Raw genomic sequence first — 72,089 nt, forward strand, 5'->3', positions numbered from 1 at the left:
CAAAAGAGGGGAAGGGAGGCCAAAATTTTGATTCTATCAAGCCTAAGAGGATTCTACAGAAAGGTAGGGGCAAAAAATTTCATTAATTTTTAGGTGGTATTAAAATCTTGCAATACTTTTTCTCAATGAGGGCAACACTACAAGTTGACTAGAAAGCCCCCCTAAATGCTAGACTTTTTGAGAATTTAGAAGCCCCCAAAATTAAAAGGAATGAAACTATGATTACGTGTATAATGCGTTTTAATTTTTCAGTAGAAACTATACAGAAAATTGAATCATGCCTACAATCAGAGATCCTTTTTGTTGTGGCTTCATGAAATTGGCAATTTACTTGTACAGTATATCGAACCAAATGAAAGGCAAAAAACACTCTAATGAGACAAAAAGTGTGGAGTTGCATAAAAATTATGAAAAATTTATGAATGTTTTTTCAGTTTGTGGTGGTACAAGTAACTTAACTTATGATTGGTACAGGCGGAATGAAACGTTTGCAAAAACCATCGTTCAAAATATAAATAGAAAAAGCAAAGTACTTAAAGATAAGATTCATTCGATATTTGGGGAAGAAATTTGGACCAGCTTAAGTGAAGAAGAAAGAGCCACCCATTCGTTGTTTGATTGTAAAGTTTGTAAGAAGACGTACAAGTCAACTTTAGGTCTGCTGTGTGTTGATAATAAAAGTGATAAGGTAACTCAGAAGAAATTATTGAAATCAGGACTAAAAAGTAAGGCAAAAGTTCCAAAGAAGAAAGTTAAAGAGGCAGCATTGGAGGCTATAGATAGACTCAACGAAGAATTCGAAGGCCAATATGATGAAAGTTTTGAGAGTACATTTATAAAGATTAAGAACCTGAAGAAAAGCAAGAGACTTGATTTCAAAACGTTAAAAAATTTAATAACCACTAAAATTAATACACTTTAAGGCTTTTTAAGTGGCTGTGCCTCAACCATTTTCACATGTAAGAAGTATTCACCTTTGTTTGCTGTAATAATAATTTAAATTGGCTCATATCCAAATACTTTTTACAACACCTTAGGAAAGTAACTAATTTGTTGCAACATATTACGGTTCATGCTCACTATTGTGGACTGTATTTCCCTACTTGGAGCTACTTAAATCATAATAATATTTAAAATGGTTATTAAAAAAAATCAATACACCGTTTAGGAGTCTCACTATCTCCACCGTGGTGCACCGTAAAAACGGTAGGTAAAAATGCGCACTTTAGTACTTTGGAAGGCTAGAGGAATGTAAGCATTGTCAATTTTTTTCTTTCCTATAAGGAGAATGATTTAGATATTTGAACATTATACCTTAATAAGGTATAATGGTTTTCGCGGTTTTTGCCTAAAATTAAATTCCCGCGAATTTTTTAGAAATCGATGAACCGCGAAATTAAATTCCCGCGAAAAAAAACAATTTGACCAACCGCGAAATTAAATTCCCGTGAAAATTTCTTCCCTTAAGGTATCAATGATAATTTTATGGATCTGTCCTGAAAATTGCACAAAAATTCATCTAGGGGAAAAGCAGTTATGATTAAAAGGAGTTCTTTACCTACCATTTCTCTGCTAGATTTCCTTACGAGAACCGGGATTTTAAACGTTTTTTACGGAAAGAGCGGTCGCTAAAATCAAAATAATGGAAGATTGTTTGGACGCGTGCGCAGTCGACACTACTAAATGGTGTATTGTTCTTTATGGACATGTATCAATTAATTTAGTTATTTATTTATTAATTTACTGTAATTCACTATATCCTTTAGCACAAATTTCCTTTTTTATTATATATATAATTCTAGAACTTAGTTTTTGTACTGAAGGCTTCAATGATACCAATATTTTCATTTCTCTTTTTATTATACACTTTTAATTATATATAGGAAATTCAACATAGTCCCAAATAATTTATACATTATTTCTTAGTTCTATAATAGTTTAATCATTAAATGAAGAAATAAATGAACTAGTTTCACTTCTCCATTCCTGAGTTAATTATTTTGAAGTACGGCATTAAAAAAGTTTACCTCTAATCCTGTATGTTTTTTCTCTCAGTAAAGATTTTTAAACCCTATGAGGACCCTGCCGACGCACCGAACTTAACGAACACCGGACACGCGAAAGTCCGGTGTAAAATGAGAATTTTTTTACCACCGGACCATCTCTACGCCGGACTAAAGGAAGTCGGTTGTCCGGTGTCGAAGAAGGATACTTTTTTCCAACGGACAATCAAAACATAAATGTCCGGCGGCCAGAATTCCCCGTATGCAACACCGGACTGATGCCGGACTTATTGCGCCCGGTGTAGCGAAAGGATACTTTCTGCCACCCGACAGTCCGGTGCTTTGGCAGGGTCCTACCCTATGTAACATGGACAACACGTGTTCACGTCACATGCTGTGAGTTGTGAATTAATTGAACGTCAGTCAAATTTACGTTGTTTAAATTCTTAATCATCGTTCAGTATATGTTTGAAAAACGGTAATATTACACCATGACCCCGGGGGGGGGGTGTAAATGACCTACCAGACGTTTGGCACCAATATAATTCAATTCATCAAAACCTAATCACACAATAATTAAACTTTACTAAAAACCTTTTTTTTATAGTCTTTTAACAAGGTATCTCTCACAAAAAAGGGTTTAATGTAGAAAGATCAAGACAGGAGACATTCTGAACTAAAAAATAAGTTAGACTTACCTTTCAAGAATCTTTCTGAAAGCTTTTCATCAAGCTTCTTTCTGAAAGCTTTTGGATTGCCACAGATTTTTATGTGAGTTCCAACACCTCATCTCCTCAAAACTCTCCGCCATTTTAATACCACAACACGTAAGAAAAACTTTCCAATTCATAATACGGAAAAGAATTACAAGACCATGACTTGACTTTAAAATAGGACGGGGTAGTGGTCAAACGTAATCATTTACACGGGTTTTGAAAAAACTTTAAGATAGTGCGACCACGTTTTAAAAATGTATTCCGTATGTATTTGTGTTCCGTAAGATGAAAAGTCCGAAAATAGCGCACCCGAGAAAAAATAATATCGCCCCTTACGGTCCAAACATTTATTTTAGTCAAAGGATATATTTTCTGAGCTTCCCAAAGTGCAATCACTGTAAGGTCGAAATTGGCAGAAATGAGAAAGATGCACTCAAGGGTGTAAAATATGACTGACCCCTAAGAAAAATACTTAACTTATTAACAATAATAATAAAGTTTCGTTTTGGAACAATAATAATAACAATGTAAAAAACATGTTAAAATTTGACCAAAATCAAGACCTACCTTTGTAGAGGTTTTGATTTTATTCTTGACTTTTTCCACTTTATCTTTGTCAATTGCAATCTTTGCTGATTTTGCTGCGTTATTTTGGTGCGTTTCTGTCAAATTATCCTCCCAAAGTAAAACATTTAATATTTGAAGCAAATTTCCTAATTTCCAATTCTTTCATTTCAAATGTTTTTCGAATCATAAAATGCAAAATCAATACTTTGGAGAAAAATAGGCCAGTCTAAGTTTGACACATCGTGTATTAATATTTCACTTCTTTGAAATGGAGAGATGGTACACTAAAGATTCCCGAAGACCCTTTTAGTACCCTGTATATTCCACATTTTCGATTTAAGTCAATACAAAAAGGTCCAAGAAATCAAACTTGAAGGGACGAGAGATGAAGATGACAGATCAGACGAGACCAATTTAATTTGTTGTTCTATGGGCCCGACTGACCCTATTTTTGCTAAAATCAAAATAATAATAAGAGAATTTCCACTAGAATATATTTTACACACTAGTTATTTGTAAGAATCAATTTGAATAAAGCTGAAAATTAATTCAAGAAATTGAAAAATTTAGAAAATCAAGCAGAATCAAGCATATACAATCCATCAATACATCATTCCATACGCTAAGATTTTATTATGATCTTAATCGAAGATAAAAAAAAAGTGAATTTTTAAACCAGATATTTTTTTGGAAAACATTTTCGTTACTTTACCAACCCTGATAAATGAAGAATTTATTCTTATTTTACTGATTGACCGACCCATATTTTGCTAACGATCTGCCCGTAGAACAACAAATTAAATTGGTCTCGCCTCAGACAGAAAAATTACAAAAAAATAATTTTGGTTAGATATAAATCTTTTGGGTCTAGCATGTGAGAAAAGAGCTAAAATAAAACTGATTTAAGACTTACTTCAAAAAGTTTACGTTTGGTTGATTCAGAATTTTTTGCTTTTTTTCTATCACGCCTCCTATTGGCCATATGCGACAAAATCCTTTTTTTAATTGTCTCCAAATTTTCGTTGCCAAAGAATTTCTTCGTTTTCAGGATATCAACTAATGTTGACAGTGCCTTCTTATTTTCCGTACTGTCAAATTTTGGCAGTTCTTTTCCATCCGGCCAATATTTCCTTGCCTCATTACGTATTGTTTTGCATCGAAGGAGAGAAAAGTTCAAAATTCAGGAAATTTTTAAGCAAAAAATACAGTCAAATCTTACTATATTTTGAAACATAACAATGCAAAATAAGGTTCCCCATTCACTTTATTTAAGTGACAGGCTTTTTGTCCAAAGTAATATGGTATGTATGCAAAAATTCTCTTGTGATTAAACTACCCTTATTGGAACTAATTTTCGCGGGAATTAATTTTACAAATATTTTGAGAGTTAAAAACCACCAAAAATTAATTCCCGCGAAATACAATTTTTTCAAAAAATGAACAAATTTGTCCAAAAAAGGGCAAAATCGCGAAAATTAAAACCGGAGAAATGCAATTTTTTGGCGCTTCCTTTTCGACCGCAAAATTAGTTCCCGCAAAAATTAGTTCCAATGAGATAATCCAAACTTTGGATTAATGCAAGATAAATTGAAATGACATACTGTTGATTATGGATGAAATCAGAAAAGGCTTGAGTGGTTGGAGTCTGAATGTTGTTGTCTTTCTTTGATTTGTTCTGTTGAGTTGGCAAAAAGTGTCTGCGAAACAACAAAATTTCTCTTGCATTCAGTCCAACAAGTTGAAGGAGGGTTATCTGGTCAGCAGAAGAAGAATCAACCAGATCGTTAAACAATGACTCATCAATATCAGCAACTAGAATAAGATAAACTACCTTAAGGGAACTAATTTTAACAGTAGATAAATTTTTGTGGGACTTATTTTCTCATGAATGTAAGGGCATGAAAGTGGTCTTTTTGAGTGGAAATAATTTCTGCGGTTTACACATACTTTTGTTGAATTTTTTTTTTACTTTCCAAAAGATTTAGAGAATTTGAAGTGAAAATTGTACAGGGCTTGAAATATTGGTTGGACATTGGACATTGTCCGACCCAAAGATCATAATTTTCAAGCTAAAGCAACCCTGATCGGACGACATTTTGTCTGACCCACTTGAATTCGTTATTTTGAGCCTTGTTGTATTTTGTGAAGTTTATTAGTTCCCATGTAAATTATTTACTGCAAAAATTAGTCCCCTTAATAAGGTAGGTATATGTATTGATTTATTTGCAATGTTAGCTTTTTTAGGCGTATGCAAATAAATGTATAGAAATAGAAATAAAAACTGAAGTAAGATGGAATTGCAAATTTAAAAAAAATTGTTCCCTGATAACAACAAACAAATGGAAAGTTTCTTACTCTATTGAATAGTTTCCTCTAGATTAATTCAAAATTCAAAACTTCTTCTAAAATATTCAAAAATGATTGGAAATTTTTTCTCTTCATTCTATTTTTAAGGATTTTGAAGAGAAACTTGACTTGAAATCGTTTTTTTTGACAGATTGAACTTGTTTATTTTAAGAAATCACAGAAAAAGTTATTTTTGGCAGGAGAAAATATAAAAAGTGAGCTAGACAAGTGCATTTTATCAAAACTTTCAACAGGCATTTTTATTTTAAAGCAGTAAATACTTTGCGCCACAATAAGTTTAATAAATTGTAGATAACAACTCAATCTTTTGGCACCCTTAGATTGGAAGTTTAAGAAGTCTAATCTTCCATCACTTTGCTCCATAACGGTATCAGACTCAGCATCTTGTACTAGGAGACATGGGGTCACTCCATCAGAATGTGAAGAATTTCCCTAGCCCTATTCGGACTAGGGGGGGGGGCTCTTTCTGTTCGGAGGTCAAACTATTGCTAATAGCTCCTGAATTAATAGAGCTTTTGCCGTGAAATTTTCTGTAAATTCCTAACTTTTATTTAGCTTTAAAATAAAATAAAAATTGACACCTAAATATTTTCACACCTTGAGCATGATGACATTTCTGACAGTAAGGTGTCACAAAATTGACACTTTTCCAATACAAATTTATTTTCATTGTCAAATATATCGTTTAAACCGTAATTTTTTGAATATTTAGGATAAAATAAGCATTTTAAACTCAGGCAACTTTTTTCTAAAGCCTTTGTTAGAATACAATAGCTATTTATGAGAACAAAGGAAATTTTCGGTTTTTGCTCACTTTGGGCATGAAGAGTTACGTCATCAAAAATTTTTTTTGTCAAAAGGTACCTTACGTCACAAGGATCTTTTGTGCCAAATTTCATCCAAAAAGACCCACTAGATCAAAAGTTAAGGGGTGGTACAGGAAAAGCCCCCCCCCCCCCCCTAGTTCTGAACCGCCCCTAAAAGCCTAGGTTGAATAGGGCTAGAGGTTCTAACTGACTTTCCTTTCACGTCTACCCTCGTTTCTTAACGTGAAAAGTCGGGCTAACGCCACCTAGTTTCAGTCAGACAGAGGATAATTTTTTTTGTGCCAATTTTTCCAGTATATACAGGAAAAACTGAGTGAAGCCTTTTAGCGGAGTACTAGTCTCTTTTGATTAAATACCTGCATAAAGTAAAGTGTGGTACCAGCTGCCTATCCACACTTGACGTAAACTATTTCTGCTTTTGTCACAATATTTCACTGTGATAGAATGTCACTCCGCTAAGAGGCTTTAAAAAATACAGCCCTGTACAATTTTCACTTTAAATTCTCTAAATCTTTTGGAAAGTTAAAAAAAAATTTAACAAAAGTATGTGTAAACCGCAGAAATTATTTCCACTCAAAAAGACCACTTTCATGCCCTTACATTCATGAGAAAATAAGTCCCACAAGTCTTATTTTAGTTGCTGATATTGATGAGTCATTGTTTAACGATCTGGTTGATTCTTCTTCTGCTGACCAGATAACCCTCCTTCAACTTGTTGGACTGAATGCAAGAGAAATTTTGCTGTTTCGCAGACACTTTTTGTCAACTCAACAGAACAAATCAAAGAAAGACAACAACATTCAGACTCCAACCACTCAAGCCTTTTCTGATTTCATCCATAATCAACAGTATGTCATTTCAATTTATCTTGCATTAATCCAAAGTTTGGATTATCTCATTGGAACTAATTTTTGCGGGAACTAATTTTGCGGTCGAAAAGGAAGCGCCAAAAAATTGCATTTCTCCGGTTTTAATTTTCGCGATTTTGCCCTTTTTTGGACAAATTTGTTCATTTTTTGAAAAAATTGTATTTCGCGGGAATTAATTTTTGGTGGTTTTTAACTCTCAAAATATTTGTAAAATTAATTCCCGCGAAAATTAGTTCCAATAAGGGTTTCCAATTTGGTTTTTTTTATCTTCGATTAAGATCATAATAAAATCTTAGCGTATGGAATGATGTATTGATGGATTGTATATGCTTGATTCTGCTTGATTTTCTAAATTTTTCAATTTCTTGAATTAATTTTCAGCTTTATTCAAATTGATTCTTACAAATAACTAGTGTGTAAAATATATTCTAGTGGAAATTCTCTTATTATTATTTTGATTTTAGCAAAAATAGGGTCAGTCGGGCCCATAGAACAACAAATTAAATTGGTCTCGTCTGATCTGTCATCTTCATCTCTCGTCCCTTCAAGTTTGATTTCTTGGACCTTTTTGTATTGACTTAAATCGAAAATGTGGAATATACAGGCCACTAAAAGGGTCTTCGGGAATCTTTAGTGTACCATCTCTCCATTTCAAAGAAGTGAAATATTAATACACAATGTGTCAAACTTAGACTGGCTTATTTTTCTCCAAAGTATTGATTTTATGATTCGAAAAACATTTGAAATGAAAGAATTGGAAATTAGGAAATTTGCTTCAAATATTAAATGTTTTACTTTGGGAGGATAATTTGACAGAAACGCACCAAAATATCGCAGCAAAATCAGCAAAGATTGCAATCGACAAAGATAAAGTGGAAAAAGTCAAGAATAAAATCAAAACCTCTACAAAGGTAGGTCTTGATTTTGGTCAAATTTTAACATGTTTTTTACATTGTTATTATTATTGTTCCAAAACGAAACTTTATTATTATTGTTAATAAGTTAAGTGTTTTTCTTAGGGGTCAGTCATATCTTACACCCTTGAGTGCATCTTTCTCATTTTTGCCAATTTCGACCTTGCAGTGATTGCACTTTGGGAAGCTCGGAAAATATATCCTTTGACTAAAATAAATGTTTGACCAATAATGTATTTCATATATTAATTTTTTATTATCTCAGGTTGTTGACCCGGATGAGACTTCGTCTGAAGTTGAAAATACGCCAAACAAGCCACAAGAGGAAACGCAAGAAGATTTTCAAATCGAAGAGAATTCGCAATCACCAGAAAGTCCGCACTCGTTCCACTTTCCACCGAAACAGGTAAGACTTGTAGATTTGTATTTCTATTATTAAGTAAAAATGATTGCAATTTAAGCCAGGGACCACAAGTTTTCTTTAAAGATTTCAGCATATTAACATAACCTTAATTCCTCTTTATTTTGGGCTTAGTTCCTGCCAAAATAAGTTCCCTTAAGGTATCTTCTAATAATAATTTGCAGAACCCTGCTAACTGTCATGGTTGTTACTTTGCTTTTCTTATATTTCTTTGTTTCCTTTTTCGACTCCTCCGCCTAAGAATGTCAATGTGGATGGTATTGGTGAATCTGCTTATGATATTAGTTGTAAGTTGTTCTGCAATTGTCACAACTACTCTCTTTTAAACTGTTGAATCAACAGAATGGGTCTTGTAATAAATTTAGTATAAACAACAAGTATTTTTTTGTTGTGCCAACATTTTATTTCATATTTAATTTTGGATCACTGCTTTTTTTAGTTACACAAACACAGAAGAGATCAGGCAAACCCAAGGAAGTGCCTTTAAAAGGTGCGTTATTCTTCGAATCTTTTACTGTGTTAGTTTATCCAAAAATTCAGAATGTCAAGAAAAACGTTTTGCAGTCCAATATTATGGAATACATGTAATAAAGTAGAATTTTTACCGATTGTTTTTTTTCAATGTTTTAATTCATCATTTTTCTTGATTTTAGATTTAAGTGAAAAAGACCTAGATGGGGTAGAAAGAATTTACTGTCGAGTAAGCAAATTAAAGCGTTCCGTCATAAACCAAGCGGCGTTTGATTTGGACATAAGGCTGAACCCGACCATAAAGGATAAAGCTGCAGTGCAAGAATTTGCCAAGGCAGTTATAGACAAGCGCTTGGCTGTGGTCATCGACACGCCAGTCGATGACAAAGACAATGTTATTGTGCTTGTGGATTGGAAAGGGCAGAAGACTAATTGATTTAGAAAATAATTGTAAATAATCTTTTATGTACTCTCTTTGTTTAAACTTTTCGTGGCTTTGAACCATTTTAAATTTTACAACATTCCTTCGCATTTTTCTCGTAAATTCACTATTCTAATTTCGTTGCAATTTAAATGATAGATGTGTACAACATTATCTCTTTATGAATCGTCAAGCTTTGTTATGTTATTTTGTTTTTTGTGAATGTTGTAAGTATTTGTCTACGCCACATTGTATGTTATTAATCAAGATTTGTTTATTTATGCTTGTGTTACATATACCTTTTTAATTCTAATTGAAGCTAATATTTATAAATTTCTACGCCACATTGTATGTTATTAATCAAGATTTATTATTTTTGCTAACCAATCTGATAAGATCTTTTTATTTATGCTTATGTTACATAACTTTTTAATTCTAATTGAAAATAATATTTCTAAATTAAATATAACGTTGAAAATTTAATGACTAGATTTTTCCGATCTACCACATTTTTAGCCATTTCTTAATTAAATGAATTTAGATTAATTTCCAATCATATCAATTTTCTTTATAAAGGTCATCATCTGCTTACGATAGCTGCAAAATTTTCAAATTTCCAACCTTGATGGGTCAGAGCCTTTTCTATCTAAATCGACTATCTATTTTCCGATCCGGATTTTCAAAACCTTACAAAAACGTGTGATATCCAAACTTCCGACCTTGCGTTTCGGGCTTTTTCCAATATAAATATTCAAAATATTTTTGACAATGTCTGGGATATCAACTTTTTCCGACCCGCATTTTCAAAACCTTACGTTGGAAATCACTGTTTTCTTACCGGAATTTGACAATTTCGCAACTTGGAAAATGTGTGATATCCAAACTTCCGACCTTGCGTTTCGGGCTTTTTCCAATATAAATATTCAAAATATTTTGGACAATGTCTGGCATATCAACTTTTTCCGACCCGCATTTTCAAAACCTTACGTTGGAAATCACTGTTTTCTTACCGGAATTTGACAATTTCGCAACTTCCGACCTTGCGTTTCGGGCTTTTTCCAATATGAATATTCAGAATAATTTTGACAATGTCTGGAATATCAACTTTTTCCAACCCGCATTTTCAAAAACCTTACATTGGAAATCACGGTTTTCTTGCCGGGTTTTGACGAAATACAACCTTTGAATTTTATAGTAATTTGTTTCCAAGTCGGAATTAGACGATTTCGCACCTTGGAAACTAAAACTTTTCCAACACGGAATTTAGCTTGGTGGGTGTTCCACGAGTATACCACAGATTTTGACTTATTTACCGCCGCCGCCGCCGGTATTGTGCTATTTCCACTATAGATTTCTAGTCACAGATAACCTGCCGCAATAGGATTCTATTCTCAAAGAAAGTTCTAAATTCAAAACCCGCCGACGCCGTCGGTAATAGACGATCACCGGCGGAAACTCGGAGACTACCGCAATAGGATTCTATTCTCAAAGAAAATTCTAAATTCAAAACCCGCCGCCGCCGGTAATAGACGATCACCGGCGGAAACCTGCATACTACCGCAAAAGGATTCTATTCTCAAAGAAAGTTCTAAATTCAAAACCCGATCACCGGCGGAAACCCGGAGACTACCGCAATAGTAATAGACAAACACCTACAACAATATGATCATAGGCTCAAGCAAAGAGTTTAGACACAACCGCAATAGGATTCTAGCCTCAATGAAAGAAATTTATGAAATCAAAAATCAAAATCCATCTTATTATTAATCGAAAATAGATATTGTTTGGCAGCGCATAGACTTAAACTTGAGTTTAAAAAATTTTAGGAGAGCCTTTGTTGATAACAACTTTAATAGGTCTTATTATTATCATTATTCAAGTCTTTAGCCACTAGCATAATTGAATTTAACTTTAGTCGTATTATTAATTTTTGAATGTAGATATCGAAAAAACCCTATAACGATTTTAATTTTCAAGTATAAAGGCCCTATAAAAGCAAAAGAAATATGAAAAAAAACAAAAGAAATAAAGTTTTATAAAACGAAGTATGTTATAGATTTAAAAACATATAGAAGTCACAGAAGGCAACACATCTCTTTATAAATTATTTAAAAACATATATATAACAAATCCAAATCTCAAATGAAATAATATATATAGTTAAAAAAATTTATAATGAAGACCTCAGCTTGCATACGATTTCAATACGATAATCGGCAGATAAACACAAAGAACCAAGTAAACATATAAAATCTCGTTGATCAACTAATAGAAATTAGGAACCACCACTTAAAAACATGATAAAACATTTTAGGACAAAAGAACGTTAAAAATGGAAATGTTATTAATTAAGGTTATTACTTTTATTTTGTTTACATCAAATTCAAAAGTTTATATTTTTTACGTAGAGAATCACGATCGGGACAATTATCATCATCAGGGTGATATCGCTTGAAATGTTTGGAGGTCGGGGTGACTGTACCAAAACCAAGGTGTTGAAGACCCTGCACAAACTTGCTGGCAACTTGGGAACCGCTAGTGTCGTTGATCATCGGGTAAACCTTATCTTTGGTTATCTTGGTTAACGGGACAGTATTGTGTTTTAATAAACGTTTGGTTACTTTATGATATTGCTGAAGGTACTCAACGGTAAGATTTTCCGGTTCCGGTAACGGAGCTTTCTTGATCGATTTTCCAGTTGGCACGGCAGCTGGCATTGGGAACTTTGGCGGGACCAAGCAGACGTTTTGTACAGAATAATTTACAATTTGCAAAGCCATTTGAGCATCTGCTTCCTCTATTTTGTTTGACACTCCAAATGCTGGATCATCACTCAAACATTTTCTCATCAAAAAGATTACACCTGAAATCCTTAAAAAAAGACCGATCGGCTTACTTTTTACACTCGACTTTGCCTCTTCAAATTGATCCATTTGGTGGTAGTCTATGACTTCGTCGTGTAGTTGCTGATAAATCTTATTTGCTGCATCTGTGAACTCGAGATTGATCTTCACCTTGCATGCTTCGTATAATTCTCTTGACAACAGATGATCTCTGTTTTTTCATGCACTCATTTTTCTCGTTGTATTTCACGAACTTTTCTTTTGGTACGCTTAGGAGAAATCTTTGGTAAAATCCATCAGACGTATTCGTTTTAGCGAATTGAGCCGCATACGATGGCTGTTGTAACGTGGTGAAACAAGCTCCATCGTACCGTTGGTTTTGGTTTTCTTCGACCACGGAGTGCCATTATACAATGTTAGAAACCTTGACTTCTCACACTTTCCGGAAGTTCCTTTGTCTAAACTATCGTAAAAGGAACTAAATTCATCGTAAACAGCCAGGATCGACTCGTCGTTTTCCCGCCGCCATATCTTATCTAGTATATTCAGGTTTATGGTTCTAATCATATTATATTATCTCGTTTAGACTAACATGACAGAGGTTTTAAATATATACAAATATTGCATTTGAACTAAACTTGGTGTTCCCATTCAATTCTGGCGTGGTGATAGCTGCTTCGATCCGCTTCACTGGATACTGGTTGATTCAAATTCCATTGTTTTCAATTAACTTTGGGTTGACGATAGTGATTTTGTCGACACTATACGTATACAAGACCTCTGATCATGGCTGACTCTTTCAAGCCACCCAAACAGTGGCAATTAACAGAAAATGAGACAATTACTAGCTTTGCCAATTGGCAATCGAACATTATGTACCACCTTTCATTAAACAACGATTTCGGCCAATTTTTAGATTCAAATTGGTCTAAGAAATCCATACCGAACCGTGGTTTGCAAGCTGTAGGAGACAAAACACCTCTCCAAAGGAATATCATTTTAGAACGCATGCTTGCACTCATCGCCCAATTCGTCCCTTCACTACTCAGGAACGATATCGTCAAGAAAAGCACCAGTCTCAACTGGATATGGCAACGCATCCGTAAACATTATTCGTTCGCCCAATCAGAAGTGAACTTCCTTAAGCTTTCAAATATTAAACGTGAGAGCGATGAACGTTATGAGACATTCTTCCAAAGGATTATTGCCCACTTGGAGGACAACCTCCTCACTGTGGAATCAGGTTTAATTCACGATGGCGCTGCACCAACAGCTAATGAAGAAATGTCACCAACACTAGAACGCTTAGCAGTATATATGTGGTTAACGTTAATAGACGAACGCCTCCCAGCACATGTTTCGAGAGTTTACGCCCACGACCTACAATCAAAGACTCTTAAAGAAATACAACCTCAGCTAGCCGAAGCTATGGACTGTCTTATTTCTGATTTATCTGTCCAAGATGAGATTTCAGTAAATTACACCAACTCCCGACGTCCAAAGCAACGTCAAACGTTTCAACGTCGCGATCAACGTCGTTTCAACGCCAAAGGTGTTAGCAACTCCAAATCATGCATTCTCTGCAAATCAGCTGGAAGGAATCATCAGGGTCACGACATTGCCGGATGTCATTTTTTGTCCCAATTTGAAAAATTGAAAATCGCTGACGCACTAACCGTTGACGTTTCTGATGATGTACCCCAGGAAGCAGAACATTTCGAAAGTGATCAATTTCAAGTCACGCCAGAGTCTACAGTACAAAAAGTCCAATGTGATTCTTCCCCTTACTTCCATGCATTCTACCAACATCATCCAGCTCATATTGTGATCGACACAGGCGCTACTTCTTCACTCGTCTCGAGATCTTTCGTCAGACGCTCTGGCATCGTTATCCAACCAACCAGACACTCCGCACGTTCCGTAGATAAGAGTTCTTTAAAAATACACGGAGAGGTAAGAATACAACTTAACTTTGGTGACATTCCATTACCAGTTACAGCGTTAGTAGTTGATACAATTGACTGCGACTTACTTGCCGGCGTACCCTTCTGTAAAGAGAACGATATACAGGTTCATCTCAAACGAGAAACGATCACCATTGGATCATCCAATTTTGCGTACGGCACTAAACCAACTAGACAATCAGACATATTCAGAACAGAATCGTTTATCCTTCGCAGTGACGTTAGTCATGTCGTTCTTCCAGGAGAATACCTAGAATTCAGTAGCGAATCACTGAAATGCTATGAAGGCGAAATCTCGATCGAGCCACATCGTTCATCACCACTAAATGGATCATGGCCAGAACCTAACATCTCCAGAGTCATTGATGGCAACATTCGTATCCCCAACAACTCCGGAGAAGCAATCTCGCTTTCCAAGTCGCAACATTTCGCTATGATACGGAGAGTCATTACACCATCTGACTTCCCTTCGCTGCATCAACACCATCATCCAGCACCTACAATACAGTCTGCCGGTAGCCGTCCACCTCTCACATCACTCTTCTCTGATGCCGTTTCGCTTGATCCAGACAACCAGCTCAACACTGAACAACTCCAGTCGTTCCATAACCTCCATCGAACGTACGATTCTGTCTTCAATCCCGTGTTTGGTGCTTACAACGACCACAGTGGAACCATCCGTGCCAAAGTCAACATCGGTAACGTCCAACCTCCACCACAGAAGGGCAAGCTTCCCTTTTACAAACAGTCCAATTTACAAACTTTACAAGAAGAAGCTGATAAGCTTGAACAATTGGGCGTCCTTGCCAAACCAGAAGATGTTAACGTCGATGTAGAGTATGTTTCTCCTAGCTTCCTAACCGAAAAACCTTCCGGAGGTTATAGACTTGTTACAGCATTTAACAATCTCGGACAGTATACGAAAATACTTCCAACGGTTTCCAACACTTGTAATGATGTTTTACGAAAACTCTCTAAATGGAAGTATCTTATTAAAGCTGACTTGACGAAAAGCTTTTTTCAAATTCCTGTTGCAAAGTCCTCTATGAAATACCTCGGAACTGTCACACCATTCAAGGGACTACGAGTGTATACTCGATCTGCTATGGGTATGCCCGGCTCGTCTGAGCATTTACAAGAACTAATGTGTCGTATTTTTGGAGATTTAATTCAGCAAGGAATTGTTATTATTCTTGCTGACGATGTTCACGTTGTTGGAAACACCATCGATGAACTTTTAGAGAATTGGAAAAAGGTGCTCCAACGACTCTCCCAAAACAATCTCTGCTTATCCGCTGCCAAGACCGTGATCTGTCCAGTAGAGACAACAATCCTTGGCTGGAAATGGAAAAATGGCACATTATCACCCTGCGTCCACAAGACATCACCCCTAGCTTCCGTCAAGCCACCAGCAACATGCACATCAATGAGATCGTTCATCGGTGCATTTAAAGCCCTTGCTCGTTGCATACCACGTTACTCTTCGCTCGTCGCACCACTGGAGGATTCCATTAAAGGCATGCAAGGCCAGCAAAAGATACACTGGACGGACGAACTGAGGACTCAATTCCTTCGATGCCAAGAGGCTGTCAACTCACCCAAAACGATCACCATACCTCGACCCGACGATAAGCTTACATTGACAACAGACGCTTCTCCAGTCAACCAAGGTTTAGCCGCTACACTCTTCCTCGATCGTGATGGCAAACGTCATATCGGCGGATTCTTCAGCTTTAAACTAAAGTCACACCAAATCGGATGGTGGCCCTGTGAACATGAAGCCCTTGCCATATCATCCGCTGTTCATCACTTTGCTCCATACATACGAGACTCTCACCACTCTACTCAAGTGCTGACCGACAACGAACCGTGCGTTGAAGCCAACCGACGATTACGTCAAGGAAAGTTTTCCACCTCAAGTCGCGTTTCGACCTTTCTTGCCACACTCAGCGAATTCAACGTAGAAGTTTGCCACATCAGCGGTTCATCCAACCATTCGAGCGATTTTGGTTCTCGTAACCCAAACGAATGCCGCGACAAATCGTGCCAAATTTGCAAGTTTGTACAAGAGACAGTCGATTCAGTGGTTCAGCAAGTATCGATCGACGACATCCTTTCAGGATCCGCTAGAATGCCGTTCCTTAACAATTCTTCTTGGCACTCTGCACAACAAGAATGCCCCTCCTTACGTCGTGCATTCGCCCATCTACAACAAGGGACACGTCCACCACGGAAGGCGCGACACATTCAAGACGTTCGAAAGTACCTACGCGTCGCTACGATCTCCGCCAATAATCTCCTTGTCGTCAAGAAGAATGATCCTTACGTCCACCAACGACAACTGATCGTTGTACCCTCCAGAAGCAGCCACCGGGGCAAAAAGGCGAAATAGCTGTTCCGATTTGCCAGCCAGGAGAATATTTCTAAAAAGTTGACATATTTAGCTTCTTTGGAACAGCTCCAAATTTCCAGCTGGAAAAGTAAATTTTGTCTAGAAAAAGTCCCAGATCGTCAGGAACAGCTCTACAAAAGAACTTTTTGCTTTGTTCCTTAAAATAGCTGTTCCGATTTGCCAGGAGCAACTTTGTAATTCCACAGGAACAGCTCTCTATTTCCAGCTGGAGATAAAAAGGAAAGTATCTGTTCTTACGCCAGTGGCAATCTTTTTATTTCAAGGGAACAGCTCTCTATTTCCAGCTGGAGATAAAAAAGCAAAACATAGCTGTTCCGATTTACCAGGAGCGATTATGATACTTAATAGGAACAGCTCTGTATTTCCAGCTGGAAATTTATTTGGACAACAACTTCGAGAGTTAATTTGCGCAGTCCGAGGTAAGGGGTAGTGATAGAAAAGACCTTTACATGTTTTTTATAAGCATATCTAGGCTCATATATGGCAAAAATTTAAACACAAGCTAAACATTACTTTGAGCCTTCATTTTCAGAATTTGTTTGTTTTTGGCAGGATTTTCGAAATTTCTCTAAAACTTTGCTTAGGATATAAGCATCCGTCAAAGCATTTTCAGCTTTGTAAATCTCTCTATCTAAGCATTTCCGAGGCAGCTTTTGGGTTCATGTATTGTGAAACTTATTTTTCAGTAGAAATAATCGAATTATTATCGAGAATATTAGTTTCCGGGAGGCATATCATTTATAGTTATAGAAAAAGAGGAAATATTCGCATTTTGCAGTAGTTAATAGTTAAAATTCATACCATTCACTCTCGATGGAAAGAATTTGGTTACTTTACAGGGTAAGAAAAAGGTACACATATTTCAAATGTATAGGCAGTACTGATTATGTACCAATAGAGACGAAAGATCTCCTAGTTGAATTTAGGTTGAAAGAAAATCTTGTTTCTTCACATATATTTCCAATTTTGAAAAGAATTTAATTAAGTTAAAAACAATAAATTGAAAAAAATAATATATATTATATAGAATATATAGAAACATGTATCAAAGAGAAATTTTGATAATCATATACCCTGTACTCGTACGGAATAAATAGTCCATAGTCAGTTAACCTAACTTGTAAAACCACGACTCTGGGTAACTTGAGTTGTTTTTTGCGTTTCAAGGCAAAATGGTAATAAATCATAAGTTTTTTTAGGGGGGGGGGTATAAAATAAAAATACAGTGGTCATACCCCCTTGACAATAATGGGTTTGAAAGTTTTACTGAATTCAAAAGAAGGGGCGGCTTGTACAAAAAGAGGAGGTCAATTTTAAAGGGAAGAAAGTTTATTTGAAAGAGAAACATTCTTGACATATCCGGTTAGCTAAATGAGCATACTGGATGCAATAGTTACTTCATCGTAAACGTTTGAGTTGGATTGTCTGACAATATATCATTTTAAAACATGGACTGTTCTAAAGATTTCAAAAGCTGAATCATCCATAGCCATTACAATTGAAGTCTTGCGTTATGTTTTCTCCTGCAGCAGTCTTATCACTGAAAGCATCATTGGTATTTTGAATCTCATCCCATTTCACTTCATGTCCATCGTCCAGTTGATAACTGAAATGGAAACGGAAGTGCTTGATTAATAGGCAATGGTTAAAGCAGGTATCATGAAAGAAGAAGTGTATGGATGAGAGGCAACCACTAGCGCGGTGTCATATGCGTGCTACTTAAAGTTTTCGTAAATAAATTTCAATTTTTATAGTACAGAACAGGAAACTATGACCCATTACATTTTAAGTATATCCATACAGAAGGGTAAACGAACTTTTCCCTGGGGCAACCTGGGGTTTAAGGAAAGTCAAGGGGCTAAAAGTTATCTTAAAACCCGTGCACACTCACTTAAAAGGTATGAAGAACTTTTTCCAAGTTTTTTTTTATAGTTTTGACATTTTCAAGGGGTATCTAGTATGTGCCCATTTTAACTAATTATTATTTTTTGCTTGAAAAGTTTTGTCCACCCCCTGTATGGATTTTAAATGTCAGAACACCCAATAAATAGTAAACAAATTAGTGCAGTCAATTCAATTAAACTCTCAAATTCAAATGTTCAATAAAAACCATACCAATTTCTGCATTTTGAAATCTTGGAGCTTTGAATTCATGCCCAGGTCAATTCTTTATAGCTGAAATAAAAATATATATCAGATAAAGATATATTACTGTGTGTACATCTTAAATAGTATATTTTGCAAACAGTGCCTCATATCTTTTCAACAACTTCGATTGAAAGTAAGGGTATTCATTACATGTACACACCTAAAGATCACTACTTTATGAAAAGTATGACTTACTCTTTTCATCTCCTAACTAGAACAAAAAGGTTTCATCTCCAAAGAAGTGTTAAGTGCAATGCCAAAGTGTTACTTTCTGCTTGACACATTTAAAACCTTATTATTGATGTCAAAAAGACAATCGTGACCACTACGTCAAAAGATACCGGCTAACTTTATTGGGAAGGAACTTTGGTTTTTAATGTGGCTAAAATGTGTAGCCGTATCGATTCATTTAATGATCCCCTTTGTAATCTAGCATAAACCATCTCAAAGGGAAAGTATTGTTGCTCGCAAAAACGCCTTTGAAGAAGGAGCGCGTCACAACATGTCAATCCCGAGAGACAATTTCATTTTAGAGAAAATGACAAGATATAGGTAACTCGCAAAAACGTCTGTCACATTGCTGTTTATCTTAAATGTATATATATAAATGGTAAAATTAGCAATAATATGAAATATAAAAATATATTATATTCTGAGCAAAAAAAGGTAACTAAGTTTAGCATAGTTCGAGAAGCGCGTCATCGCCCATAATCTTGTATCCAAACCCCCTCGTTTTTTAGACATATGAATCTTTTGGATCATTTGATTTAAAAAAGTACCAAGCCTTCCCAAAGTTATCCAAAAACACAGAAAATATCTTAAGTCTCAGAATACAGCCAGACAGCAGTATCATCATTTTAATTATATTCTATTTGTGTTTTAACGTTAACAATTATTTTTAGTTATTTAATATATCTTTAAAGTATTTCACCCCTTTGTGAAGGGTTTCAGATGAACCAGTAATGAATAAGTCTCAGATAAACAATTTGAGGAAGTCATAAATGATCTAATTGATCATAAATATCAGAATCAATAATCCAGGATACTGATGCAAAATCAATTGTTATTGATGAGGTATGAATTACTATCGACTACCTTTCGGAATTGGTTCTGACGATTAACAATCGATCATTATCAATTAACTTCCAGTGCATCGATGGTAATTGATTTTTCATTAATTGTTATCGATTTGTCATCAATCATCCATTGATTATTGATTTTGGTTTTCAATGTCACATACTGTGACACAAGCACCATGGTAACACAATACCAATCTAATAAAAATCTGATCAGATGTTACCAAAGATTACTTGTTAATTCCCAGAAAATAAAGTTTGTCATCAAGAAAAGTTTCTTGATTGACAAACACAATAATGAACTCTTAATATACGACACATACGTACAGCTACTTAGCTGTGAAACTCACACAAAAATTTTAAAATAAAATCTTCACTCACTTAACCAAAAGATTAAAATTTTTACATTGAACTTTTACTAATCCAAAAGTGTAATAATACCATAATATTAAAAAATGTTTTAATCATTGGCACAAGAAATTATGTAAAAATCACATGGACCAGACTCTCACTAAATACAATCGACAGCTTTCTTTCACTTAATAACCAACTGAAAACCAATTGATGGATTGTATATCAATCGACTTTGATACTCCAATTGGATTAATTTTCATGAGGATTAAATTTTGCTTCTTTTGATTGTGGTAAACATGTGGTCCTTTGACATTTTTTGAAATTTAAGGTGGCGGTCTACTGCCAAATTTAAAATCATCGAAAAAATAATTGAATTTCGATTTTTGGGTATTTTTAGATCCATTAGTCTTTCTGAACATCCCCTGAAAATTTCAGAGTGATATCTTTATCATTCAGGCTGCGGTGAGCATTTTTTCCTGCTTGGTGCTTAAAAAATCCCCCTAGCAAAAGAAAAAAATCTCCTTTTGATGGAAATGATTTATTTAAATCAAGAATAGACTCTATTGAAGCTAGAAAATTGCTGTACTTTGGTTGTATGTGGTTATGTTTGATTTCTGCGTAAAACTCTCAAGTTGCCACCATTTTGTTTTGCGCATTGGGCTGGATGTGTGCTTTTAGTAGCTGACATAATGGTTTGTAGTAGATATAAATCCAAGTACAACATGATGTAACAAAGATGGAAATGTGAATTATAATGAACTGGACATAACTTCTCAAGATAACATTCTCCACTACTCATAACCACCTTAGGTCAAGTCAGCTCATTGTCAATTCAAGTCTATGTGAATGAAAATATGCACCAGAAAGGTTTTTATGGCTACAGAGTCATCCTGGACTACACGTTTTTTTTTTAAGAAACTAGTTTCACCAAGCAGCCTCAATGTTTCTTAAGAAATCGGCCTTTTGAGCCTTAAATGTTTCTTACATGTTTCTAAACTTTTTGACATAATCAGCCTTATATAAGGCTGGATTAAAAAATGTTATTTTATCATTCTCAGCCTCAGCATGTTTCTCAGATGTTTCTTAGTTTTTAGGCATTCTGAGCATCATGTTTCTTAATAAAGGTGTGTTTCTTAAAAAAAAAAACGTGTATCAATGAACAATTTGTCACAGTTTTATGGCAGTCTTCACCCAAATTTTATGTTTTCGCAAGATCACAACAAAATTTGCTTTGTTTACTGATTTAAGCGCAACACGTTTTTGTTGATTTTTGTACTGTGGCTGAAGAGGACCTTTTAGTTTGTATTTCATTTGCGTTGTATCGCACCATTCAGCCTTTTAACACGCAGCCACATTTTTCTCAGGTTTGCATGTACCTTGTCAGGAATATATCTTAGAATCAGATAAAGACTTTGACTTGAAATTTTCAGGGAAATCGTTGTTTGGCATGCAATGAATTGATTAGATTTTTTAAAAACTGGTTTCCTGACTTAAAATCTCAAAAATCAATTTTTTAGAATTCAGACCCTCTGAAAAATATTTTTGAAAACATTTTTTTCAATTCATTCTGCAAACTTTAGAAAAATTAAACTTAAAAAAGGAATTAACTTCAGCTCAACTCAGTGTTTCAGAAAGTCTGACACAGGATTTTTGGAATACCACCTTGTAAAAAAAAATTCACGGCTTAGACCTTGGGGCTGTCCCCGTAGTACGTACACACTAAGATGTTGAAAATCAAGTACCCCCTCCCCCTGTACGCAAGCGTACACAAATGGCTATACCCCCTCTAGTAAATACGTAGTTTTCCCCTAGTTCTGAACCGCCTCTAAAAGCCTAGGTTGAATGGGGTTAAGAAAACCTAATTATGACGTCATAAATACAAAAAGAAATGTAGAAATATAAGTAGTTTTTGAAGAAATTGGGACACGCGCATAGACCAATTCACTGTGATGTCATTATGTTTTGGTTTGTCTTGTTTAGTCTAGCAAAGCTGCATTGAAATACAGGATAATTGAGACAAATGCCCCCTATTTTGCCCCCAACTTTTGTCTCTTTTACCTTGGTTTTCAAGCTGAAAATCTTAAACAAAAGTGAGACCAAGCGAGATCACAAAAACAAACCAAAACAAGTAAGACGTGGTCTATTAGAGTTAGTTCATGTAATGTTTCCAGCTCACCCAAATAGAGACTAATACGCATGCGTAATATGTCGTTCTTTTAGACCACAAGTGGTTAATTCCCGTGACAATCAAAGAGGAATGAATCTCTAGGGGTGGAACAGTCACTTTCGGTCGGGGTTGTGGATGGCGAAATACGAAATTTGTCGTTCTTTAAAAATTTGTCGTTCTTTTTGTCGCTTTTTAATAGTTATTTGTCGTTCTTTTTAGATGATCTGGAAACGTTAGATGAACAGTCTCATTAAGTTACCCGAGTACGTAAAATTTCCATTTGACCCCTCCCCCTGTCAAAAGCACAAGCTTTTGAGAAGATCCCCCTCCCTCTTAGTGCGTACGTTCTATGTGGACGGCCGCCTTTTCAGATTTCCATTCAGACTTATTTTTGCGCGGGTGTCATCTGAAAAATCGAAACAAAATTTCCCTGAATATTAACTTACTTGATAATCTTTTTTAATTTTTGAGAAGTGAGGTTTGGTTGCCTATCCATTGAACAAAACATTGGTAAAAAAAGATATAGCAAATTATTTATAGAACAGGCTCGATTCCCCATCACCATCAGTCGATATCCAATCAATCAATCAGTTATTGATTGGTCATCAATGAACAATGGTTGGGAAAAAGTTATCGATTGTATAGAGTGGGAGAGTCTGGTATAGAACTGAAAAGTTAAAAAAAAACATACCTGGTCATGCTTGTCAGTTTTGAAGTTTTCAGTGTTTTTCTTGACAGTGTTTCATTTTAATCAGTTGTGATCCACCAAGATTTCATGAGTTGAGTTGTTAAAAGATTAGTTCATTTTTGCTCAAAGAACCACAAAAATATCCTCCCCAGTTTCTTCGAGAATAACTGCAAAAGCGTTTCATACAGTTAATCAGTGATTTGTGGCAAGGATCATGATGTTAGGTTAAGATTTACTTTGAAATAGCTTTAACTTTTGCAAAGTTTGTAGTTCGATACCAACCAGAACAAAATAGTTTCGCGCCACTCTGCTACCATTTTGCAAATTCTATTTTCTTACTTCGTGTAAAGACGGGGGTTACTAGATAGTTTAGTTTTACGCTGGCATTTTATTTTCTGCTACTTTCATGATTTTGTAAAAAACTCTCATTCAAACGATGTAATTTTCTAAACTGTGAAAGTTATGGTAAAAATTTTTTCTAATTTTACAATTGCTTGCTATCATAGCTTACATTTTATGTTACCCCCGTGTTTTTAAATCAAGAGTTTTTAAATTAAGACAGCTCGGAACACAAATCGCTCCTGGAAAAGTGCCCTACTGTAGAGGAACAGCTCATTTTTTCAATTTTTTTCAATTTGCCAGCAAAAAATTTAGCTGTTCCTACTCCAGTAGGGAAGTTTTCCAGGAGCGTCTTGTTTTAAACTGTCTAAGGAGCAGCTCCGAAAAATCGACCGGAACAGCTCTAAATTTCCAGCTGGCTAATTCAAGGAACAGCTCAATCTTTCGATCTTTGTCCAGAAAAAAAAAACTTAATCTCGACCGGAACAGCTCCAGATTTCCAGCTAGTTGGCTACAGGAACAGCTCCCAAGTTCTATATCAGTTGTGAAAATTACATGGAATCAACCCGGAACACATGTGAATTTCCAGCTGGAAAGCTGATATAGAGCTTTCACGATTTTTCCAGGGAACAGCTATGTATTTCCAGGAGCAAATATTTTGAAAATTTCCCGGAACACCTAGGCCATTTCCAGCTGAGGGGGGTCTCCGGAACAGCTATTCCGTCTTTTGCCCTCGGTGGCTGCTTTCGACCCTCCGCCATCCTCCCCGGGCTTATCACCGCCCTCCATATTCAACTCAATCACCCAACCCGTAATCAACTCCAAAAGGTCTTCGATCGCCATTTCTATGCTATAAATAGCATTTCTACAATCGAGTCTGTCACATCAAGTTGCCACACTTGTCAATCCTTAATGAAACTACCCAACGAAACCTACGAGCAAACATCAACAACCCTGCCACACCACCCAGGAAAGATGTTCTCTGCCGACGTTTTACGCCGCACAAAACAGAAAATCTTTGTTTCTCGCGATATTTTCTCGAGCTACACTACCGCCGTTTTTATTCCCGACGAAAAATCTGAAAGTCTTCGTTCTGCTCTTCTATCTACCACGAACCATCTCAGAACACCTTCTACGATCATTCATGTCGATGCCGCCCCTGGCTTTCAGTCTCTCAAAACAGACAAAAGTTTATCATCTGCCGGTATCTTAATTAACTTTGGTAGAATTAAGAATAAAAACAGCAACGCAACAATCGACAAGGGTATTCAAGAGCTCGAAAATGAACTAATTCGTATTGAGCGAGAGGGGAAGCCATTAACCCCGCTTGCTCTCGAGCAAGCCCTCCACAACCTCAACACACGTATTCGATCCCGTGGTTTGTCCGCGAAAGAAATCATCCATAGACGAGATCAATCAACCGGCAATGAAATCGACGTGAAGGACAACACACTTCTTCATCAACACGAGCATCTCCGACAACGAAACCATCAACCCAGTGCCCGATCCAAAGGCCGAGGCGGAGACGCCGCTAAAGATGCTACCGTCCAAGTCGGTGACTTGGTATTCATCAAACAAGAAGGCTCCAAGCATAAATCTAGGGAGCAATATATCGTTACGAACATTGTTGGCCATATGGCTACAGTTCAGAAATTCGATAATTCACGCTTCATGTCTCGAAAGTACGATCTACCTTTGACACGTATATACCCCGCAACTCCCCGCCAACGACTATACTTCCACGACTGGGACAACAATCATATCGGCGACTTCACTTCATCTGACGAGGAAACAACTCTTCAACCAGATGACGTTGCTGACCCTGAGGAAGACACCAACAATCGTGCGAGACGCAATGTTAGGCGCCCACGGTATCTTGATGATTATGTTGTAAATATTGAAGGGTGAAGTGCTGGTAACCTCTCCCCTTATTTCTTGCTTATTTTATTTGGTTATGTTTGAAATGGCGGACAGATTGATAGCACCATTTGTATATAGTTCTGGTTTGTTTGGATTTGGACAAACGTATTTGGCTTGTTGATTTATATTACTTTGGTTTTAAAAGTGGAGAACAGAAAGTAATTGCTGTAATTGATGTACATAGATTGTCTTGGTTTACATTCCATTTTATTGGAGGACAGAAATTGATTGAGCCATATCTTATCTAGTATATTCAGGTTTATGGTTCTAATCATATTATATTATCTCGTTTAGACTAACATGACAGAGGTTTTAAATATATACAAATATTGCATTTGAACTAAACTTGGTGTTCCCATTCAATTCTGGCGCGCATCGCGACCATAAGACCCTCCATTGTGCCAGATTCGAAGGTATGGCTCTCTGGTACTTCAATGGATTTCACTATATCCAGTATCGTATGAAGCGCTGCTGATTTGTTCGTTCCAGAACGTCCCACAACCAGTCCATTTAATATGAGTGGTTCTGTATGACCTGCACCTGCTGTCACGGAACATTGATGGCTACAATAAGATACTGCCACTAACAACGGAATAGAAAGGTAAGGGTGTGCGACACCAAGTATTTTAGACTTGTACTGGATCCACTCTACAATTTCAGCAGGAAACCATTTTGCAAAATCAGTTTCTATGCTCCAACATGAAGTCAACGCGTTCTTGTATTCTTTATCTTCGATGATTGACATGTTCGCTAAAAAAAGTATAATGACAAAATTAAATGAAGGAACTATTGCAAGATATTGTAAGTGTTATTAAGAAAACAACAAAACAATGGAAAGAAAATGTATCTCTCTTTTGAGGGAGAGGAGAGAAGTTTATACCCATATTATAATCAGTTGATCAGATTAATTTAACAAAATAATAAAGCAACTCACCGATTTCCTGATGAACGAACCGCACAAATCCGTCTGTTTATTAAGAATGAGTGATCGTTGAAAAATAATTACATTGCAATGGATTCAAAATTCTAAGAATAAATGACGTCGAAAATCAAAAAAGCATTGTGACGTCAAAATTTAGTCGCAACTATAATGACTTCCTTATAAGTTTTACAAAAATCGCTTTCTTAACGACAAACCAAATTATGCGAAAAGTAAATGGTAAAGCTAGAAATGACGAAGATAAATTTGGAGCTTTTGATTATACTGTGTGGTTTGTACAAAGCAATACCTCTACACACACCGAAGAGATTGGAATTGATTCGTGATAGTGTATCAGAAATCTATTGCGGAGAATCGTGTTGCGATAGGGAAGTGCTTATTGACATAAAAGGTGAACAATCATACTTTCAAAACACACCATTTATATTAAACATCGAAAATTTAGCACGAATTGAAGGAGATCTTCCACGCATGAAAGATATTACAAAAAATCGTTTGAACATTCCTTTAATATTCATACCTGATGTACTGTTTTGCTGTGGGAAGAAATTGAAGATCATAACATCTTTTGCGGAAATCAAGGTTTATTCGTTCAAATCTATATTAGACGGTAAATCATACCATGGAAAATGTACTGTATGCGGAAAATTGGCATACTACGGATATGAAGAGAGAAAAGGAAAACTATCGCGTACTTTTGACGATCTGGATAGAGAAATTATGCTGTTCAACTCCGGTATAGCATTTACCAAGGAATTATTGAATTTAGTAGACAACATGATATGTATCGGTGGTATTTCATTTGAGAAGGTGGCGGATATAATATATGCCAGTGCTGGAATGTCCTCACAATTGAATCCTGATCGATTGGAAGCGACATGGTATTTGTATAGAATGTTGGAATTCAAGAAGACCTTTGAATATTGGCCAAGAAAAGAGAAATCTAGAGAACTAGACCTCGAATTATTGTGCAAATCGGTATTTGACGAGATAAGAACCAAAGTAGATTTCATTTGGAAGAAACATTGTTGCACAGAACCAGGATGCCGTGAAAGATTTCTAGTGTTAGATGGCAACGAGAAACTTCATCGATTAATTTGTGCTGCGCCTAGAGTCAGAGTTACAGGGAATGTTGGTCAGCCAAACCACGCCGAAGCCTGTATACGTAATCCAATAAGAGGAAATCAGTTCCAAGAGAAGTCTAAATATTGTAAGGTGCATTCAAAAGAACAATCCGGTAATACAGACGAGCAAATTGATTTGAGACCAATGACTCGCCAGCGTGCAAAATCACTCAATGAAATAGTGGAAGTGGAGGAAAGTTGTAAAAAAGAAGAAAACATTGATCGCTTTCACGACCGTACTGCTGGCATGTTTTATATATTTCGGTCTTGTGGTGTACGTGTCTGCCACTACGAAATGTACTCCTCAGAGTCACTTTCAGATGTTTACCTGTATCTTTTAGACACATTTGGTGAAAAAGCTGAAGATATTAAAGGTATAGTTTATGATCGCGCCTGTGGATTACATCCCTTTATCAAGCGTTTAAGTGACGAAGGCAACATATCTGCGACTAATTATAAAGAATTAGATTATATAGTAGATATATTTCATGTTGGTAAGCACACTGAATCGAAATGCAACATTGGTAATGAAAATTGCTTATATCATCCCTATATCGATAAATTCCTAAAGGTCATTGACATGAACACCAAAGTGGCGGAACAATCGTTTTCTAAATTGAATCGATTCAAATATTCTACTCGAAAAATGAGTTACTGCAAGAGACTATTATTTTTTAAATTTATTGATCATAGTCATAACAAAAGGCTGACAAAGTAGTGTAATTACACCCCTGTCTTGAGAGTCCAAACTTGAGAATCATATGAAGAGAAGGATCGCTTTTATCATATAGAAGGGTTTTTTGAGATTAAGTAGTAAGTACCGTGGGCTGAGGGTAATAAGTGAAGGTTTAATTTTGTTTTTTTATTCAGTATATAAGTTTTATTATTTAGTTGCGTTTTTTTTTTATATTTGATTTATGTATATAGAGTTTAAATACTAATCATGTTAGCTATTTTATAACTTTATTTGAAATGTGTTTGCCATTTTTTAAGCTCGCTCTGAAAAAAACGTATACCGATGTCATAAATGAAAGTAAAAAGGTTTGAAAGATTATTTTTAACCAAACTCTAAATTTTAATAAAAAATGATATTTGCCGGCGGTTTTCCGCAAATTACCGCGAAACCCGGCGGCGGCTGTGGCTGCGGCGGTAAATTATTCTGATGAAAAATGACATTTGCCGGCGGGTTTCCGCAAATTACCGCGAAACCCGGCGGCGGCGGTAAATTATTCTGGTGAAAAATGTTGATCGCCGGCGGGTTGCCGCAAAACACCGCGAAACCCGGCGGCGGTAAATTATTCTAATGAAAATTGCTATTAATTTTAGACAAGTTCTGACGAATGAGAAATACCGCCGGGTTTCCGCCGGGCTACGCGGTAAATAGATTGATATCTGTGCCTAAATGATCCCATGGCATTTTCCAGGTCGGAAAGTTACAAATATCCGGGGTGGAAAAATAAAAAGTTCCAACCTTGGGATAAGATCATTTTTCCCTGTGTTTATTTGTCTCTATAAATTGTCTCTATAAATTTGTAATATTTCAAATTTTCTTCATTACAGAAACTTTGGAATGGAACAACACTTTCAGAAGTCAAGCTTGTAATTTGTCCATGCAATACAGAGGATAATCATTGGATCCTCCTTGTCCTATGACAATGAGGAAATGTGGATTCTAGACCCGTTAACAACTGAAGTTGATGTTAAAAATAATAGCAACCACAAATTCTGTGAAAAAGCTGGGCTATTTTGACAACAATTTTGTAAAAGAAATGTTGTTGTGAAAAAGAAAGCACATTCCTTTCACAAAGATTTCAAAAACTGTGGTGTTTTTTCAATTTTTTATGAAAGAAAAATATGCACAAGTGAAAATAAAGCACTAAACCCCTAATTTTCTCCTCTCTAATCGTGGTATTCAAAGTCAGTCAGTGATTCTGACCTTCCTCAGCGTCTATTGTTCCTATCTAAAGAAGGGTGTCGAAATTAGGCTAACTTACGGTAGGTACTATGAGATGAACTAACATTGGTCTATTGGGCTAGTTTAGACAAGATTTTCCAAAATTGCTTCTCACCAAAACAAGCTCATTTATGTACTTTGCTTTTATTTTTAGGAATGTCCATTGAAGAGCATTCTAACACCATAACCGTGCGCAAGGAAATCTATCGTATGTTGGTTGAGTTTAACCTGATAACAGATTGCGTATTTTCTGGCCCAGTACGCTGAATCTCTAAAGGCGTGGGCGAAAATGTACAATCTGAAGAATATGGTCGCGCGCCTGTACCCGTAGAATTTTATTTGAGAGAAACGGGTCCGAGTGCCATGGCCTACAATTTTTTGGTTAGGAGATATGTCAAGTTCTCTCAAAGCAAATTCAAGTACAAAACTTTTTCGGAAAAGAAGCATGGAAAAAATTATTGTATTTCACAAACAAGGTTCATGAATATGCTTAAAAAAGAATCTTTTTTGCTTTAAAATGATCACACAAAGGAAAACAAAATATAATAACATTATACACAAATATCTCTTTGAAAAGAGAGAAAAATCTTAAATAAACATCTTTATATTATCAGTAGAAGAAAACTGCTAGCTAGCTATAAAAGATGAATACTAAACAATACTGAATACTTTTATGAAGTTTATAAAGTACAAAGACCAAAAAACTCGAGTTTTAAAGCAATAACAAACATCCATTTTCACCTTCCGCCTCCAATTTCATATCATAAAATAGAAATAAACAATCTAATATTGGAGTATAGCTAACCTGATAACAGAAGTTCGTAATTTTGTTACGCGCACGGTAAAAATTCTACAACAAGATACTTGTTGTGCGCTAAGTTAAAAATGATTCGGTGCCCTATTCATAAACACAATCACGCATTTTTGTTGTCCTTCCTAGTCCTTTTAGACGAACGCGGTCCTTATGATTTCGAGATTGCATATCCGTCAGATTGTTATGTTTTCACACATCCCTTTAGAGCGTGGTGTGCAGAAAACATTCACAATCTGATCTCAGGTTAAGTATAGCCCGATCTCGCATCGAGAAATCCAGGCTATAACAAATAGCTTAAAGCTATTGCTCATAGCCACCATCAACCTCTTTTAGCTTTTCTCGCAGTAAAGTCAAGACGTATCAAATTTTAACCGCAATAATGTAAGTTATTTTAATCATGAAATAACTCAATAATCCTTTCGAATTATATTGTATATAACATAGATTCTTCAAGACAAATAAAAAATAAGATGTCTAAGATGCGTTTTTTCCAATTTTTTCCTCAGAATGAGTGCTGTAAAACCATCAGAAGAGTCGACTTGGACCAATCAAATTCGGAGGACCAAAATCAGGATCATTTGAGATTGCCTCACAAAACAGCTCGTCACTTAAGGACCAAAATCAGGATCCGGCAAATGTACCTTCCAGAAAACGCTCATTGGATACACCTGAAAGTAGTGTTCCGCCGAAGACCATGAAAGTTGAGAGATTCGACATAACTGAAAAGGACAAATCTAACACCTGGAAAATCAAACAGGAACTAGCTGATTATGCCATGAAGCAGATGAATAATTTTGTCTCTGATGCTGATTTAAAAGATGAAATTATGTACCAATATCCCATACCAGAGAATATTAAACACAAGAAGGAAACAGATAGTAATATCAAGTCCCTTCTTCAAGAGCAAAATGCCAAGGATACTATTTCTCTTAACAAGGCTTTTTCAACAATTCAAGACAAGATTTCAAATATTCTTGGTCCATTCTCTCATGTTTGGGAATTTTCAGAGAAAAAGCGAACGCCGTTAACCATGCCTCAACATTAAGTGAAGAGGACATGACAGAGAAAGTGAAAGAGATAATTAAAACCTCTCAAGACTGCTCCAGATTAATGGATATGTCAGTAGCATTGATCGGACAGGTATTCAATGCTATTTCTTATTATCGCCGCAGAAACTCCTTAATGTCCCCTTAATGTCAATAATGCAAAAGTGAAAAACATATTGAAAGAAGGCAAATAAATTTTTGAAGAGGACATGTCAACAAGCCGTCTATTTGGAGAAAAATTTGATGATAGAATTACCGATTTTGTCAAATTGAAGAAGAAGTCAAAAGAATTCTTCAATATAATGGCTGGCATACATAATAAGGTAGCCACATCTCGAACAACACTCAATCTTAATCATCGGTCCTTTCGTGGGGGCCCCCTCCCCAATACATCTGGAGGAAGCCGTCCTTCCTTGCAACTTTGGCTACCCTCGCTTTCTCGCTCAACATTACACGCCCATGGATCATCCAGTGACGTGTCTTATCATAGGATCACCGGAATCAGGAAAGACGACGGCAGTCTTTTTGGCTATCGCTGGAATAAAAACCAGCATAATACGTACTATTAAATAATAAGTACTTTTAAATATTCATTCACAATTAATATTACTAGTGGGCTACAAATTTCGGACAGTGAAAAGAATCCTGAAAAAAAATTTCCATTTTGGATCCTTTTTGATAGATTTAGCTTGAAGATAAAATGGTGTAAATGGGGGCATTTAATAATTTGATTGATCGTGTAGATCAGACTTACGCGCTCAAGTTTTTGGTTTAATATATAAAGAGTGGGGGTTACAGGTTATCTGATCTGGTATTTTTCTTCCTACAGTCTTAACTTTTTTCTTTTTTTTTGAATTTTAGTCACTTTCATCTGTTCGACAATGTTGAACTTTGCGTCTCTAGTTGAATCATGGGTTGTTTGGTGAAAGCGTTCACAAGCTGGAATTGTTTCTGGGCTTTAGTTTTATAGTTATTGAATTTTTTCTCCCTTTTACCGTTAAATTTGATATTTGATGTATCCCAGTCATGTTACAGATGCTTTTGCAGTTCACTTTGTGGAAAATCGGATACATTCTTTTAGTTTGTTGACTGCTATCAGATATCTATGTTTGTTCATGAAGATTTTTTAAGTTTGGTTCAATAATGATCTAATTGCTAAAGAGATGCAATGTAATTTCAAGAACTACAAAATTATCCGAGAGTTATCCGTCTTAGATGCACCCCTTTGGTGGGAAGACGTCGAAAACAAGAATGGGTTCTTTGAAGATGGTACTATGATGGTTTATGATAAGGTGAGTGTCTCCAATTCTGAACAATATTTTGAAAAGGGTCAACCATTGAGGTAGTTTAGCTCTTGAAATAAGTAACTCCTCATTCAAATGTACAACTGGGATTCAAAGAGTTAAAAACGTTATTTATTTATTTATAGAACGCAAAGAAGATGAGTAAATGCAGTCTGAAAGTACAACAAATGGCTTTTTCTAGACAGATTTCGAGGGAGAGAGACTCCAAAGATAAATGTTAGTTTAAGAATACTCACTACCATTGCTATGTAAGGTGACACTTTTCTCACGTGAAAGCTGAAAGATGAAAACAAGGGAATCCCATGCTTGTTAACTCCAATTTAATTAAAACTCTCAAGTAAAATCCAGTACCCTTAGCTATTGGACTGTTCAGACATGATTGATATTCTTACATTAATGATTTATTATTTTAGACTTATGGAGAGGATATTGATTATCCCATTCCATGCGAACCAACAATTCAAGGACTTGCATGATTTAGGGGAGCTCCGTGATGACTTGGTGTCATTTCTCAAGTTGGCAGAAGATTTACTGCCGATCCTATTGCGCATAAATTTCGAAGTGATTTTACGCATAGAGATGGAGCAGCTGAAGTACTCGGGGAGATTCCCAAAATAAAGCGATCTCGGGACATCCATAACTATGGCCTGTTGTTAACATGGGAAAAGGTTTATGAACATTGAACGAAACTGTGACAGTCAGTCATGACACTAAGATTTCGAAGATCTTTCGTTAAGAACAAAGTCTTTCAAGCAAATCAAAAGCTAATTTAAAACAATGGGATATTTCAAAGGCTAGTACTTCAAGAAAATTTTGATTTTAAAGCTTTAGGTCTGTACATAGTGAAAAGTTGGTTTTGAATAAATATGTTGATAAAACTTTTGATACTTGTTCCCAGACGTAGTACACTATAAAATATATTCATATATAGTATAGTATATAGTAAGTATGTCTAAGCTGTCTTTATTCCATAGATTAATGGTTCGAGATTTATAATGAGTCATATTTTAGGAATTTCATTTCCTTTTTTCGAAGGGTTAATTTCGTTTTATCATATGAATTAGTTAATTTTTCTTGAGGCTTACATGTTGTTATGTAATGTAATTATGTTTCAGTTATGTAATTAGCGAACGGGTTTATGATTTTATTTTACGAATTTCAGTCAGTACTCTTAGGTTCCAAATAAACGAAACCCCGCTTGTTAATTTTTCGAAGATTTTCCAACCCCTCGAACCTTGATAGGACACCCCATTTATCAACTTTTAAGAATATTTTCAGTTGTCAAAGCGAACTCCCACTATTTTGCTCTAAATAGCCCGATTTTAGCCTATATTTACCTGGCCTGGAGATCCATGCTATGATTTCTTATTTTATATACTGATGGTGAAATATATAGCATGGTATTGGCTGAGAGTTTGAATTTCCCAGATCCTAATAACGGTTGAAAACATAGCCAATCAAATTTTGTTATTGTTTGTCTGGTCACACTTTCTTAGAGAATTCTTAGCTTCCGAAATTTGGTTTTTATTTTAGTAAGTGAGGACGGCGCTAAATTCGAATTTCCCACTGTAAGATTTTTGAGGCAGATCTGTGCCTCACAGGTCATACACGTCCTGTATACATCAGATTATAAAAAATACAGGACGGTTCTCCTGTCTAATATTTACCTTTAAAAATTACAATTTCGAACCCTCCAGCAATTATCCCCCCTGCCCGTTTATTATCCATTTAACATCCCTCTAACTTCTTTTTCAAGGTATTTTCTCATTGGGATTGCGCAGTTATGTGTTATTGTTATGTCCTTTTAGAGCTTTTTCGCAAATCGGATAGAAATCGAAATTTTTGAAAAAACATTGAGAAACATTTTTTCCAGTCGAATAATAAGAGCCACCTATTTTAGAATAGAGCGAGGAGATACGTATTAACATATCAAAAGTTGGCTTATTTTCGTAGTTGGCACCTAAATTCACGAAAATTTATCCCATTAAAGTATGGTTCATGAGGCAATTTATTAGCTGTTGCCATTGTAATTTTGTTTTTACCCTAATTGTTTTTAAACACATGTTCAATAAAGATACAAATACATACATAATGATAGAAATGTGCCGACTGCCAGAAGTATTCAATTGGCTATTATTTCAATTAAAATTGGCGAATTTTCAACCTCAGTCGCCTGTTGTTATATCTGACACGTTTTTGCATGAAAGCTTACTTCGCCATTCCTTTTTACTTCTTTTCTGTATTCGCAAAAGTTGCGGTTAAAAATTCCCCTCAAAGCTAAGAATATCAAAGCAAACAGATGAGACATGGTTAATACATTGAAAGTAAAACTTTTAGGAAACTTTGGTGCGAAACTACCTGAGGGGGGGTACTAGGGTTGCGAGCTGAAGGGGGGAGGGTGCCGCCCGACGAAATTTTGGGAATTTTACGACCCTTATCGGGACAAATTTGACTAATTTTGACCAAATTTCGATCTTTCAGGGGGTAAAAAGTTGAAATTTTCCTATTTTTCCGACCCTTAGTGGGACTAAAATTAGATTTTCTGATTTTTCCGACCCTTAGCGGGACTTTGGAAGTCCAAAAAAGGTACCCTTAAGGGCGGCACATACCGTGCGCTCCATTTTCCTCAGTACCCCCCCCCCCGGAATAATAATAATACGCCTTTGACCCGATGCAGGTAAAACACTAATCAATACAATATAAAACAAAATAAATTCTATCTAATCATTTTACACTTAAATTTTTCTTTCGAGCTCGGTGCTCTTTTCTCCGTCGATAGCTTGCAATTCTATTCTCATTGACTTTACCACACATACCAGCAATTGAGCTTCTCCATACCGGGCGATCACCAACTATATCTTGCCAACTATCCAACATTCTTCCCAACTTGAGCACACTTTTGCACGTATCTTTATATCTCAACTTCGGACGACCGACAGAGCGAGACCCTTTATCGAGTTCGCCATACATTAGAGATTTTACGGGACGGTCATCATTCATCCTTGCGACGTGGCCGAGCCAACATCTTCAGCGCCAGATCGTTGCAACACCTCCTCATTACTCACAAAATCACTCCACTTGATACGAAGAATCTCTGTCAAGTGTCGTTGTTGAACGGTACGGAGCTGGTTGATGTTATCTCGATATAGTGTCCATGTCTCGCAGCCGTATGTGAGGAGAGGTAATAAACATTGGACATATATTTTCAATTTTGTGGAGATTTTGATATCATGGGAATCGAAAACACGTTCACGAAGACAAAAATCTACTAAAATCAATTTGGATTTAGAAAGAACCATAACACGTCTCATGCTATCTCTGCTATTACTGAAGAAATTAGAGCAGCCCTTGATCAAAATGAGTTTGCAGTGGGAATATTTGTAGACCTCCAAAAGGCCTTTGACACCGTTGGCCATGAAATTTTATTAAATAAACTTTAACACTATGGTATCAGGAATGGTCCTCTGGCACTTTTTCGATCCTGTCTTACAAATCGGGAACAGTGTGTTAGAATACGAAACAATTACTCAACTTTCAAACAAGTCAAGCATGGAGTTCCCCAGGGGTCCATTCTTGGTCCTCTACTTTTTCTAATTTATATAAATGACCTAAACAAATCCATCAAACACTCTAAAACCTTCCATTTTGCTGACGACACTGGACTTCTATGTCGTGATAAGTCACTTAAAAAACTAAACAGTAGAATAAACCAAGATCTTACAAACCTTGCTATTTGGCTCAGATCAAATGCCATCAGTCTTAATACTAAAAAAACTGAAATTGTCATTTTTCGTCGAAAAGGCAAAAATATCAACAAAAATCTAAATTTCAGGCTCAGTGGACAAAAACTCAAATTCACTAATCGAGTAAAAAACCTTGGTATTCTAATTGACGAGCACCTGCTCTGGGATGCACAAATCAATGCACTTTGTATTAAACTTTCTAAAGCAACTGGTATTTTGACCAAAATGAGACACTTTCTTTGTTACAAAAATCTACTTGGACACTACTATGCACTTTTTGAATCGCATCTAAGTTATTGTATTCACACTCTTGGTTTCATAAAACGAGATCATTTCAATAAACTTTTTTCACTACAAAAAAAAGCACTCAAACTCATTCACTTCAAAGGCCCTAGGGACTCGGCCACTCCTCTTTTCATTCAATCAAAAATTCTCCCCATTGAGTCTCTAATAATTTTGAAACACTCAATCTTCGCCCTTGAAGTTATCCAAAATAAATCTCCTAATTACTTCAATGGTTTTGTAAATAAGCTCGGAAACAGATCTGGAAAGCTAGCATTCGTCCTTTCGAAATCAGTCACCTATGGGTCTAACAGCCTGAAAAACTCTATTGTAAGAAGCTGGAATCAAATAATTCCAAAGTTAAACCCTTTCAACTCTGAGGCTATCTCAAAAAGCTCCCTTAAACGTCACATAAAAGCCAAGTTATTATTCGATCTTATTTAATTTTTCTCTTAGGTTCTCAAACCCTTGTTATGAAAGTACGAACTGATGCTTCACCATCATCATCCATCCCCCTGTTGTTTTTTTCTAAACTGATTTATGACATCCATTGCACCTGCTAATCACTCTCTTCTCTCCTCTTTCCTCACTTTTCCTTCCATTCTCTTTTTGCAGAGTCCCCCTTGTGTCTCTAATCATTTAGTTTCCTTTAAGATTGCATACAAATTACTTAACTTTTTATTACCTATTTTTCACTAGGATTTAATGTTTTCTGTTATATTTATTTTTGTTTTTACGCGATTTTACATTACTAGTACATGTCTTGCAGCACTCAATGCTGTCAACTTTCAACAAACTAGGTTCCCATATAATTTCTAGCTTTTAGTAGCTCTCCGTATGGTTTATTGCCTCTTGACAAAATGAGCTATCCTTTTTACGGTTTATATTTTTTCATTTATATTATATGCACCCTCCGTGGTGTTTTTTAAAAAATGTACATAGCTTTATTCGAGTTAAAACCGAAAGATCTTATCTTATCTTATCTTAAGACGTCCATATGCGGGTGATAGAGCTTGAATTCGAGTGATTAGTTCAGCGTTCACCGGACCGTCGCTGGTAACGATACTCCGAGGTATTTGAACTGATCTACACTTTTCAGTGATGTATCATCTATGAAGAACTGCTCTTCAGGACCGATAGACATGGTTTTAGTTTTCTTGATGGTGATAGAAAGACCCGTACGTTTGGCCATATCATTGTAAGCTGTTAACAGAGTCTGTAAACCGAGAGGTGAGTCACTGAATATTGCAATGTCGTCAGCATATTGGGCTTCTCTGATGAAATCGAGAAATATTTTTGTTTTGGCTTTCAATCTTTTTAAATCAAAGAGATCAACATCATAACGAAACCTAATCTTTATGCTGAAGAGAAGTACAGCAGCATAGATACCATAAAGAGTGGGTGCGAGTTTGCAGCCTTGTTTTACGCCACTGCGGTATTCGAACGGCTCCGTTAGGGTTCCATCGACTATAAGACGAGCGTTAAATTGGGTGTATAGATTTCGTATGAGTCTGACGAATTTTGGAGGACAGCCAAGCTTTCCCAATATCTTAAACAAGAATTCTCTATTGACGGTATCATACGCTTTAGTGAAGTCGACAAAGACAATGAACATATGCTGGCGTTGCTCTTTGGTTTTCTCCATTAGCTGTCTCAACGTGAAGATTCCATCGATGGTACTTCTGCCTGAACGATAACCCGATTGTGATTGTGGATAGACTTTCTCAGCTATGCGATTTAGCCTTCGCAAGAGGATGTGGGCAAACAGCTTTCCCATGACACTTAGGAGTGATATTGGCTCCGGTCTCCTTTTTTGAACAGTATGGTGATGTTTGGGTCTCGGACTTCTGATGGTAAGTTTTCAGTTGCCCAAAACATCGAGATGATAGTAAAGATGAAGGCTTTCAGGGTGTTTCCACCATGTACAAGTACTTCTGGTAGAACACCATCGGGGCCATGACTTTTACCAAGTTTGGTGTTTTTTAGGGCAGTATCGAGTTCACCTTCAGTAATGGGGAGATCTAACGTCTCTTCGATTGGAAGTTGTTCAATGTTGTCGATGAGACTTTCGTCGACATCGGTCGGTTGATTGAGAAGATCGCTGAAATGCTCAACCTACCTCTCTTTGATGTCTGGAGTCGATGTAAGGAGGGCACCATTTTTTGATCGAATGGGATGATTCGTCTTGCTTCTCGGACCGTAGACTTTATTGATTGCTGCGTAGAACTCTTGGTGGTTTTTGGACTGGGCGAAATATTCAGCCTCTGTCGCTCTTTCTTGAAACCATTGGTTTTTCAGCTGACTGATACGATCACGCAATTCGATTCGATTCATACGTTTATCTTTGATGAGTCCTTGTATTTCTTCATCATGATCGTCAAACCAATCATTCGATACCTTTTTCTTTTGATCAAAGGTATGCTTTACAGCTTGTTGTAAAGTCAATTTGAACTCTTCCCAGTTGTGTTCACAGTCTGGAAGTTTTTCGACGAGAAAAGATTGTAAGCGTAATTTTCTTTCAGACGTTAACGTAGTGTCGAACTTTTTGGGAGGTTTTAACCCTTTCTTTTTAGGTTGAATTCGGAAGGAACAATTGGTAATTAGCAACTTGTGATCGGTGAAGCAGTCAGCTGTAGGGTCGATTTTGGTGACATTGATGTATTGTTTTGCATGGGGATCAGCAAGTACGTGGTCGATTTGGTGGAGATGTTTTGACCGGGGATGTTGCCAAGTAGTTTTTAGATTATTTTTCATTTGAAACATGGTACCCATTACAGACAATTGATACCTGGAACAGAATTCAAGTAAGATTAGCCCGTTAGAGTTCATATTTCCTACACCATGTTTACCAATGATGGATTGCCAGGATGACCAGTCGCGACCGACACAAGCATTCAGATCACCAAGCACAATAATTTTGTTGTTTCGGGCGTCATCTAGACAATCACCTTTTTTTTCATCTAGAATGAAAGTGGGCCCTGGGATTTCCCGTTTAAAGGATGAGATCATTCCCTAGCACCATCCTACCCACTAGAGTGGTTTGAGTACCTCAAAAGAAGAAATTTTTGCGAGAATTTAATTTCGCGGATGTCGGGTTTTAATGATTAAAATTTAGGTGAAAATGTTTTATTACCTAAATGAAAAGTAGTGAGAGTGTTGAGAATGAAGAGTGTACAAACTGTAGTGAGAGCATTGAGAGGGGTGAATGGATTGAGTGTAGTGAGAGTATAGAGATTGCGAGATCAATGAGAGGGGAGGGGGTGAGTTAAGTTACTGAGTGCATGGCGAGCGCATAAATAAAGTAATACATTGCATATTACCTAGTATCGTATTACATTTTTACTTTGGCTGTCACACGTTAATATACTCCATGAAATGTCACACTGCATGAAATATAAATCTAGCGGACAACTTATTTTCGAACATATTATATTTTCGGACCTGCGTTTTGTGATATGTTAACTAGCGCATTTTGAATTCAGTTATTCCAACTTTTCGCTTAACGGACAATCCGTATTGTTTGAATTTTCGGGTAATTCGAAAATGTAAACATTTCGTAAATCGAAAAGTTACGAAAAACTCATATAATCGTATTCCGTTTTTAGGAAATCTAGTGTTTTCGGGGGAACCGAAAATATCAAGTTTTCGAAATGCGAAAAGCAACGAATATATCGAAGATCGGATGCTATATTTTGGATATCATAAATTTTCTGATTATTCAGAAATTTGAGATTTTCTTAAGGAAAGAAACTGCGAAAATCTTAATCATCGGATAATGGAAAAGCTGCGAATTCCAAAGATATCGTCATAAAGATAACACCCCTGTCTCATTGACCCGGTGAGAATTTATTAGCCAGTGGGATAAAATATGAAGGAGCTAAATGCTAATTCTTCTATAAAGTATGGCGTACTATTTGGTTAGGTCTTTATACCAAGAAAAAAAGTTTAGTAAAGATGAATAACAAAACGAAAATCATTGGTAAAATCTATCATAAAATCATTGATTTTATTTTTCATTTAACTTACAAGTCTCAACTAAAATGCCCTAAAAAGTAGAATTTTAAAAAGAATAAAATATTAACGATAAGCAGAAATTCAATAATAGGTTAAAGCAAAGATATGGAGAAAGAAAATAGACCACACAATAATTGCCCACAATTCTTTCACCTTAATTCTTTTGTTTTTTTATTCAAAGCGGCATATCTTTTCCATATCTCTGGTCATTTTGAGTTGGTCATTGAGATTTAATAACTCGAGATGCAAAAAGATATTGGCTACGATTACGTATGAAAAGGTTTTGAAATATGCTTGATTGATTTAAAACTCATTATTTGGATGTTAAATTAACTGGAAAAACGTATAGTTATCATCATCGATGGTAGCAAATATCAAATTATTCTACAAGCGCAAGCAACATGCTCGAGGTATAACTGCCATCAGTTTTTGACTGTTTTTTTCAAATTTGAAATGAACCAACTTTGCAAAAATTCTTTGAACAGGTACAAAAGATGATGCTCCACTCGGTTTGGTGAGAACGTTATCCCAAACTTCTACAGGTTTTCCAAACAGATCTCGATGATTGCTCTCCAAGAACCAACTAGCTTTAGCAAAAACGTGTGAATAATGTTGATCACCAAAAAACACATTATGTTTAATGAAATACAAAATCTGGCCAGGAACAGGTTTAAGGTACATTTCATCAGGAGTTGAAATCAGAAGGAAATTGATAATACCGAAGGTTGTAATATTGCATAAATAAAAAAGTCAGGGATAGAAAATGGGAACTTGCTGAGTTTAAATATACCTAGAAATCCACAAAGTTTACGGCATGCTGGAATGTCACACCCGATGCACAAAAGCGCCAAACCAAAAGTTTTGAAAACTCTTCCAATTTTTATTTTGAAGCCAACAGTCCAAGCTTCCTTCAATTCATTAACAAAAGGCTCGAGAAATGAGTTGATGTTGGCTGGCTCCTTTGTCATTGACGGAATAAGGCCAACTAAGACGATATTTTTTGGTTTGAATCTCTCACTTCTCGGCAAATTCATAATGACTAGATAAATAGCTCCTATGCTATATTTGACATGCTTATATGGATTAAACCAGTCCACGTTCAGCATGACACCGTAGTTTCTTTTCTTTAAGAAAAAGTCATAACCATCAGGATCGGAGAATTTCTTCCACATTTGACCATCATAAACATCAGACATAACATTTTCCTGTGTAGTTCTTTCCCTCCATTTTTCGCAATCTTCCTCGAATCCTTTTCGCTCCAAAAGATTCGTTAAGCTCTGTTTGATCGATTTGTAACAATAAGTTTTGAAGGGAACAAAATTTGTTTCTCCCGAAGGGGTGGATACCTTCGACAAAAGCAGCTGTCCGCATGGTTTCCTGTGTTGTCTCTGAGGGTGATTTGGAAATGCTATATTATTACATTTCTTGGAAAATTTCTCTCCTCGAATTGTTGTAAAACAGTCCTTAAAACTATACAGTTTATAACATTTGGTACACACAACGTATTTGGAAAATTCGTTCTCTGATTTATTTATAAGTTTTTGAAACTTATGCAAACTTGAAGGAAAGTTCCCGACTACACTTCCAAGAACCGGAACACATGAAACAAGAGTCATCAGTAAAACGAATAAAAAATTTAGCAAACTTTTCAAGGCATTGTCAGTGATTCCAAACGTATATTGCCATAAGGCCAAAAAGCGACATGAATATCTGGTGAATAGGGTGGTCTCAATTTCCTCTGAATCCATTTCAATATCAGCCGCTTCATTTTCAAAATCTCTAACCATTTCAAGGAAAGTCTCAGGATCATGAATAAGTTCTTCTTCAGCGTTTGCTTCATTCTCCTCTTCACTTTTCTCAATTTCTGAATCTGGGGAATTCAAGATAAACAAGTAGCCACATTGAAAAAATACAAAGGAGTGCGATCCTTGTAAAAGGATAATGCAAACCAATTTAAAGTCACTTCATCGTAGTTCTTTGACAGTGTCTAAAAGCGTCTCTGATTAATGTGCAAGAGAAATTAATGCAAATCTTGATGGGATTGGAACTCGTACAAGCACATCAAAAGTAATAATTATGACAAGAAAAAAAGTCTATTTCTAGATTCTGCGCAAACTCTGTTATTCTTAATGGAATTTCTCTATCAACTGTGTAGGTAACTAAACTGAATTATTTCTATTTAGTCCCCATTCTGGTGACAACAAAAGGTTGACTGAAGAAGCCATCAATAGGGTTCTTGGCCTACATCCTGAAATGGACAAGAAAGAACTCAAAGGTATGAGCTTTGTATAAAAGTAATTAATTTTAATTAACCTTAATTTCCGCTTAAATTGATTGATTATCAGCACCTTTATTTATGTTATCAATTTACTTTGCTTTATTATTACAAGTATTATATTTACTTTTGTATTTGCTGGTAGTGGTATACAAATGTTCGATTTTTACATAGTAATCATGCTTTTGAAAACGTTATAACATTTTTTTACATTTCAAATTTTTTTAATTAAACACTTTGATCCCTTTAGCTGCTGCTGTCATCAACTTTCGCTCGAGAAAGGATACCAAAAGGAAGATGGAGAGGAATCCTAACTACAAGACGGATTCTGCAAAAAGCAGCCGCAAAGATACTGTAAGTTTACCTGTACTGTGTGTGAAAGCAGCAAGCACAAACCATTTTATGGTAAACAAATCCATCTCTATTGCCAAGATAATCCATAATTCTGCATAGTTATCATTTATTGTGTATGAATGTATTCTTGGGTTGAGACCTTTTAATTTACAGTACTTTTTTGTCAGTCAAACTTTTGTCTATTCTAAATGATTAAACTGAAAATTCTGGCAAACAATGATTTCCATACATTTTGAAATATTTAATACAATATTAAATATTGAAATTGAAAACATATTTTTGCTGCATCAATAATTCTCCTGGTTCGTTTTCTTTATCTTTACAGAAGTTAAACAATCGCAGACGAGCACTGCAGAGTCTAAACGTTGACGCAATGACACGTGCAACCATCACAAAAATATTGGTGCCTGAGTTAATGTCTTCAGAAGACGAGGAAGAAGATGGCGAAGAAAAGATGTTCATAACTCGAAAATTAACCTGGAGATCAGAGGGTGTCGATAGCTGTTTGTCGAAACTGGATGAGATACACAAACAATCGCAATCGAAGCATGCCAGGTATCGTGCTTTCAAGCGAAATCCTGGTCCTCCGTCTTTAAGACCAGAACCTGTCTGGTCTCCAGAAATGGAGAAAGTTTTTAGTTATTTTGATGAATGATTTCTTTGATAAAATTACTCTATCGAAATTTTCTTTTCTTTTCCCCTAACTGGATCTGCGTGTTCTTGCTTTAAAATATGTAAACATGATTCAAATTACCCACTTTTAACCAGGCTTTGTGAAGCTTTTTTAGCTCTTTCTTAGCTCTTTCTTAGCTCTTTACCAATAATTATTGGTGTTCTGGGAAATAATCCACAAAATAGAGGGAAATTAGTTTAGGAAAATGAAGGTTTTGGTAGGCAAAATAACAAAATAAAACTAATAAAGCTAAGGCTACACGAAAGCTCTTTCTGTAATCATGCATTGCAATTTCCTTAAAATACGCTCTTAGGAAACCCCTAAAAGATTGCAGAAATGCTGCACCAAATTATCAGATCTATTTTGTTCAGCACTTCTGCAATTTCAATCTCACTCAAAGGATTTCATAAATTTATTATTGTTCTTTTGGCGCTTCATAGTCGCGTGAGAGACTTTAAAAAGGGCGGCTGTCTGAAGCTATTCACAGGTTGTTAGATTATTTACACATGGCTTTCTAGACGACCCACTAACGTAATAAGAAGAGATGAAAGTAAAATGATAAATAAAGATATTTTCGTTTGAGTTTACGAATTAGAAAATAACTAAATTTATTTGTACTATGGAGCCAAACTTTTTCATGTCCAGGCACGATTGCATTGCAGGATTACAAAAAAACCTCTCGTGCCTTAGATTAAGCATTTTTTCTTATTATAGATGTAAATATATCTAAAGTAAATTCTCTTAAAATATAATTGTAAATCATTTTGTTATTATTTTGGTATACAAAGCTTGTTAATATGTCAATATTAATATATGTTTTTTTCTTATAGATGTAAATATATCAAAAGTAAATTATCTTAAAATATAATTGTAAATCATTTTATTATTATTTTGGTATACAAAGCTTGTTAATATGTCAATATTAATATATGTTTTTTCTTATAGATGTAAATATATCAGAAGTAAATTCTCTCAAAATATAATTGTAAATCATTTTATTATTATTTTGATATATAAAGCTTGTTAATATGTCAATAAAGGTTCCTACAGAGTTAATCATTTTACTATTTGCATTTATTTGTTGTTAAAAATATACTGAATAATTACTCGTGAAACTGTTGAACATTATTTCTTGACTACTGTTACTTGATTGTCAAGTAAATTACCGTGGGAGTAGAATAACTTTTGAGTGTTTCGATTCGATTCAGCTGGAGAAAATTACAAAACATTCTGGTCAATATTTTTTTAAGCATTCATTTGCAATTTCAGTTAGTACTTATTACGGATTTATTGTCACAGATACTTAAATTTTCTACTATTATCGGCTCCGACTACTTGTGTTTTCGTCGGATAAATTTCAGACATAGCATAGTTTCGCAACGTATCGGATTTGGATTGTTACTATATCGGAAATGCGATAGATGATAAAAACGTTTTAGTAGATAGGTGCCCTTATCTTATTCCGAAAATATCATTTGTTCGCATAACGAAAACTTGCGAAAATTAGACCTTTTCGGCTCTTTTTTCCATATCGCCGTGTCAATTCAAGACAGACTTAAGTCCATTTTTTCCATTTCGAGATAATCGACTTTAAAGGTTTCATTTGCCTATAACTTTGGAACAAATAATGCCTTAGGTCCATATTTTAGATATTATGGGGATATTATGGTTATCTTTTTGTGGTTTAAAGGATATTTACATGACTTGCACCAGAGGGTCTGAAATGGCAATTGTAGGACTTAGGGCTATATTGCACTGAACTTTCCTTAATTTTATGGACTTAAGGCTTTTTTAAATGACATCTTTGGACTTAAGTCTTTTTTTACCAGAAGTTGAATTTTAATTTTACTGACTTAGGGCCGATTTTGCAGCGATTTTTCAAACCATTACATACAATCAGTATTTGAGAATTTAGATTATACAGGAGTGAGAGGGCCATTGTGAATTTTGAATTTGAAACTTTTTCCTTCTACAGTACACTTTCCAAAACAAGCATACAAGCAAAAAGGGACTTTGAAGCTCAAATCGCCACGAAATTTCAGAAAATAAAGTATCAGCAGTTATCGTTAGCTTCATGCTTTATGTCTCCTCCTTTAGAGTAAAAAAAGGTTAAAAAGGTTGCGATTCTGTTACAGTGACATTGGTCAAGTAAAGGACTATCAAGTATTGGTTAAAGATTGGATCATACGTGCCAGCACCTTACAGTATTCAAAACTAGTTTCTAGATAATGCTCTAGTCAGCTAGGTCTGTAGTTAAAAGGTCTCGAGCTCGGAGTGAAAGTCTTTAGCTAGTTACCTATGGTAAAAAATTCAAAAGAAGGTTATGACAATCCCCTTATTTAATCTTTTCTTCTCTAAAGGATCAGAAATATAAAACTACATGGATAACCATTATAATAGGATTTGAAATTAAGGGACTCCTTAAAGAACAATGAGTCGTGCGTTTCAAACATTACTAAGTAACACAACTGATGTCTTTAACAAAATATAAGTAGGCTGATAAAAATATTTACATTAATAAGAGTTTTAAAAATTAAAAATCTAATTCAAACACACAATTTTGCTTCTGGCTTCACCTTACAAAGAAGGTCTTAAATTTGAAATATTATTAAGTTTAAAGAACTAGAGCTAACAGAACTGTAAGATTGCTAAAAGGTTAGATAGAATGAATAAAGCAGTTCGAACCTGGGGATAAGATAAATTCAACATTCGAGCAAAATCGTAACAATAAAATGAAAAACAAATTTTAACATAATCGTGAAAGCTTGGTAAAGATATAATCTAGATGAACAGTCATTGCTCCCAATAAACTTAGAAAAGAAATTTTAACAAATAAAAATGATATGAACTTTTAATTGGTTTTCTTGTGTACTGTCTTCTTTGGTACTGTCTTCTTTGGTACTGTCTTCTTTGGTACTGTCTTCTTTGGCACTGTCTCCTTTGGTACTGTCTCCTTTGGTACTGTCTTCTTTGATTTTACAACATCCTTTTTTGTCTTGTTGACAGGAAGATTTTCAAAGTAAGAATGATGCCTTTGGGGGATCAGTCTTTTCTTGCACAATTCAAGCAAATCTTTCTTCTTTCTTTCAGCGATACCACAAGGTTTCTGATACTTTCTCATCTCCATTTCTTTACTTTTCTCTGACATCTTGTTTCTCAGGCTGGCCAAAGATTTTGAAAACTTTGCTGTACGGTAATTTTCATCATATTGGTACTTGAAATACATTGTTTCTGGATTTTCAAGGGAAAATTTGATGCATACCATTTCCAACCAGAAGACTTTTGTGACTTTCCTATTTTGCATCTCCATCTTTTCATTGAGCTCCTTTTGTTTCTTCTTCTGCTCCTCCGTCATGATTTCCTCAGTTTTGTCGTTTAAAACATCGTGATATTCAGGAAAGGCTTTAGGATTCTTGAAATCAATGATATCCTGATGCTCTAAGACGTTGAAAACACACTTTTGTTTCTTGAAAGCACATTGGATCATGGCTTCCCATTCTGCCTGTGTGTAGATTGTTTTATTTGAAACCATTCTTTCAATCACTGAGTGTGCGGTGTCATTTTCACTATATGAATGACCAGATACCAGGTATGTGAGGGTTATAGATTGAATGCCAAACTTTATGATAGCATAGGACAACATGATATATATCATCCTATTATTGTTCTGCCCTCCACATCGATCGCAAAATAATTGGAATTTTTTCACCCCACTTTGAGTTTTCATTTCCAGAAACTTTAATAAACTTGTCGCTACCTCGCAGGATCCCTTTTGACATTCGGCCTCTGTCCAAAAGAAACAGGATGTTTCCATACTTGAAATGTCGGTAACAGTCAAATTATGGTTGGTTAGACGTCTTGAATAGTAGAAGGAGCTTACTTGGCCAAATGGTGTCAACAACACTTTTTGAAGATCGAAAGCTGCCACCACAAGCTCTTTGTCTAATTTTGATTCGAGTTTACAATCCTCCTTAATTTGTCTAACCATGTCTTTTTCTTTCAAATGGTTTCGTTGGTCATTTTTTATTTCTTCGGTCAAATCTTCTGGTTTGCGATTGTTGTATGCCTCACAAGTATCACATCTGTCTTTCTTTAGATGTTGAAACTTTAAGTTAAATCGTTCGTTAAAGATACGTGCGTAAAATTTATACGTCACCTCTGGGTAAGATTTTGTATGACGCCATTCCTTATACATGCGATACATCTCTGCTATTGATAGGTCGATTGGAAGGTACTCATACTTGGACTCCTTCCTAACGTAATGGGATTCAAGCACTTGGAATTGCTTAATATGTTCTACAACGCATGCTTCTTCTTCCTTAGCGGTTTTATGGTTAGAGTGTCGTCCTCGGCCATCAGGCTTTGGTGTTCCAGTGATTGTTTTATTTTTCAAAGCAGTGCGTACACGTTTTTCACTGATGCTCAACGTGTTCAAAAACATGACTGAGCAACATTTAACTTGCTCTTCCTCTTTTTGGAGGTGAAAGATTCGAGAAAATTCACGGCTTCTCTTTTTCGTTGTGTCCCTCTTTCGCTCTCTTTGCTTCTTAGTTTGTCTAACTAGGGCAAGAATTTGTGCGTTTTGTGCTTGTTGATTTCCACTGGCATAAAACTCTTCAAATATTTTCTGGCGCACTTCTTCTGTAAAGACCTCATAACATTTTTGGGTACAGTTACAAGGTCCCTTCATCGTTTTTCCTTTGACAGTTTTGACCTTTTTCCTGGAACCTCTCTCTTTATATAGATACTGGAAGTCTTTACCCGAATGTCTAGCCTTTTTGCTAATGTTTCGAACCCATTCCTTTGGGTTTCGTTTCCGTTTTTTTGTTGTTGTAGGTGTAGGGAACTTAGCTTCAGTACCACTCTTTTCGATTGATTTAGGTTTGATTATCTTTATGTCGGAAGTATTCCATAATATTGCCGATCCTTGGCATGTAGTATCAGCGTCAAATTTGTCCCATGTGCTTGCCTTTTTAAACACCTTTGTAATGAAAAAGCGACTCTCCCATGCTTGGATTAGGTTACCATGAACCATTGTTCCTGGGATGGTTTTTTCATATTTTGCTTTGAAAATTTCATCTCCTTCATGTACTAAATAAACATCTTGACCATCAATGAGAGGTTTCCATCCACTGTTGGTGTTATCGTTGTATTCATTTTGACTGGAGTCATCTGCTTCATCGCCACTACCGTCTGAGTCTGACAAAAACGCGAAGTTCTCATAATTAGGTACGTGTCTGTTGAACTTTCGTTTTGATACTTCAATGCCAAGTTTGGCGAGCTCTTTATCATTATGCAGAATGTTCTTCTCTCTCAGTGCTTCAATATTGATGTTGTTGGTCTGGAAAACAAGATAAAGGAATGTTTATGAGATGCTCTCATTTGTGAGAAGGTAAATTTCATATTGGGATTACAATATACTAGGTATCTATGTATGTGAGAGAAATCATACCTCGATGGAACTATCTTCATCTGATGATGATGAGCAAAGGTCGGCTAAGTCATCTCCTAAAAAAAATTATGGAGATTTCATTTTGAATGTAGTTGAGTGTTGAATTTAATCAAGTACTTTGTTTGATTAGGATTTTAATCCAAATAGATACAGTCAATAGGTACTTACAGAATCGTAAAGTTTGATGTTTTTGTGAATGTTTGAATGGGATTTTATTTGTATATTGTATGCTTGTGTCTGTGTGTGTACTTGGTGTTTGACAATTTGACAAGGTAACTCAATGTTTGTAGCATGTGTTGGTTCAAATAGACTTGAAAACGAAGAAAACGTACTTTATTTCTGAATCAAGATGTCAAACGAAATGAATATCACAAAAGTAAAAGGATAAAATATACATACCATGTATCACATTTGTGGAGTTCAATATTCCTGAAGGACCTGGGACTTGACCATCATCAGAGGTTAAACCTAAAAGTCAAGCAAGAAATATAAAAAAGCGAAGGAATAAAAATCAGACAAAAAAGATTAAATGTAAAAACAAAGAGTTTGGAGACAAAAGATTTCAGGGGTGAATGACAAGAGTGAAATATAAGGACTAAAATAATTAAACACTGAGAATGATCAGAACCAAAGAGTTTTGAGACAGAACACTTCATTCAGGACACGGACATACCTTTTTCTCCTTGATTGATAACAGATAGCTCAACTTTAGCTTGACCATCAGCAGGGGTAATATCTGAAAGACAAGAATGAAGTATTAGCACCTAATTAATTAAAAGCTGAGAATGATCAGAACCAAAAAATTTTAAGACGGAACACTTCATTCAGGACACGGACATACCTTTTTCTCCTTGATTGATAACAAGGGACTCCGATGTAGCTTCACGATCAGCAGGGGTGACATCTGAAAGCCGAGAAGATAGATACTTAGTGAGACGCCGAGAAGAACAATAAAGACCAAGAGGCTGCGGGGAATACACTCCATGAAAGATTGATATTGTTGTTGTGAAACTGTCGAACGTGCTAACCGCACTGGCTCAACTTCAATATCTTTCAAATTACTCGTAGGCCCATTTGTAAATTTTAGCAGAAGGTTCTAGATATAACATCAACTGGCCTTTAGACCTCGAAAATCAGAATATTCAAAAACACTTCAACAAAATTTCAGCCAAATCCAATCATTTTTGAAGTCTCCAGCCTGCCCTAAAGTTTTAGCCTCGTTTCGGCGAAAACTCGTAACCACGCCCTTAAAAATGAAAATTTTCAAAAAATGAAAAAAAAAAAACCCAGATATTCACCCAAGGAACAAGTGTGCCAAATTTCAGCCAAATTCGATCATTTTTGAAGTCTCCAGCCTGCCCCAAAGTCTTAGGGCAGACAGACTGACTGGCAGAAAGACAGACATTCTCAGATTCTAGCTCAACTGAAGTTGAGAATAGTCAAAACGGTTTAAGTAGAAAATTAGAAAAAAATACCTTCTTCAGCTTGAGTTTCATTCAGGGACTTTGAAGGAACATTTTCATCCTCCTTGAATAGCCAATCTTTTTCAAAAGCAATTATCTCGTTGTCAATATCCCATTGGATTTGTAGTTTTTGTCCAAAACTTCCCACCACCTTTCCAAATACCCTGGCATTTGCCCAATTATCCCCAAATTTACTGTATGACCATCTATCCTTAACTTGTTTACTCTTTGAATCGTCAAATCGCCAAGCTTCAGTAGAAACTCGAGAGCCTATTGTTATTCTTCTCATCTTATTAACTTGTTTGCTAGATAAAAGTAATTAAAAACTTTCACAATAATACTTTAGTCAAACAAACTGTAACAAAAAGAAATTGGCATCATCCTTTTAACTTTAAAAAAAAAACTTTGTCAACCCTCTGAAACACTCACAAATCAATAAAAACAAAATTATGAAGTAACTGCACTGTACTGTATATTGTTGAAGAAAAATGAATCGAATGAAGACGTTGCAGTGGAATGGAGATACTTATATAACACAACAAATAATTTGGCTTAAGTCACATGAAATTATAAAAGTTTCAAATTAAAAGAGCCCTAAGTCCACAAAAGAAAAAATTTTGGACTTAAGGCTTTCTTTCCTTGAACCTTAGGACTTAAGGCTGTTTTATGCTTGATATTATTGAGGAATCTGAAATCCTTATTTTTTTTGAATCGCAAAAAACACCACTTTTCAGTAGGAATTTGGGGGACTTAAGGCCGTTTTTTGAAAGCGGGAATGCTGAAATAGGGGGGTATGCCTTTAACTCATTTTTCGAAAAAATGGACTTAAGTCTGTCTTGAATTGACACGGCGATATATCGTAATCCGTCAGAAACATATTTCATGCAGTGTCAGTCCGTTACATAAGGTAGTTCTGAACAAGTTGGCCAGACACGTATATGTAATGCACCAAGTCCTAGCCCATTACTCATTAGCAATTTTGAAAAAGCCCTAGGAAAATGAAAGAAAGGTATTTGTTCGACCATTCTTTAGGAGCAAAATACTTTTAAATATAACAAAATGACCCATGTTTAAATTAGCAGTGTCAATTTATTAAAACTTAGTGTTCATTCATTTTCAATTCTCAACACCCCCTCAGGCTTTCTTTTATTTGTTTTATAGCTCAATCATGTAATAAAGGTTTTTATATATGACTATTATTGTATTTTTATACCTGAAGAAGCTAATCAAATTTCAGAAAACACTAAAACTTTTCCCACATCATATGACAACAATCAAATGACCAATGAATTTTAACAACCCAAAATGCTAAAGGACAAAACAAACTAAATTTCACGAGATACACATTACTAGAACAATTAAAACAAATTTAGCGGTTTGTGTAATTTACGATGCACGATCCAACGATTCACGATGCGCGATCCATGCATATATTATGTTAGTCATTCTAATTATGCATTTATAGGTTTTAGTAATCACATATTTTAATTCCTTCTTTTGTATTCCTGGAGAATCAATGTAAAGTATGCGTGTATAAATTTAACCTCAACAATCAAATCAAATCAAAACATAAACTTTTTTGCCCATGCTTTGAATTGAATATCTTCTAACCTTTTTGCTCTCTTTCTTAAAAAAAACAACGTTTCTCCGATTAAACCAACCAAATGCATTGGATTGAGACAGGGTTATAAACAGAAATTTACACTGTTGTGGTAAAGTAGGGGAAGACGTTTAGTTTAGCACGTGTATAAACTCACCTTTTTTGAGAAAGATCAAATAAAATGAATTAACTTGATCATCAAACAGAGAAAAAATCAAATAAATAAAAACACCAGTTGCCATTCTGTTGGTAAAAGGCTTTTATAAGAACATGCCAAAAGTAACCAATGATTCCTTATTTATCTTATTCACTGTTCTTAAAAAAATAATAAACGTACAAAAATGAGTTTTCTTTTAATAAATTTTTCGCGCCAAAACTTTTCTATGACGTCAAGGCTTTTTCGCTATCAATTTTTGGTTTTTCTACACAGAAGATATAAGTTATTTTAATCAGTCTCATTATGATAAATTATTTCCCCTTCTTTTTTTAATTTTTTTTCGTTATTGTTATATGATGTTTGTAGCTAGCATTATGAAAACTTATTTGTGCATAATTAGAATAATTAACATAAATCAACATAAATCATGCATGGATCGTGCATCGTGCATCGTGAATCGTTGGATCGCGCATCGTAAATTACACAAACCGCAAATTTAGCGAACCTAATATTTAAAATGAAAAGAGATATAAACCGAAAGAAAATGGAAAAAAGTATGAAAAGATGAAGACTGAAGTCTGAGATCAGATGCGGTACCTAGAGTAAGCATCCCCTGCCACCCGCGAGTCACCCGTCGTCTTCCTGAAAGAAAAGGAGTAGTATTGGCCTGACACTATCGAGAAATGATTAGAGAAAAATATGAAAGAGAGCAAAAAGAGAAAACGAAGAAAGTACAAAAAATCGGCCTAGAACCCGGTGCGGAATCCCGCTTTCGGGCGACCGTACTTGTTGAGAGAATGATATAACTAAACAAAAAAACTTTCAAAAGAATTTAGCTTTAAACATATATTAGTTCGTACATTATTTATTAGGGATCCACGAACCGCCACATACTACCCATGAGCATTTTTTTCTTGTCCACGTCTTTTCTGGCGAACCAACATAAAATATTTTCTCGACACACAAAATTTTCCAGGCGAAAAAATAAGTCTGATTTATGATTGAAATTAAACCTTTTATTTATCATCCAGTTAGTACTTTGATGCTGTTTTCCAGTTCATTTTTCACAGATTGCCACAATATCAAAGGCTTTTTGATGACATAATTTGTGTTAAAATTCAGCCGGCCGCCATTTTCTTCACCTACTTTAAGATTTTGAAGGTTTTACAATTTACTGACGACGCAGAAAATACACAAATTTCGGCCGGATGGTCGGCCTGATCCTTAGTGCTGTAGGCTAATGAAAAAAAAATTAACGGGCGCAACGGAAGACGGACAGGGAAAATGACCGCGCATTATGAGTGCAGAGGTGTCAACAACACTTCCGTTAGCTATACTTTCACACCTCTTGTCCAAATAATATAGGAGTTGTGTGACGGTGGAGCGGCGAGTAATGAAACCGTATTGCTTGTTGGTTAGAACCCTCATCGGGGTTTTCAAGTAGTGGTGAGACTCCGCTTGATGACTAAGTTTAGATCTTACATGAGACCAAAATATCTTTGGCTTTTCCTTGGATTTATTACAAATGTTTTTTTCATAATCCCTGTGGGCCTTTGACATCAAACTATTAACTCTGTTTCTTACAATAGTGTAATCGACACGATGACAATCTCTCCTACTCAACCTAAGCCAGCCCAGCCCAAGAAAAAGCAGCGTACATTAAATAGACTGAGTAAATTGCTTGCTACTGTTAATTCAAAAGGAAACAAGTCTAAGAACAAATCAAGTGACTTTAAATCAATAAGGATTCAAATCAGGTGGCAAAAGAGAGGGGAAGAAGCTTTCGTGAAAAATGAATATGGAGGTGGGCAAAGGTCCAATTTGGCGACCAAGACGACCCTACTTTCCTTGAATTTTTAAGCAAAGGTCAATCATATTATTACCCAAACGGGGAAAACGGGTTGGAAGAAAAGTTAGAGAATGTTGTTTGTAAGATTCTCTCTGCTGGTGGACACAGGATTCCTAACAATCAAAAGATTAGAGAATACTTGGATGAAAACGAACGTTTCCCATCAAAGACTTATTTTTTGTATAGACTTACAATTGCATTTGAAACAAAAGATTTGTCAGATGATTATAATAAAGATGACGCTGGTGACAACAAACTTGCTCCTTTCCCGTTGAGACCCATCAACCAAATTTCAAGGCCTAAGTAAAAGAAAGATTTGTAGCACATGTAGTGGGACTTATTTAGACTTTTGTCTTCGCTCTGATCAGGACCAAACATTTAAAGAATCTTTGAATACAGATCAGTTAAAAGGAAAAGAGAACCAGAAGAACCACCAAGGAAGGTTAGAGAACAATGAAATTCACAACTTACGGAAAAAACAGATGAAACAAGGGAAAGTCTTGGAATTGGTGGCATTAGACAAAAACGTTTGTCTTTCTTCAAAGATGCACCAAACGATAGCTATGATGAGAACTTAGCACTGATCAGAAGCAATAAGTTCAAGAGCTCTGAATGGGAACATAAGGAAATTTCAATTAGACAACGTTTTGTTGTTAAATTCTTTTTTAAGATAAACCACTGGAACCTGTTAAGGCAACTTTTTTAAGTTGTGGAAGTACTGAGGCAGCTGTCGATGATGGCGGGCCAATGAAAGAATTGGTTACAATGTTTTATGAGAAGATAAATGGAGTTCTAACTCAAGGACCACCCAATAATCAAGCATGTTTAGACCATTTTCTATACATTTGGAGCCTGTGGTTATCAGACAGAAGCAGCCGGCGGAGAGATTTTTCAGAAATATGTGTTCTTATCTTCTAGCCCTGGTCAAAAAGCAAGATTTTACAATTTCGTGTAAGGAATTGTAAGTTCTTATAAGTTCTCAAATAACTCCAAGTAAGGGCTGTTAAGAATATACAAGATCTTGCAAGAACGGATAAGTTTTGACCAAGATTTCGCAAGAAATTACAGGATTTTGCAAGAACAGACAAGTTCTGACCACTGTTTAAAGTAAGAGTTAGCAAGAAATTGCAAGAACTTGTAAGAATGGATAAGTTTTGACCACTGTTTAAAGTAAGATTTAGCAAGAAATTGCAAGAACTTGTAAGAATGGATAAGTTTTGACCACTGTTTAAAGTAAGATTTAGCAAGAAATTGCAAGAACTTGTAAGAACGGATAAGTTGTGACCACTTTTTAAAGTAAGATTTCGCAAGAAATTGCAAGATCTTATAAGAACGGATAAGTTTTGACCACTGTTTGAAGTAAGATTTCGCAAGAAATTGCAAGATCTTGCAAGAACGGATAAGCTGTGACGACTGTTTAAAGTAAGATTTCGCAAGAAATTGCAAGAACTTGTAAGAACGGATAAGTTTTGGCCACTGTTTAAAGTAAGATTTCGCAAGAAATTGCAAGATTTTGCAAGAACGGATAAGTTTTGACCACTGTTAGAAGTAAGATCTCGCAAAAACGGGTAAATTCTGAACACTACTCAAACTTGGGTAAAGTGAAAGGAAAAGAAACATTTCGTGTTTGGTTTTTAATGGTTATTTACATATTTACATAAAAAGATAAATGGTTAAATCAATGTATACAAGTAAAAATTAAGACATATCTATAAAATCATTTTCTGCGCTCTTCTTCTTATTTTTCTTTTTTTCGTTACGTTAGTCTCGGCAATGCTGGTTAATGGAATCTCTGCACATTTTCCATATGTGCTCGTTTTTGGGTTTTTCACCTTGCAGATAATGATGGAGGATTAAAAAATATATAACCTAAATTATACATGTATAATTAAAGAACCTGAATAATTTAATAGTCTCTTCGTTTGGGACAGAGCAATAAAGTAGCAGGGCTTTCGCAAAATGTAAAATTTCAAAAGAAAATTGATCCAAACTACACAGAGCGAAATAAGTGAACGATTATTACAAAATGAAGTGGATACATACGTTTTAGTAATTCTAGCCGTTCACCCTCCAACTCAACCAGACCTTTCTCCACCATCATTGGTCGGTAGCTGTCTGCAGGGTCGATCAGCCTTTTGGTTCTTTCCTCTAGACTCCAGAGATCCCGAGCAACACTGTTTGCATACAACGTAGGTCGTCTGTGCCTAGCCCGTTTTGTTAAATAGTTATCTCCATTGTATGTCTAAAATTAGAAATTCAAAATTAGAAATGCAAATTTAAAAAGCAGAGAAACAGTCAAAGTAACTTCTTAAGCCGAGAATTTTAGCTGAGATTCGATACGATAGGTAATTTCTACGAATGATACACACTTCAGTATTAAAGTTTAAAACCCTTACAAAGTCATCTTCATTTATGGCTTCTTCAGGAGGGTCGGCTCGATCATGATTTTGCTGGTGAGATAGCCGATCCTAAAATAAAGGAAGAAAAGTCATATAAAAATCGATTTTTCTCTTCTATTCATTCAAATTGACTGTGACACAATACTAAATTATATGATTATGAAAAACAAAAAAAAGTAAACTTCGGAAATGTATACCTTAACATCCGCAAGTAATTGGTTTGTCGTTTTTTGTTGGTTTATAAGTTCCCTGAGAAGAGTCTCCACCTTAAAAGTGAAGAATCTTGTATTTCATTTCAAATGCAGTATAAACAATAATTTCATATATAACACGAAAACCCACATGGTGATAATTGAAAAAAATAAATAAGCAAAATGTCAAAATTCCAGGGAATTTCAATACTCAATAGTATTTAGTAAAAGTACGCTCAATTTTTTTTCAAAAGTACACTGGACTGGGTACCTCAATAATGCACTCAAGTAACTTACATTTGAAGTACCATTGAGCCAACCTCGTTCCCTGCGCATCATCAGCTTTTTTATGCTTTAACTATATGGCGCTAGATAATACCCTGGCATTGGCTGGTCAAACGTTACGTCATCGGGCCCATTACCATTGGGCGAGCGGTTTCGCTGACGGCGCAATTATTTGTTTACATTATTTGCCTGCTACCAAGTAGTCGCCGGCGAAACTAATCAAAAGGTCAAAAAAATTAAAAATTACAAACAAAGTCTGAAAGTGAAATTGATCGATAAATACAGTATATGTGAAAGTTTTGTAGTCACTCTGGTATGAAATAAGAATATCAAGTATGTAATTAACCACATTTCATCATTATAGTTATATGACTGGAGCTCGAAGACATCATGTCAGAAGGTAAAAGCAATTTATCTGTTTATTATGAAATTTATAGCTATCTATATATATTTCGATGTATTTCGATATTTAAGTAACATCAGGCCCAGGAATAAATTTACCTACCAAAAGCAAACGAAAGCTAAGGTGCTGACCCTTCCTACCCTATCCTGTGTCATGGGTTTTTCTTGTACCTGTCTACATAATTTGTAGAGCTATCCAGGGCGTTCCAGGGCTAGTAAGGGCATGATGAATGAACAACAAACTGCTAAAAAAAGAAAGTGTAAAATATAAAGTAGAATTTTTGAAGTCATGTAGAACTTTTCCAAGCCATTTTTTAAAAGTAACTTTTTCTAAAGGTATATTTTAACATGTTTATTCTGTGAAAAATTATTTTTTAATGATGAAAAAATTCCTATCTATATATTTAGCTAAACCAAAATTTTCTTTTTGCTTTTCAGCCGACGAAAATGTACCAAAAGAAAAAATTACAACCGAGTTGAATGTTGTCTTTGCCCTAATCAAACAACAACTAAACACATTAATCGTCTTTTTACATCTTGTGGGAGAAAAAAGACATCATTAATGACATACAATCCATATTGGACATAAGAATAGAAAGCAATCATAATTCGCCTGGTATTTGTCGTGTTTGTACAAATTTTTTAGAAAAAAGTATAACATTTCGTCACCAATCGAAAGCTCACTTTGAAAAATATTGTAGCAGCCACACTAACATTTCGATAATCAGTACAAAGAGAATGGCCTCAGAGTCACCAACTGCAGAAACACCAATATTAAAAAAAAAAACATACAGCCATCAACAGAAAAATCAAAAAGACTCTAGACTAGGTGAATTTCCATCCACCAACAACCTCATACTTGAGAAAATGATTGTATCCACAAAAGCATTGTGTAAACGCAAAGGCGGCTCTATTTTACACAATCATTCGTTTCAAGCTTTGGAAGATTTTGACAATGATGCCATTTGGAAAGAGATGGTCACTCATCTACCCATTTTTGTAGAAACATTGTACGCTATTGCAACTGGCAACCAATCAAGTCATAGTGATAACATTAAAAAATCTCTTCGCATCAAATTTGTCACCATCTATTGCATTTTGATGAACGAGCGATGGCATGAATTAAGTTTGTTTCAACGCGTCACTACTGTTTTGATGGTTGAAGGTGGTTGCACAAAAGAGGTTAGTATGATCTCTAGTTTATCATGACAGGCTTTTATTTTTTCAAAGAGATTTTTTTTGAGTCTTAAGTCTTCTTTAATTGTACTAGCGAGCAAAATACATGGATTGCTTTCCAAGACTGGCCTCCCCGTGGCGCAACCCGCAAGTATCAGCTACCCAGTGACTTTGCCAGGACAATCTATCATAATAATATGGTAGATGTTGCAGCTATGAGGGCGCTGAGAAACTAACAGGTCTTGGACATATACAGTTATAGGTGTTGGGAACTACAAAAATATATTGTTTTTTTCCAATCACTTATTGAAAGTCTGCATAAATCAATTTTCAAGGAAGGAAAAGAAAGAGTCATAAGTGACTTTCGTTCATTTCTTCCTTGTGTACACTTTCCATACCTCAATTATTTTTAAATTGATTCAGTTTCAGACCAGAATGAATCACCTGGGAATTTGCCTTTCACATACAAGGAAACCAAATTTAATAAAGTTGATCGGTGGTCACTTTTGTGATAAAATTGTAGAATTAGTGAGAGAAAATCACACCTTCAGGGGCACATGTGACAATTGGGACATAAAGATCTTGGCCCATGACATGGCAAAAGCCAAACAGAATGAGGACTTGCACCTTTTTGCCTCAAACATGATTTTAAACCGAATCGATTTCAGTGATCTCCCAAATGACCTACATATTTCAGCAATATTTGTACATAGCAATGATTAGGGAAGGAACTGTAAAAATAAATAGATTTCCAAAATCAAAGATCTTAATGACAGACCTAGCTTTTCATTTTCTCTCGTAATACCTTAAGTGGATAAATTTACGCAAATTAGGCCTTCTTTAATTGGTTTCCCAACTACCAGCTATATAAATTGTAAAAATCTAACAATTTTAGAGATTTGTGTTTATTTATCACAAAAAAGTCAGACAAAGTCAGCTTTTGAAAAAACTACAAAGAAGGTACTCTTAGAGATTGGAAGTTTAAAAGTTTATACATTGTGATTGCAAACTTTTAAGAATATACACAGTAGTTAACCTTTTGCTTTTGAGAACTTTTATTTTTGCAACTGTAAAATTTCCAAAATAATAAGTGTATCTAAGCGTCATGATGCTGCTTGTTGTGGGATAGATAAGAATACCAAAATGTTTTAATTAAGGTGTAAACATACCTATACAACTAATTTCTGCAGTGTACATGTTAGTGTTTGTTTTAACTCGGATGGTCTTTCCAACATACGCATCTTCTTTTAAAGTACGTTCTGATTGTTTCTCAGGCATGATAGTATACTGTTGTGTTTCAGGATAATAGATCAAAACACGCTGGTTGTTTTCTAAAAAAACAGATCATATTATATGAAAAGAGAAAAACAATTTACCTAAAACAAATCTTACCCACAATTAATTTCAATTTGGAAACATACTGTGCCGCACACAGGTGCGCGCATAGGTAACCTAATCCGTTTTTGCCTGCGATCCAAATTTGAATAAATAAACGACTACTAAAACTTTTAAAGACCTCTGAGAATAAAGTCTATTCACAGGCAATTAGTTCATCTTCCCTACAAAGCTCATCTATTCTCTCCTTGGCTTGTTTGAGAAGTTTATTTGAATTAAGGAAAGTTTCTGACTCATGAATACACCCCCGCCATTAAGATAGTAGTATTCCAGCAATAAAGACAATAAAGCAGAAAACTGGACATTAGCAATGAGGTCACATTATGTTGTCAAATATAAAGACTTTATTATAAGGTACGTCCTCTAAAAAATATCGGTTAGTGTAAAACACAGGTCACAGGTCACAGGTCACGGGTCACGGGTCACAGGTCACAGGTTATACAAATTACAGACCGGAAAACTGTAACGCACTCGTAACATACAACTCATAACATCAGTTCCTGAAAATATTATATGTAATGGAAATGTAATATCAAAATATGTTATTTAGAAGGCTTAAACGACAAATCATCAACCCCAAATATTGACAACAAATGACACTTAAATTATGTAAATAATGATGTTATCCCAAAGTATGAGGTTTTGTACACCAATTAACAATAAAATATTCTTCATGCATAATAGGATGCTGACGCTGCAAGTGGATATAGATTGACAGGTTTTGAACACAATAAATACTCCAAGAGAGCTGTTTTAGAGAGATGAAAATAGTGACGTCATTTTATCAGAAAATACAAAGCAGGGGATAAAAATATTGAAACAATTATAAAATATAATCCCATTGACGCTATTTTTATCAATTCTTGTTATCATACCCAAGGTGATGCAGGAGATAAAATGAGATATGACATACGTAGTGATTGTGAAATAGCTATTTTCCTGTTAGGGCGCTGTTTAAAGCAAAGGTGAGATCGATATTCGAATATTTCTTTATTCTTTGTATATAACATACGCAACATGCGTATAACATTGAAAAAATAATTTTTTTACATGTGTGATATAGATGTAATATTATATACAAGTATTCCAGGTCTGTGTTATACACGGCATAAAACACGAAATCACGTGGTAAGCACGTGGGTAGATTTTTAGCTTTAAAATAGTTCTAGATCAATAAAATACCTTTGGAAATATATTTTTGACATTAACAACTGTTTTTCAAACATTTTCTTTGTGTTTTACAGTAATTGAAGCTGACCTGTCAACACTGACCTGTGACCTGTGACCCGTGACCTGTGACCCGTGACCCGTGACCTGTGACCTGTGTTTTACACTAACCGAAAAAATATCATAAAAACTAACCTTGTGTAGGTGCTAATGATTCAGCAGCCTTCTGCTGTAATCTAGAGCTCACTCTTTCAATTCCACTCATGCTATTTTTGCCAGCCATGTTTAAAACAAACTGTTTTGAAATAAATTTACTTTCACAATACTAAAATTCTCTCTTGTCAGCTTGTTGCTTGTCTTGTAGTTGCTTGTGTGATGGTTGATTTTGTTTTGATTTTCGAAATTCTCGCGCTTAACTAACGCCATGAATAATTATTCCAAGTATAGGGACTCAACTTATTATTCGAGCAAAAGCGATTTCAATAAAAAGTCTATAGCTATAGCGTATAATTAATACACGCGACAAATCTCACTTGCTCAACTAATTGTTCATAGACCGCCAGAAAGGACCCAGCTTTTTTCGACGGTGACACAAGGCGGACCCAAGGCGTCTTTCTCGAGCCCAGCTTTTTTATTACTATTAGCTCTCTCTCTCTCCTCTCTCTCTCTGGCGGGTTGTTGTGATTGATGATGTGGAGGATGGTGCGCGCGCGCGTTGATGTTATTGATATTATGTTTCATTGGATCACTGTATCACCATATCACCATCACCACCTCTTAGGCTTTTTACTGGTAATAAATAATATACTCGATCAAGCGCCCTCTCAATAATATAATAAAGTAAGTTATCAAAAATGTGGAGAGAACAAACCGGCCCAGTAGATACATACAAAAAAAGTACACCACGTACACACATCACATCCCACCCACCCAATTTCGGGCACGTGAAGGCTTAATTTACGCTATGATGGATGCAAGAGAATACCCTGCTATGCTGATGCTGATGGCAACCTCGTCCGTCCCTGTGTATCCCAGGCTTTATTTACGCCTACGCTACTTACTTATGGACGCCAAAGAATACACTGTCCTGGTGTTGGCTGATGCGAGTTCCCTCTCTCCTCAGAGGGGGGAACTTCTCAAAACAAATGAAATCTGACGTTTTGTTTTTGAATTACGCGTTCGAAACCAGCCAATGCCGCCAGGGTATTAATCTAGCGCTATCAGGCAGTAACAGTAAGCCCTAAAAGCTTATATAATATAAAAGATATTATGATACGCAGGGCAGGGAACGAGGTTGTGCTGATGGCTCATGCGACTTTTAAATAAATACAATACGTCATCCGACGCCTTGCGTTTCTTATGGTGTGTACGATGAAAGCCCACCATATGTTGCGTTCATACCTTTATTTAAGTATAATACGGTTGGTTGATACTATTACTAATGAATAGACGCCAGAGAGAAAAGTATTGTAAGTAGGCTGCTGATGATGCTACCCCCTCTCTCTCAGAGAGGGGAACTTTTTAAAACACAATACGTTATAAAAAACGAACCTTAAAAATATGAAGGAAAGTAGAATGCGCTATCCTACCGCATTCATGCATCATGCATACTACACACACTTATTATCGAGCATCAATATGAAATAAAATAAACGAATTTTTAATCCGATATTTTGTCTTCTTTGATTAAAAGTATAGCCGCAATCTTTACTTTACTGAATTTCTTCTACCATCATGACCAACCACTCAAGTCAAATCCACTAGGACTAGGAGAGCAACACATCAATAAAAAACCTGTAGCTGTAAGATTTTATATGATAGATGGGGAACAAAGTTGACCACCATTATACCGGGCAAACGTGAAAATAAAATACCGAAATCATATTCGTATTTTTCCCAACCAATCGCAATTCTATTCCCCAGAGCGCAATCAACACAGGACAGAGAAAAGTACAATGCATTAATTTGATATTTTTTATTCGCGTCATTGAAATACAACTCAAAAGTCATCACATTCTTCTTGACACATGCGCGATTGAATTTTTAATTTTTTTACAAACAATTGGTCATCAGAGGTTAATAATATTTTATTTTGAAAACTCGGCCTCTGATGCGATGATACTCAGGGTGGTAAACCAGGCCTTTTATTTTATAATAAATGAAAAAAAAACGCACAGACGGCCTTTGAGTCTTCTACCTACCTACCGTACCAGAAAGTTTTCAGCGAAAGAAAATATTCAGCAGATTTAGTAGATGGGGGCCACGGGGCAGGGAAGGTTAGTTCTTTAGCAAATTCCGTCCACTGCCTTGCTTACTTTTAGTTTTTTAGTGCAAGAAACGCCAGGAGAGAGGAGACTCGAGGAGAGTGATGGTGTGAAGCCCAGCGACAAAAAATTTAGTCGTTGGGTAATATCATATCATTTGCTACTTGTTGGAGATTAATATTGTATTGAATTAATATCCCACGGCAAAGCGCGTGCGAAAATAGAAGAGATCAGGCCAGAGCAGAGAGCATCAGCATAGCCCAGCGGCTTCATCCGCGATTTTCCCGCGGATTCCGAAGATTCCGTCCTGATAGACTCCCGGAAGTAGACAGATGATAATTCACAGACTAAATATTTTCACCTCAAAAGAAATGAAAATGGACTATTTCATCATTTTTTGTTCAATCAGTCCAATTTATTAAGCAAAATGAATTGGAATTATCCCTTCAAAGTAATAGAAAAGTTATTTTGCATTAAATATATTATTATAAATCAGTCCTGATTTTATCTTTACTTTCGAAAATTACGGTACGTCCCGATAGTCTCTCGACAACCAACGAATAACAAAATGGATGTCAAAGTTTATGGAAAGTATACAAATGAAGCTAGTAGAAATCCACCTATATCATCGAAATCTCGAAGTATTCTATCGTTCAATTCGGAGAGCAAAACAAGTAATAGATTTTAACTTGTCTCAACTTACAAATTTTCCAAGATATGTCAAGATATAACAAGAAGCAGCCGTTTCAATTTCAACAGGATGACAAGCAATATTTGGGGGAATATTCAGAGAGTCAGTACTTCCCTTACAAGAAAATACAGACATTTATCCAAACAGAGAGATCGACAGTGGCAAATGCTCTTACAAAAAGCGTCATAGATTATCACCATACAATAGTTTGAATGCGTATAAGGAAAATCTGCCGAGGACACCTATGAAACGCAAGAAGGATGTTCAACCTGAAACAATCAACATGTGAGTTTTTATTTTCAAGAATTATTTATATAATTTAAAGGGTTCTAATGCTCTCATCCTGTCTGGCTTAATTTTTCTGTTTTATTCCTATCCTATGTATGGATTTTTAATTATATAATATCACCATTGTAGTTACCAAGTGTCCCGCATATCCTGCGGGACATGTAGATTAAAATCAAACTAATTGAACTTTGTCAAACTTAATACCATCAACTGCTCCATCTTGGGACTATCTGACAAAACATGGAACGGCAATTTGGCCACCATTTCAACGAACCTCCAAAGTCATTTGATTTGATTTAATGAACAGCTATATATTTGAACATGATATCGATGATAATTTTATGAATCTCTCTGGAAATTTCACAAAAATTCACCAAGAGGAAAAGAAGTTATGTTTAAAAGGAGTTCTTTACCTACCGTTTTTCTGCTGAGTTTCCTCATGAAAACCAAATTTCTACCTACCGTTTTTTTAGGCTTTCCCCGGTAGCTTCCCGCGATCACTAAAATCAAAACAATGGAAAATTGTTTGGATGTGGGCACAGTCGACACTACAAAACGGTGTATTGTTAATTCAATTGGGCGATAGGTGGTTAGGCGGCGGGCGTTCTCTAATTCTCCAATCGGCATCCGGTCATTTTGAAAACGGCTGTTTTTACCAATATTTTAGTGATTTCAGGAGGGGCAGCATCCGATAACCGGACGAAGGGCATGAAAAATGGCCTGGTTCCTTGTCTGCCGTGGAGCACCTAGGAGATACCGAGTCTGAATATCCCCCCAAATACACCGTTTAACAGTGTCGACTGCGCATGCGCTTGAACAATTTTCCATTTTTTTGATTTTGGCAACCACAGGAAACTTCACTCTCCCCTGTACAAAATGGTAGGTAAACATCTAGTTCTCATAATAAAAGCCAGCATAGAAATGGTAGGTAAAGAACTCCTTTTANCTTTAAAATCTCCAAAAAACCTCATTTTTGGCAATTTTCTCCACTAAATTTCCATACGAAAACAGCTTGTATAACTTGGGATGTAGCCAAATAGAAAATTTTTCGAAAAAATCTAAATAAAGAAATTATTTGTCATCAATCCCTTCGGCTTTACAGATCTGTGGTGATAGCAAATCCAGATTACCAGATCCAGTCTCCTTTTTGCGAAGAACAAATAATTTAGATTAGATTGTTTTCAACTCGGTTTTCAAAGTTTACAGTATGTGAGTATGTTTTAAATTGCTCTTAACTTAACTTTGACATCTCTACTTTATTTCCCAGAAGTTCTTTTTCAAAATTTTCAATCGCTTAAAGATAGGTAGCTTTTTTCTAATGTCCCCCAAAACGGAGGTTTGAGATTTGAGCGATCTCTCGAGATATCTTTTCTTCACAAAATATGAATACTCTTAGGTTCCAAATAAACGCCCCCCCCCCGCTTGTTAATTTTTCGAAAATTTTCCAACCCCCCGGACCTTATTAATATTAGGACCCCCCGTTTATTATTCTCTAAGTATATTTTCAGCTATCAAAGAGAAGGCCCCTTATTTTGCTCTAAATAGCCTGATTTTAGCCTATTTTCACCTTATTTTTGGGTTTCAGAAGTAAAATTTCCACCCCCCCCCCCCCGGCAATTAGGTCCCCCCGTTTTTATTAAAATCTAGAAAATTTTCCAACCCCCCCCCCCCCCCGTTTATTTGGAACCTAAGAGTACAAAATTTTGACCATAGCTTTGAAATGTGATTTAGAGGGTTTTGGGCATAAATTTGTTTGATAACATATATACAGTATACCCCTGGTTGTCAAAACGCAAGTTTGGGGCCCCCAAAACGTAGGTGTAGTTAAAATGAAATTATTAATCCCAGTGGTAATACGGGGAGACGACCCGATGGATGTAAAATTTATGATTTGTATTAAATATTTCAAGATTTTCGATGATGCAAAGTCCAAACTGAAAATTTAGATACATAGAAATATTGATTCAACAACGTCTTAATCAAGTTTCTGAAAACCAATCCCTTTTGAAAATAGTTCCATTCATGTATGGAATATGCTCTGATAATTTTAGAAAAACAGCTTAACTAAAATATTTTACTGAACGCTTATTGGAAATGTTGTTTCAAAATGGCGGACGTATCTTAGTGAATTTTTTATGATTATTTGTCTTGGTTTGGAAAAAGTCAATGGAATATCACCAGAAGAGTGAATACAACCAAAAGATTTATCAACTTCTAGACACAAGAGAGGTATCTGTTACAATTAGCTCTTTTTGGCAAGGGAGAGGTAGGAGAAATTGGGCCTTGAACAAACCAAAAAAACACGAGCTCTTTGTATACAATCAGAAAACACAAGAATCGAGAAACCATGAGTCAAAATGTAAGTGGATACAAATTTTCTTGTAAGGACTGCAACAAAAAATACAAGATTGAACGATACTATTTAGAACACCTTCCAAAGTGCAAAAAAAGAATACCACAATCACAAAATGAGGTTTCTCGTAGTGTTCAGAGTCAAGCTCAGGAAAACATTATGCCAGCATCTAGCCTTCCAGCAGAAGATATTGTCACACCACAAGGGCAAACAGATAATACTTCAAATGGCATAATCTCATCAAAATATACATGGGGAAACCATGAGTCTGATACTTTTGAAAAAAACTTGAACAATGCATATGAAAAATTGTGCATTGGAAAAAAAAATTTTTTCATGCTTCCCTCCGGAACTCAGCTCTGAAATTACTTTCGGACAACATGCAAAATGGCATACTTCCGCTTGACTCGAAAACCCTAAATCTTCTGAGAGAAAAACATCCACCACCCAAAGACCCTGACCCTAACTTATTATTTGCAGACCAACTTATAGACCAGGCGATGACTCACGGTCGCGCAACCTTTCGATAGAAAAACCCCCATATGGTTTTTTGTACTCTTTAGCATATAGTATTAACGGAACCAGAAGCTCTACGGGCCAGATAGGTGGTATTTGGGTTTTATAGGGGGTGTTTGGGGGTAGGGTGACAGCAGCGAACAACCTAATTTCACTTTCAAAAGTATCAAACCGTATTATTGTCGCCGAATTTAATAGCAATCCGAAAACAACATTCATTTCTTGCTATAGCCCCACCAACGTTTCTGATGAATCTGAAGTTGATGAATTCTACTCTTCTCTTTCTAGGGCTGTCCTTAACACCCCTGCCCACAACTTCTTGGTGATATCTGGTGATTTTAATGCTCAGCTTGGCCTAGACAACGTTAAGTTCTCTTTCCACCCATTAACTAATCGGAACGGTAACAAACTCTTTGACTTCATGCAACAGTTTCAATTACTAGCAACAAATACAATGTTTATGAAAAAGGCTTCCAAACTCTGGTCATTCCAACACCCTTCAGGAAGCCTCTCTCAGTTAGATTATGTGATTGTAAGAAACAAATGGAGGAACAGTGTTCGCAATGCTCAGTCCTATTCTTCTTTTTCTTCTGTTGGTTCTGACCACAGAATTGTTTCCTGTCGCATTTCTCTTAGCCTTAGATCATCTAAAAAGTCTAAACCTGACCCAATGAAATCCATCGATTGGCAACAGGTTTATTGTAACCACGACCTCCGAACTACTTACACTATTGAAGTGAAAAATAGATTTGATACATTGGCTCAAGCAGACGACGACACATTGAGAAAAAGTTACCAAAATCTGATTAAAGCTAATAAAGAAGTTAGTCTTGCTCTTCTACCAAAGAAACAAAAAGTCAAAAAGAAATATCTCTTTGAAAACAACCTTGTTTCTGATGCACGGAATGCACTTGTAGAGGCCAAACTAAAACATCAGCGACGCCCTACAAGAAGAACATCAAAAATCCTCTCTGATGCTCAAAAAGCTCTGGATGATGCCTACCTTAACTTAACGCCGAATCGATGTTTATTCAGGGTAAGATAAACTCAATTTCCAATCTTCATGTTAGCCATCAGCACTCGGCCGCTTGGAAAACGATCAATGATCTAACAGGTCGAAAAGACCACCCTTCTATTCAGCTCAAAGGTGGCTCACCAGATAAAAGAAGAGAAAACTGGCTCAACCACTTTAAAACTTTACTTGGAAACCAACCTATTTTAAATACTAATGCTCTCCCTTTAACTCAAATTTTTGATGAGCTTGACCATATCAACTTCTCCTTTTACAATTGATGAACTTTCAAATTGCGTTAAACTTTTTTTCAAATAATAAATCTTCAGGCCTTGATGATATTCCAACTCTGCTTTGGAAAGATCCCCGTCTTTATGGAAATGCTTCTCGATTTTTGTAATCACACCATTTGAGTTTCTAACTCCCCCTTCTGCTTGGTTAACTGGCGGTATCATTCCTGTTCCAAAAAAAGGGTGATTTGACCTTAGCATCCAACTACAGAGGCATCACTCTTATGCCTATCGCCGCCAAAATCTTCAACAAACTTCTTTTACAACGTATCGTTCCAGTTCTTGATCCTCTTCTAAGAAAAAACCAAAATGGTTTTCGGAAGGGAAGAAGTACTCTTACACAGATTTTAGCAATCAGGCGTATTTTGGAAGAAATGCGAAAACTTAACAAAGATGCTTTTATTTGCTTTGTTGACTTTAAAAAAGCCTTTGATTCCATATCTCGTGTAAAAATGTTTGAAATTCTTAAATTGTACGGCATTCCAGAGAAACTCATTTCAGCCATCAGGGCACTCTACGTGTCCACCAAAGCAAAGGTCATTACAGCTGATGGAGACACTGATATTTTTGACATTCATGCTGGAGTTCTACAAGGTGACACCTTAGCTCCTTTCTTTTATCATTGTTTTAGATTATGTTTTAAGAATTTCTGTTGACTTATCTAATGACAAGGGAATCAAAATTAAAGTTCCCCTGCGCAAGCGTACGTAACCGCGGCCTTTTTCTGACCGATCTTGACTTTGCTGACGATCTTGCCTTAGTTTCTGAGAGTATTCAAAATCTGAAAGTCTGAAAGTCTTCTTCACTCACTTGAAACTCGGCCAGTCAAGTCGGTCTTTATTGCAATGCTGGAAAAACTGAATTTATCAGCTCCTCTGGGATTGTTCTCCCTTTAACTTCCAAGAATGGGTGTTAATATCAAACTTGTGAAGGATTTTAAAATCTCTTGGCTCTCATATTAACAGCTCTGAAAAAACGATTTTAAAATTAGGAAAGGTCTAGCTTGGAAAGCTTGTAATAAGTTAAACAAAGATATGGCACTCTAATTTGTCTAACGCCTCTTAAACTTCAAACTTTTTTTAGAAGTCTTGTCGAGCCCATTCTTCTATATGGCTCGGATGGAGACTTGGACCATGACAAAAACCATGCTGAAGAGCCTTGATGGCTGCTATACAAATCTTTTGAAAAGAGTCCAGAATCTTGATTGGCGCAACCACCCAACCCTTCAAGAGATATATCATGGACTCCCAAGAATTTCCTCTGTCCTGACTAGCAGGATGCTCTCTTTCTCAGGTCACTGTTTCCGTGCAAAAAACGAAATGGTGTCTGAGATCTTACTTTGGTGTCCTGCGGGCACTAGGCGCTCGAGAAAGCGCACTTTTCTTGATACTTTGAAACGAGAAACAGGGCTAGAAATTGAGGAACTGGGCACTGCAATGGCTGATCGAGAGCTGTGGAGGGAGGGTTATTGTTTGTTTCCGACCTAGGTCCATTCGGACCTAGGTCGAAGGATGATGATGATGAGGGTGACATAGTTATAGAAAAATCTATAGCCTGGGGTAGGTTACTAAAAATTACAATATCTTTTGAAATACTCTTGCAATATCAATGAAACTTTGCAAACATGTTTACATATAATTAAAAATTATTCTTATAAATTTTTATTAAATTTTACTGACCCAGTGGTATTTTACAGACCAGAAAAGTCGATTTTTTGGATTTTTTAACGATTTTTTTGAAAAAATGACCAAAAACTTTTTCCTGAAGTCTATAAATGGGTCCTACCTATTTGTTCTGCCCTTTTTCATCAATTTTAGCATGTTAATGATGAACCTGGGTGGTTTTGTCAAAGAAACCACACTTAAATGGCTATTTTTAAGGCAAAATGGCTGTTTTTACCACTAGGACATATCTAAGGTAGTCTGAATAGGTAATTTCAAAATGTCATATCTTTGAAACCATAAAGTCAATACTAACGAAACTTTACAAACACATCCATATATAGTGAGAAATCATCTATAGAAAATCTTAAGAAGTTTTACTGACCAAGTGGTATTTTACAGACCAGAAAGCTCCAACTTTTGCATATTTTTACGATTTTTCTACGGAAACGCCTCCAAACTTGGCTAATGCTAATAATACCATTGTCTTCTTTCATTTACAGAAAGGATAATAATTGGAGTGCAAAGAACTTCATTGTAGTTTACTGAATAGCAATACAACTGTCTTAAACAAACCCTAGCCGTTTTGATTGAAAATTTTATCTTTAAAGTTTTACATTTATACTGTAAAAAAACTACGAAATATTTCAAAATTCTATGTAAATGATCATTCTTCAACACTGTCCTCGTCATCACTTAAATCATCTTCTTCGTCTGATTCATCGAAAACATCGCCTTCGATATCGTCCTCGAAATCCTCGTCATCGTCCTCATCTTCATCAGAAATGACAAAGTTATTCAAGCTGTCGGGAAACATTCCGTCCGTCCAAAAGATCTCTCCATCATCAGTCCATCCGTGCTGCGAGGGAGGGGGTAGTTCCACATAGCTGTCCCAGCTGACTTCCAAATTTTTGCTACGTAATTTGCTCTTTTCAGGTGTTGTACGAAGTTCTACGGCAGGGTGGAAGGAGGGAAAGGTCAGCTACTTGTTTTGATTTCAAATGCTTTTTTTCGAAATCTGAAACCTGCATCGTTATGTTTGACTTTTTTTGATGAGTATAGTGAACATGATGTACTTTTCGAAGTTCGATATTTGATCCTCTGAAATCTCCCACGAATCTCCAAGATTTCCAAAAAGGGCTGTCCAATCATCCTTATCTTGGTCATTCATTTTGCCCCAACATATCTGTTTACTCTTTCGAAAGAAGCAGGATACATCGTCGTTTCCGGTGAATGCATGGAAGCCAATAAGTGCATTCTGCTGCTCACTTGTCAACGAAATTGAATCAAGCCAGACTTTCTTCCTACTTCGCCATTTCCTGTGTCAACGAGAAACACGGGAATTTCCACCAAGCAAACCAATAGCAATGACCAAAACGTCGGTATCTCCCGATGAAGAACGAATACATACATTGCCGTCACTGTTGAGGGCGTCAACGTATGTAAAATAAGTTTGGTATCAGCTTC

General features: G+C 35.8%; 2 protein-coding genes and 2 long non-coding RNA genes across 4 annotated transcripts; 2 read left to right on the forward strand and 2 right to left on the reverse strand.

Annotated features, from left to right (window-relative positions):
* Positions 1–18,316: 18,316 nt before the first annotated feature.
* On the reverse strand, positions 18,317–23,324 carry LOC136815462 (uncharacterized). Its single transcript, XR_010847718.1, has 3 exons — positions 23,233–23,324; positions 18,912–18,971; positions 18,317–18,402 (listed from the first exon to the last, which is right to left on the reverse strand). It is a non-coding gene; the product is annotated as an uncharacterized lncRNA (long non-coding RNA).
* A 19,524-nt stretch (positions 23,325–42,848) lies between these two features.
* LOC136815377 (uncharacterized) lies at positions 42,849–44,010 on the forward strand. The gene is made up of 3 exons (XM_067071816.1): positions 42,849–42,984; positions 43,235–43,338; positions 43,664–44,010. The coding sequence occupies exons 1-3, from the start codon at positions 42,963–42,965 to the stop codon at positions 43,991–43,993; spliced, it is 456 nt and encodes a 151-aa protein (XP_066927917.1). The 5' UTR covers positions 42,849–42,962; the 3' UTR covers positions 43,994–44,010.
* Positions 44,011–56,580: 12,570 nt separating this feature from the next.
* Positions 56,581–57,238, reverse strand: LOC136815379 (uncharacterized). Its single transcript, XR_010847710.1, has 3 exons — positions 57,129–57,238; positions 56,929–57,000; positions 56,581–56,774 (listed from the first exon to the last, which is right to left on the reverse strand). It is a non-coding gene; the product is annotated as an uncharacterized lncRNA (long non-coding RNA).
* A 7,141-nt stretch (positions 57,239–64,379) lies between these two features.
* LOC136815401 (uncharacterized) lies at positions 64,380–71,134 on the forward strand. The gene is made up of 4 exons (XM_067071841.1): positions 64,380–64,402; positions 64,650–64,787; positions 67,948–68,695; positions 71,126–71,134. The coding sequence occupies exons 1-4, from the start codon at positions 64,380–64,382 to the stop codon at positions 71,132–71,134; spliced, it is 918 nt and encodes a 305-aa protein (XP_066927942.1).
* Positions 71,135–72,089: the final 955 nt, after the last annotated feature.

This window comes from Clytia hemisphaerica, unplaced genomic scaffold, assembly GCF_902728285.1.
Source record: "Clytia hemisphaerica strain Z4C2 unplaced genomic scaffold, Clytia hemisphaerica genome assembly, whole genome shotgun sequence".
Lineage (NCBI taxonomy): Eukaryota > Metazoa > Cnidaria > Hydrozoa > Leptothecata > Clytiidae > Clytia > Clytia hemisphaerica.

Coding starts and splice junctions, on each gene's coding strand:
- LOC136815377 (XM_067071816.1), top strand. CDS start 42,963: ATGGACAAGAAAGAACTCAAAG. Junction 42,985..43,234: donor GGACAAGAAAGAACTCAAAG/GTATGAGCTTTG, acceptor TGATCCCTTTAG/CTGCTGCTGTCATCAACTTT. Junction 43,339..43,663: donor AAAGCAGCCGCAAAGATACT/GTAAGTTTACCT, acceptor TTATCTTTACAG/AAGTTAAACAATCGCAGACG.
- LOC136815401 (XM_067071841.1), top strand. CDS start 64,380: ATGGATGTCAAAGTTTATGGAAA. Junction 64,403..64,649: donor GATGTCAAAGTTTATGGAAA/GTATACAAATGA, acceptor TTATCCAAACAG/AGAGATCGACAGTGGCAAAT. Junction 64,788..67,947: donor CAACCTGAAACAATCAACAT/GTGAGTTTTTAT, acceptor TTCTCTTTCTAG/GGCTGTCCTTAACACCCCTG.